Genomic DNA, 60,948 nt, shown 5'->3' with positions numbered 1-60,948 from the left:
TTTCATACCTGGGGGGCATTTCATGAAGGAACTTGTCGGATAAAATGTGCGACAAGTCAATTATATCCGACAAGTTCAGAGAAATCAGCCAATCAGACTAAAGAATTTCTCCAAACTTGTGGGATATTTATTGACTTGTCAGATATTTTATCCGATAAGTTCCTCCATGAAATGCCCCCCAGATCTGCGTAGAGTTGCGTAGTCACGCGGTAGTTCGACATGCTTAAAGGTTCTGCGTATCCATTGCGAGAGGTGATACAGTATCCATAAAAACTAGATCTGTCGTCTTTGGGACACGATACATATATATATATATATATATATATATATATATATATATATATATATATATGTATATATATATATATATGTACAACGGGAGCGCACTGCAGAATGATGTATTCCAACTCCATTATACGGCATATATTTGCTTTGTTAATTATTCAAGCGGAGTTTTCCAGTATTTTGATGTTGGCATGTTGTTGAATTCATTGCAACGTGTGATATGTCGTAATACTTTGTTATGTAGTGACAGCTGCTATGTTGTACACGAGCTGTCCCTCTCATTGCAAGCGCTGGATGTTGCAGAAATTTGGTTAGCCTGTTGACAAGGCCTCGTGGCTGAGGAATAAGACTAACTCGCCATACCCAGCACTGCAGCGAGAAACGGGTGAACGCGAGACCGAGAGGAGCAGCTGCCTCGATCGCAGTTAGTCTTCTTTTCAGGCACAAGGCCTTGCAAAAAGGCTAGAGTTTTGTGGGAAGGCTGCATCTTTTTTCAAAGCGGTATGACAGACTTCCATTCATGTATGAGCGTGTGACTCACCTATAAACTCATTTAAACAGTAGGCGACAAAATGGAAGCCGAGGGATTCTCGAAAGAAAGATACACTATTGTTCATTTTGTACATTAACGATCTTCCTAGTTCCTCGCCAATTCTTTCCTTTATATGTTTTGCTGACGACTCCAATCTGTTTTTTACACACAGAGATCCTTATACTCTTGTTAACACAGTGAATAGAGAACTTAAATCTGTGCAATCTTGGATATACGCCAACAAATTGTCACTTAATATTGATAAAACTCATTGTATGCTTTTTAGCAATAGTCTTAAAACCCTTCCTTTTCATATTAAGTTTAATGAAACTGAATTAATTCAAGTCAGTTGTATAAAATTTTTAGGGCTTTTTATTGATAGTGATTTATCTTGGAAATCCCACGTTAGTTATTTAAGTAATATTCTTTCTAAAAATACGGGTGTCCTTAATAAACTTAAGAGTGTTTTTCCAAGTCAAATTCTGCTTAATCTTTATTCTACTTTGATTACTCCGTACCTTAATTATGGTATTCTTGTGTGGGGGAATGCAACTAGAAATCTTCTTGATATACTGCTCCGTATTCAAAAACATGCCATCAGAAATATCAACCATGTCGGATATTTGTCCCACACGAATGATTTATTTTTGAAAAATAAAATACTGAAAATATCAGATCTGTTCAGTTACAACGTCGGCATATTTATGTACAAATTTTCTGCCAACGAGTTACCGGATGTTTTTACTCGCATTTTCAGAAAAAAAAAAATATTTGATTCATAATTATCCTACCCGCCGAAGTGACGCATTTCACCTTCCACGTACTCGAACAATTTTCGCTAAAAAAACGATAATGTAAACGGGCCCTAGATACTGGAATGACCTCTCCCCCGAAATAACAATCTGCTCGTCTTTATATTCCTTTAAACGTAAATTAAAAGAGTTTTTATTGAGTGCATATTTTGCAGACACTGAATAGTCGTAATGTCTTATGTAATACATGTACTGTGGTATGTTATTGTCCAATCAAACATTTTGTCAACACGTTGCAGATTCCATTTAGGGTCTTTCCATCAGGCTCTCTGAATTCATCATTAGCAATTTCACATTCTACTTCGTTTCCCTCTCTTCCTCTTTCCCTCTACCCCTCTCTAACCTTCTATGCAGAGCTTGACGGCAGGCACCAAATGGCTTAATAGCTGTACATGTTACTTTTTGTGTCTTACTGATCATATCCTGGTGAAAGTTTTAATGCATCAATAGTTTATAGTATATATACCAAAGTAGGCTGTATAATAATGATGGCTCGGTCACAGTAAGTTCATATTAATGTATAGTTTGTTTGTTTTTCTTCTTCTTCTTTTTCTTCTTTTTTATTACATAAAATTTGGCAACCTTACATCATCATTCTGGTCTTATCTTCTATCTGTTCTCCGTTTCTTTTTCACAAACACTGATTACTCGGGGCTACAGCCAAACAAGCTAGCTTTCATGTAGGTCCCGTCATACTTCTCTTTGATCAACCCCATTTCGATTTCGATTTTGACCAGTTATCATTACATGTAATTACTGTATTATCACCATGTATATTGTTTGTTTTCTGCACATTGTTCACAAGGTAAAAGAACTTGTCTGGTTTCTGTTGTAATGTTCATAAATGAGAAGTATGAAAATAAAATGAATTGAATTGAATACACGTTTGTGTGTTTTAATTGAAGAGAGTATAGTAGAATTTACATATTCACAAAACTTTACATGAAATCGTATAGGCATCGACAAGCCATAAAAATGGTACAGTAATTACAAAAATTCACCTTGAAAACCAGTACATAAATAGGCTGTTTAAAGGCACAAGATATACAAAGTAAACCAACGACTGTTACTTTCGTCTGCAAGAACAGAATGCGTTAAAAATACACACATACACACACATACACGTACACACACATTTATGTGTACATATACTTAATCCGTCACTGAATGATGTGACGCCAGTAAGGTCAAGGGGTCTTTGCCCGTCATAATGATTTTTGAAGATGATGCGAAGCAACTACATTCTTTGGGCTTACATTCAAAGACAGGATACGAAAATGTGTTTCTATATAGCAATTATATAACAATACGAATGACATAACATCACACTGACTCTTTAATATCTTTCTCCCTCTAAGTCTCTCTGTTAATCTATCTTTGTTTATCTATCTATCTATCTATCTTGCTATCTATCCTCTGTCGTTCACGTGTAATAGTTTATTATAGCATGTTAATTATTCCAAGGGCCTGTTGCTGAGGAATGATGATGAAAGCGAGCACAGTGAATTCATATATTCCATGATGGGTGTGGTTGCTACCCTAATTGGTAAGACACGCTGTCTTATGAATATATCGTCTCTCTGAATAAAAGCGCTTGATTTGGTTATACAGTGTGTGAAAGCCATCCCTCTGAGTCAGACAAAGGCGATTTTTGCAGGTGGTACGGTGAAAATTGAATAAAAGGCACTCGTTTGTTTTATCATATTTTGTGTGCACGTTTTGCCAGAACAGACTCGCGTCATCAAGCAGTAGTCATCTTTCCTTATAACAATCTTTTCAACACAATCAGTCATAATCAGATTTTTGTGCTGGGAGAAAGAAAGGCGGTATCTTCATAAGTCAAGAATTGAATTTTCTCATTTCAAGCCAGCAGTCTACAATCGAAAATTGTCGTGTGTTTCTTTGCTTGTTTGTTCTGGTAGAGTTCAACGAACTTCGACTGGAGAAAAAACAAACAAACAAACAATAGTATCAAATGATAATTATACCCGATTGGAAATTTGGATGTCTCTCCTGTTTCATGCCTCTGCTGTTATTGCGTTTGCTTTTTTTTTTTTTTTTTTTTTTTGTAAAACGCATTCTTACACTTGGGATCACTTCATATTTGACAAGAGGCTGTTGAGCGTTGTTGTTTCTTGTTTGTTTGGGTATTTACGCTGCGAGCCCAATGTAAAACGTGGTTTTGTTTTCAAGCGAAAGACTCTCGATTAAGACTGACGTGTTTAAAAGAATAAACTCAAGTTTTTTCTTACATTCCTCTTCTAAACCACAACTCAAAAGGACAGTGACTTCGTTAGCAAGCGTTCAAGAGTTCTCATATAAGCGTAATGACAGTACGGTTCTGAGTTTTTAAGTGACAAAAATCATGAGTCTGAAGTAAAATTCATTTTTACTGTCTTCATTTACGTAATAGTGCAGCAAGTTGGCTGCCAGACGTCACCTGTAGTTTCCTCGTTGTCAACGGCGCCAATGGCAGAGCCATTCAGTTATATACAGTGTGCGACATGATATTGTATTTATAATATTATTCTGTATAAGTTCCACCTTATGCTTCTCTTAGTCCAGGGGTGGATCCAGAAATTCTGTAAAAGGGAGGCGCCTTTACAAACTGAAAGGGGGCGCACGCACCCCCTAATTTCTTTTTCTTTTCATTTCTTTTGTTTTAACAAGGAATAAAGAGGGGGCGCCCCCCCCCCCCGGATCCGCCACTGTCTTAGTCTACAGCTAACCCCCCCCCCCACACACACACACACACTCTCTCTCTCTCTTTCTTCAGAGGGACCTATTTCATATAAGCTTATCAGCTTTTCAGTACATTTCTCCCAATTAAAGTCGTACGACTCACTTAATTGCATAGAACGATTACTTTCAGTTTCGTTCCCCCGATTATGTCAGACATACATCTTCCTCAATAGGCTTGAATTTGCTTACTTGAAAACTAACTAGTAGTCTCTATTTTTGTCTTGCTTGAAGCAATATTATGCATAATATGCCATTGCCATTTATGTCTCAAACTTCAACGTGTTCATTTGGTGTCATGTTTTTAAGTGAAAGTTGAAATAAAGTGCTAACTAAAAACAGATCCCTGAAGTGAAGTAAAAGAAATGATTATTTTATTAATTTATATTCATTAATTTTGCCATTTACATTTTTTTTAATCATTTTGATCTTAGGCCTGAGAACTTTAATTTTCCTGTTGTTACCATGGAATATGAGCTTCGGCTTGCCTACACAATGCTCGACATCTATACAGTACATATAGATCACTACCCGTTTACCCTTCTATCCCAGTGAGTGAACAATGCATAATCACAAATTTCTCACACATACGTACATGACAAGAATTCAGCGCTATGGCACACAGAGAGTATCGTTTGATAAACAAGACAATAATCATACTCACTAGGCCGACTCCTGTTACTCTCAAACCTAGATATAGGGGATAAAATAAATCATGAGAAGAACTTTACACAGAGTCTTCATCGTCTGGACTTAAAAAAAAAATGCGACATGCTGTTTCGGGTGCATAGATATCTAACCATCTTTCTTCTATCAAGCAGTTTTCAGGCGCAATCAAAAAGAGTTTGGTGCGATACAAAGGTAAATTGTTTCTTTGTGCAAATCAGTAGCTCGGAAGCGCGTCAGAAATATATCAAAGCACTCGTCCATCTTCCTTACTTTGTCCGTAAAGTCGTTTTTAAACAAACATCCCAGATTTACTGGTTGCGCTCGTACTTCCACACAGCGGCGAGTTTTCCGACTGCTGGAGGCTGTTCGTCTGGTTTGATCCGGACGACTCTCGGCTGTCCCTATGGCAACACGGTCTCCCGACCACGCCCTCTTCAGCCACCTCCCCTTCTGCGACCGCCCGCGAGCAGGCGGGGCGGGACGAAGGGGTGCGGATGGGCGGGGACAGCACCTCCCTACACGTGATCCAGAGAGCGTCGGGAAGGTCGCACTGAGAGACGGTGACATGAAGCTGAAGGTTAAAGAACTCTTTGGTGTAAGTGAGGTAGAAGACCATTAATGAGATGCTCATTACCCATTCCGAGAAGGCGCTGATGAGATGCGGGACGTAACCCTGGAGACGGGAGGATGGGAGGATGAATGAGGAGCAGCAAATTTCCAGAAGGCAGAGCGAGAGAGAAAGAGAGATAAAATGACATTACTGATCAGGTGACGAAGAGCTAATGACATAACTCGTAGGGTACACTGTGAAAACAGCGGTGTTAGATTTAACACCATGGGTGTTAAATCTAACACCGATCATTCTTCAATAGAGGACCACACCCACAGGTGTAGAAAATGTATTGTGACGGTGTTAAAAAGTGTTCACCTGGCACTTCGTGGTGTTAATTTGACACTGTAGCTGGTGATATTTTTGACACTGCGCTAGAGTTAATTCATTAATGACACCGCATGGTGTTGATTTGATATTGGTGGTGTTAATTTCAATGGTACAACACCCGTCCAGCTTCAATAGGAGACCACACCAACTGGTGTTACTGTGGTGTAAATGTGTTTACACATTTTTTTTTTCCAAAAATCAAGTACTTTATCGGAAAATTCTTCATCGTCTTGTTGAAGTTCAGAATTAACAAGAAATTCAGTAACTCAGAAACTATCAAAAAAACAATTTTATATTTTGAAATGACACCCGGAGGTGTTACTCTAACACCATGAATGAGCGCCGGAAATTTAACACCAGCTCGGTGTTTCATATTTAACACCGGAGTTTTTGCAGTGTACAAGTTAGATACTCGTTTTGTTTTGTTTCTATAAAGCTAGGTCTTGTGAAGTTCTGCCCGTCAGACTGAGGCATCAAGACCGAGAATACACATACACAGTTTATCACACAAAGTACGTTATTTTGTAATTATTTTGATTTTATTTAACAAAATTGGACTCAGATACCATGGATACATTCTTATAACCAAAAATGAATAGATACAGACACAACAAAATATGACGCTCTTCATTTCGCTTCGCCAACAAAGTGAGGTACTGAGATTATCATGCTGCGGTTTGCGTCAAGAGAAATCGAACAGCTTGGGTATTATACGAAAACAAAAGCCATCATGGTATAAGAACATTACAGAGTAGATTGAAAGTCAAGACCCTCTCTGATCTACTTTACATATGATAGGATTGTGAGTTCTCCACAAGCGTGAGATTTTTTTTTCCAAGCGTTTCACACTCAGTATTAATATAATGTAAAAACAAACAAGCTAACAAAACAACAACAACAACCCCCCCCCAAAAAAAAAAAACAACAACAACAACAACAACAACAACAACAACAACCTTACAGTGATTACCGGTACATGGTGGGACGCAAAGCTCATCGATGCGACGGGCACATTGTGCATGCACGCCCCCTATTGTCTGGCTTCTTACAGGGCTGGATTAATAATATATTCGTATTGCAAGAAATGTGTCTGTGTTTATACATCGCAATATACAAGCATCATAATATACTAGCATGCTTTTGAGCCTCTCGGTTCATTATTTCTCTAAACATAACTTCTTATTTTGCCTGTATGCATTTATATCTTTCTATGTTAAATATCATTTACCCTTTGCAGAGTCAAGCATATGGCTATGATATGATTTTGGATTTATTATGTGTTTTGTTTTGTTGAAAAAAAAATGAAAATAACTGAATTGAAATGAATCAATCCTTACCCCATCTTCCGGCGACCAGTGCACCTGTGATCTCGAGTGATCCCCGTGTGTCTGGTACCAAAGCATCTCGGCAACCACACCTGTTGCAATGCCTTGTTGTTGGGAGAACAGTCAAGGAAGTTATACTACAAAAGCAATATCCATTAGGACAAGTCCACCTGCACAAGGACTGAGAGAATGTAGCAATATCAGTAAAACATAAGTGAAAGTTTGAGGAAAATGAAACAATTATTTCAGACATTATGAATTTTTGAAGTTTCAGTGAAGCCATCGCTGGATGAGAAGACTACTACAGCTTGTAATGTCACATGCGTAATAACGATTAAGGGAAGTAAAAAGAAAATTTGATTTTCGCTTCATTCGCGCATAATAGTAGAGCACTTGACTTGCCTCATTCAGAAGGCAGAAGCAATAAAATTACCCCTAACATAATATGTCAGTAGCGAGTCGAAGGAATGAGTACTCTTTTTTTTCAAAGAAAGAACGACATTTTGTGGAATTCTGTTTATATTTTGATTATGTCGTTCTGAGCATGTGACAACAAACACTGTATAGTCTTGTCATCCAGCAGTGACTGTGCAGAAACTTCAAAAATAACGTTTGAACGGATGATCTGATTTTCCTTAAACTTTCACTGAGGTGTTCTGCTGATATTGCTGCCTTTTCTCAATCCTTGTAATTATGTATGTGAAGGTGGAATTGTCCTGTAGCTTCATATATCATTGCCATACACACGCCTATATTATGAGTGTGAATAAAAAATTGTGTGTGTTTGTCTGTGTCTGTGCCCCCCCCCCCCTCCTTCTTTAACCCTTTATATGCTTTGGGTGCCGATTGACACAAAAAACCCCATAGCGCTGTGCACACTGTCCATTGATCCTGACACAGAAAGGGTTTATAAACTGATATTACCATGACTACTATGCCGTCAGCAATAACTCTACAAGCAAATATGTTTAATGCTATAAAAAAAAAAAAGTTAAATTGCTAAATATGCTTTGAGTGAATCGTCTCTTGTGTTTGAGCGACGGATGTGAATGTGCAGAAAAATCAAGTATTCAGTCGTAACAGAAGAATCGGATCAGTCGGAGAAAGCTTGCACTAAAATATATACGGCTGCATAATAACGATCTACAAATAAATTTGTTTACGTAGGCCATGGGAGTATATTAATAAGCATACATGAACTGCTAGCAGCCTGTAATTTTGTCAGAGTTGAGTTCCCTTACGGTCAAAAGTCAGTAGATAATATTGAAGAGAGTGAATGAACGAACAAACGAATGGATGGATGAATGAATGAATGAATGAATGAATGAATGAATGAATGAATGATTGAATGAATGAATGAATGAATGAATGAGTAAAGACGTGAATAATGATAAACAAATAGATTTATCAACGAATACATGAAAGTAATATAAAGAAAAATAAAACGTATCGTTGACGGAGTGGTTGTCTGGACAGGTGTCGAGCATAGTCAATCTCTGCTCTGCAAGCAGTGAAACAACAGGATTTTATCATCCTCATACATTTTTGTAACGAATGACGAACTCTACCACTTGTCTACTCTGACCGAAAAAGCAGCAACCTGAGTAGACATTCTTTAATGTCACCGTGTCTCCGTTTGTGCGATGTTAGGTGTATCTTTGATGAAAACTAGCTATAAAACTGTTAATTCTGAAGAGAGGAAAAAAATGTTAGGTATAGTTTAATACGTGCACATACAGATACACATACAGATACAAATTTGTATTCATTACAGATAATAATTACAGATATTTTTATGGCAATCATAAAGATCAAAATAATGATAATACTATAATAGTATATTGATAAAACATGAATGCATGCATTTTTACCATCTTATTGGTTGAATTCAAATATGATATTTTCACGGAGGTTAGAGTGAAGGATAAGGATTATGAAAATGCATGTAACTCAATTTTGACAGAAGTGTGGGTTAGCACTATATTGCACCGATCCCTTCTATTAATAATAATGAAACATAAAGCAACGTTTGTCGTGCTAAAAGTACATTATGTAATTGAGAATTTAGAAACTATATATTGATCCGATAGTAAGACTTTTTAAGTTTTGTTCCGATGAAAGTGAACCACGGCGAAAAAAAAAAAATCATGTAACGAGCAAGAATCGGTCTAGGTTTTGGTCAGGTAGTACCCCATCTACGACGAGTCAATTTTAGTTTTCTGACGGGTTCGTGCACAGCGGAGTTTCGTCGTGTTTCTTCCGTCCTGACATAATAACAAGGTATTCTATTAATTTGTATCTCAAGAAACGCCTTTAAATGCTTTGAATCCAGTATACATAATCATTCGTTGCTATGTCTCACAATGACCCCGGGCAAGCTTTCGGGTTGTCAAGAAGACGAACACTTTGTCAGAAAGGCATGCATAAAATTTGAATGTATTGGTAAACCGGTCTATTTCATCACTACCAATGACAACTGCATTAACAGACTCGGTCACTGGCACATTATTCAAAACTGAATTCCCTCTATCAATCGTGACTGTTCTGAACAACAAAGAAGCTTATAGCTCGAGGCTGGCGCTATTCCGCAACAATAAATAGTTTTGCATACAAACTGGAGTCCATGAGTGAAACTTTATAGGAGGAACATGTGGATCAATAGCTCGGTACTCGATCGTCAGAAGAAAAAAAAGAAACGGAAATCGGAATACATCAATAAACCTCCCTACTTAAGATGCTTTGACAGTGCTATGCACGGGTGCATTTTACGGGGAAGTTCGTATATGGTTGAAAGCTGGCGGATATACGCACGCGGTTGGCAGATTTTTTGAATAACTTTTGATGTGCAAATGACCAATAGCTTATCAGTTTACTATCGCGTTTTTAAATGTATGGATAGTTATTTGCTCTGTGGATCAAGAAGCAAGCTGTTCTATTCACCAACACTTTCTTAATGCATTTCAGTACTTGCAATGCGCCTTGCATAATAGATCGTTGCCATGTGGAAAAAGTGTGGTCAAAGCCTCGTTCAAGCATGCCTGTTATCTGGACACGTAATACCTTATCTTCGTGAATCAGATCTGAACATAATCTGGTCTTTTATGACATTTTGAGGTGTGCTTACTAAACAGATAAATCGGATCTATATGAAATTTATGGCATTTTGCGATTTACCATGGTTTCATGCAACAAAGTTGCAACAAATTGATATGCAAATTTGATTAGGTGACAATGCAATGACGTCAGACTCTTCCTCATTGACCTGCACAAATTAAAATCTACATCAAATTTCCTGTTTTGATCAGAAATTAAACACGAAGATCAACAACAAAAAAAAGTATTCTTCACAAGCAACTTTCAAATATATATATATAAAAAATCATCTATAGGCAGCTTAAAGGTATGGTACAGTATCGGTGGAGATGAAAATTGGGCTTTTAACTTTTTGCGAGATACCAAGAAAACACTTATGAAATAGTACAGAGCATACCATTGTACGAGGAATTCAAAATTTATTTGATGAAAATCGGGTTTGGAATGACTGAAACATCCTCAAAAAAAAAAGGTAAAACAAAGCGATTGTAATAAAGTGTGGGTCCCACACTTTATTAGAATCACTCTGTTTTGAATATCTCAGCCATTTCAAAACCAATTTTCATCAACAAATGTAGAATTCCTCATGGAATTACATGCTCTTTCATATTTCATTAGAGGTTTGTCATTATCTCACAAAAAAAAAAAATGTTAGAAACCTGAAATTAGGTGTCAACCAAAACTACACAATCCCTTTAATATCACACAAATTGGTATGTTGTCGTCGTAACTATGACATAATCTGGTTACCACTGGAGTAAAGGCTTCTAAGAAGTCAATTTCTCCAAACATGCCCCCACCTCCTCCCCCATTCACCATTACAACCACGTTAATGTATGTCAGGAGGTACAAAGATATAACGCATGCGCAAATCCACGAGCGAACATGCAGAACACACAAGAATAACAAACAAAACAACACATGTCCTTTGTCTTGTGAAACATCAGTAGGTAATGTCGACTGACAGGAAGAAGCAAGTTCGTAGCTCTACTTTGCGCATGAGCAGAAAAAAAAAAGGTCATTTGCGAGAACATGCAGCCATAACGATTTTATTCTTTGAGATAAGCGTATGTGAAGTAATGACATTTCATGTAATCCTTGTAATAATGTTAGCTAGCAGATCTATTTCTGCCAGCAATAAGCCTATAGTATAACATTATTTGGCAATAGGCCTACTATTTAAAGAAAGGGTTTATGAATGCATTAAATGAAAATCAGTAAAATGGATGCTCCCCCCCCCCCCCCCCCAGTAACTTGACGGGTCATTCTCGTCAGCTGGTCTATACAGTTTCATTCTTTATCGGAACATGAATGCCATAAAAGTTTATCCTGAGTTATGGATTATGGCATTTTGACACACACACACACACACACACACACACACACCACACACACACACACACACACACACACACACACACACACACACACAAAATGAGTGCATAAATAAGTGAGAGGGAAATTGGACATCATGTCCAAATGTGCACATGAGCTAATTACGAACTGGCAATAGACCAATAGTTTGTCAACAGTGTCGGCTTGGCCGACTTTATAGCAACAGCTAAGCGAATTCCTGCCTATTGAACGTAATGGGAGTGAGCAGGTAATATACTTCGTTACTATAAGCTGTTGAAAGAGACACATCTATAACTGTATAAAGTGTAATAAATTACAGAAACGGTCTATCCATTATGGGGGAACAGACACACGATACTCGTGGGACCCGACCTCATCACGTGACTGCTGCAAAGGATACTGATAAACATCGATACCGCCGTTACCATGGTGATGACCAATCGAAGTCTACACAGCCTCATCGTGTTGTATTGTGGGTAGAGCTTGTACGAGATGAGCGTGTGGATGAGGCAGTAACCCGTTCCCATGACGAAAAGGAGGAAAGCGCCGATCAGGTGAACGATAAGGACGTTGGAGTCCTACTTGAGTTCGACAATAACAAGGATAATAGAGAAACGAAAAGGGAAAAAAGTGTCAAGGAAAGCATCATCAGTCCAGTTGGATCATTACAACAGATCGGTTCTATAGTTTTTCAGAAGTCCAGACGACTTTCATTATTTCTCATCATGTAGTATAGAGCTATTTTAAAATCAACAGTGTCAACAGTTCCATGTATAGATTTGTGGAATATTTATTGTAGTCCTTGAGCAGAGAAACCAATGCACTGAAAAACCTTAAACAAAAATTACACCCAACAAGGACGATGGCATGGAGGCTCACATATTTCAGAAATGTAGCATGCAGTGTGATTCTATCACAATACCGCTTGCTTATAAAGCTCACCTGTGCAGAATTTATGCTTGTTTTCTCCCTTTGTTCTGCTTTCTTGAGCCTGAACTCATGCATCCTTATGGTGAAGCTGCCATGTCATCACCCTTGTTCGTTGTGATTTGTTATAAATTTTGAAAACATTCTTATTTCTCATCCAATCACCATAGATTGCGAAACTCTGTACCCAGTATGATCTAGTTGTTCAAATGTACACCCAATGCAAGGATGAAAATCATCCGAAGGTCTCCATTAACAACAAAGCTTGCCAGAGGCTTGCCGTACGTAGCAACAACTAATGGAAGTAAATTCCTGCCTATGGAACGTGATGAATGCAATGCTTCGTTACTATAACACAAACTGTAGGAAAAGAAACATCCATACATTGTAATACATTACAGAAACGTCTATTATTTTTTTTTTCAGTGATCTTTTTATTAATTCCATTTCCTTTGAAAATATAACAATTCCAAAAAAATACATACATTCAATCAATCAATCAATCAATCATAGTTTATTTCCAATCAACGAAAATCAAAAACATAGTACAATGTATACATGTCATGAAATGATATTGTTCAAACGCTTGCAAAAGATTCATGTAATATACGAGACAAATTATAGAACAACATATATGTACAATAATAAAGAGGAACACTGTACAAATACTACGTGGGCGAGCGGAAAATAAATTCGATTATGGAAAATAGTGATCCACTTAAAAGCAAAGCTTGTCGGACGTGGATCGCTAGATAAATAATGAGTAAATAATATACTATTCTATAACAATATACATGTAGTTATTTTGAGATACACAGGTCGGGAAAAAAAATATAGAATACCAATGCTATAGTGCCCGGACACTGTTCACTGAACCACGTGTACCGGGAAAATATGACAAGGACAATACATTCGTACACACATTCAATTACCCACACGCATATACACTGTAGGACGCGAGACAGTACCGAGAGGAGAGAAGACGGTTAACAATACAAGTCTACGAAGAACAATAGACATGAAAGGAAAAGGAGAGAAGAAAGAAGAGAGGTCTGCACACAGAACACGCCAAGTGCTGCGACATCAGGACAGGTGAAAGCTCAAGCATAAATTATAGCAATTTAAATTATCTAAGATTATAAGTAGAAAGTAAATGTTTTCTGAGTTTATATTTAAATGTGACGAATTTGGGGGAATCTTTTAAACTATTTTCTAAATTATTCCAAGTCTGGGTCCGGTATAAAGAAATGTATTTTGGGCATGTGCGGTTCTCATTAACGGGAGATGGAATTCGTCGGATCGTGGCGTGGGATAGTTATGAACATGACTGTTTCGATGAAATAAATCGTGGAATATTTTAGGTAAAAAATTACTGTTGTAATTAAACATAAACTGACCAAGTTGAAACACATACAAATCATTTACTTTTAATATTTTATGGTCAGAAAACAAAGCATCTGTATGTTCTCGGGTATGTAAATTAAAAACAATTCTAAGCGCTTTCTTTTGCAATAAAAGAAGTTTATCAAGTAACATCTGATATGTATTACCCCAAGCAAGAATCCCGTAGTTTAAATAAGGGAGTATCAAACTAGAATAAAGAGTTAATAATGCAGATGAAGGAAGATAATATTTTAATCTATTCATTACGCCAATGTTACGTGAAATAATTTTACATATATTATCAATATGATTCCTCCATGAAAGCTTGTTATCAACGCAGACACCAAGAAATTTAAAGGAAGAAACTTCTTCTAAGGGAGTAGTATCAAATGTTATATTGCCTGGGAGGCTATCTAAAGAATTACTAAAAAGCATAACTTTTGTTTTTTGAATATAATTATGACAATTTGTTCGCGTATATCCATTGTATGACCTTTACCAATTCTTCATTGACTGTTCTTATTAAGATATTTGGGTCAGGGTGGGAAAAAAAAAAGATTAGAGTCATCCGCGAATAATATGAATGATAGTTTCTCCGAGGATCTATGAAAATCATTAATATAAATAATGAATAACAATGGGCCTAATAAACTCCCTTGTGGAACACCACATGCAATTGTTTTACTTTGAGAGTCAAAGCCGTTGACATGTACAAATTGGGATCTTTCTGATAGGTAACTCGTGAACCACTCCAAGGCCTTTCCACGTATTCCATAATGAGACCAAGTTTGGCGAGAAGTATTCCGTGGTTAATCGTGTCAAAGGCCCTGGAGAAGTCCAAGAGGATACCTATTGTGTGTGAAAGTGTGTCGAGTGCGTGTGTGACTTTGTCGATGAGGGCAAGTAGTGCGTGTGTTGTGCTGTGATTTTCCCTGAATCCAAATTGAAAGTTTGAAAATATGTCGCAGGTTTTAAGAAAACGTACTGTCCTGATGTAGACTATTCTTTCAAGAATCTTAGAAATAGAAGATAATAAAGATATGGGTCTATAGTTACTGACATCATCCTTCTCCCCTTTCTTATAAATAGGAATTACTTTCGCAATTTTCATGATATTTGGCACATGGCCAGTTGCAAGAGATGAGTTGATAATATGTACTAAGGGATCCACTATTTGAGGAATTATGTTTTTTATCAAATAGTTGTCAATTCCGTCGTGGCCAGGACTTTTACCTTCTTTCAAATTGGCAACAATCTTTATTATTTCTTCTTTATATGTTGGGTCAAAAAATATAGTTTTGGAGTTAGGTGTTTCTAAAAAATCACTAAAAGATTTACTAGAAAGAGGAATATTTTGAGAAAGATTTTTTCCAATTGAAGAAAAAAAGTCATTAAAAAATTCAGCCATGCCTGCGGGAGTGTTGCTGGAGGCATTGCCCCACCGAACTTCAAAAATATTAGATGAATTGTTAGGTGTATTCATAGCATTCTTTAATGTTTTCCATGTGTTTTTAATGTCATTTTTATATTTGCTTATCTGATTAACATAAAAAAAAATTCTTCTGCGTACGCAATAATTTGGTGAGTGTGTTTTTGTATGAAACATATTTGTTCTTATTTTTTTCAGTGGGATTACATCTATATTTATAAAACAAATTATTTTTCCTGTTTATAGATCGTAATATAGACTGGGTTATCCACGGGAGCATGGGCGTAAATCCCGGGGGGGATGGGGGGGATATATCCCCCCCTGAAATGGAGGAGGGGGGGATGGCCTGTACAATCATCCCCCCCCTGAATTTTGAAGAAAAAAAATGGAGGAAGCAGAAATGTGATTGTATCAATTTTGGCATATTGCATGACGTTTGTACGCCGGCCTTCAGACAGGTAACAGAGCTGAACAGTATTCTATCTTGTAGGAAATCGAATGCATAATTTTCTCTAGCGCTCGCTCGCTTCGCTCGCTCACGGACATGGACATACACTGTAAGGTATGGCTCAGACGTTGACAACGTCAAATAGTGTAGGCCTACATGTAAACATGCTAAGACGAGAGTAACTTGGGACCATCTGCAAAATATGTACGAAAACAAACAAACAAACAATAACAAAACTATATTGCCATAATTGAACCCCCTCCATTTCCTGAATCATTCATGAGGAACGACAGTGACTGATAATTCAGTCAAGATACATCTATGGGTATACCCAGGGAAGATCAGGGGCGTCGAAAATATCTCCGGGGGGGGGGGGGGGAAGGGCATTTGCCCCGCCCCTACGAAAGTGTTTAGGCAGGCAAATCGTTTATCCTCCAAGCAATTTCCGAGATGAAGACAAATTTCGAACTTTCTTAATGGAATTATTGTCCAAATACCGCCAGAACTATGCACCAAATCGTTGAATTGCAATCATAAACATGCAAAAGCTCCGCTATACTGGATCCCTTTCGTACACTGTTGAGATTGACGTATATTTCCCTAATTTGTCAAAGAGTGTGCAGCATATCTTTCACTTAACAAAAGCTCCCTCATATGCAGAGGCGTCAATGGGGGGGGGGGGATGGTTCCCCCATAAAAGTGGGACAAACCAAATCGTAAAAATATAGCTAAAAACGGCAGTTTTTGGGGTGTAAAATTTCAAAATTTTAAAGCTCGCTCGCTCCGCTCGCTCGCATTTAAGCGCTAAGCCATTCCCCTGATGTTGCTACCAGTGATTGACAGCAGTTGCGCCCGGTGCGCCCCCCCCCCCCTAATCTCCAAAGCAAAAAATATAGCTACAAATGGCAGTTTTGGGGACTGTAAGATGTCAAAATTTTTCAAGCTCGCTCTCTTCGCACACTCGCATTTAATCATTATGCCATTCTCATAATGTTGCTGCCATAAATTGCCAGCAGTTTTCGCCCGGTGCTCAACCTTAATTTCCAAAGCTAAAAATAAAGCTACAAACGGCAGTTTTGGGACTGTAATAAGTCGAAATTTTGAAGCTCGCTCGCTCCGCTCGCTCGGATTTAATCATTATGCCATTCTCCTGGTGTTGCTGCCAGTAATTGCCAGCAGTTTTCGCCCGGTGTGCCTCCCCTTAATTTCCAAAGCGAAAAAATACAGCTACAAACAACATTTTCTGGGACTGCAAAATGTCAAAATTTTAAGGCTCGCTTGCTCCGCTCGCTCGCATTTAATCGCTATGGCATTCTCCTGATGTTGCTGCCAGTGATTGACAGCAGTTGTGCCCGGTGCGTCCCCTTTAATTTCCGAAGCGAAAAATATAGCTACAAATGGCAGTTTTGGGGATTATAAGATGTCAAAATTTTCAAGCTCGCTCGCTTCGCACACTCGCATTTAATCATTATGCCATTCTCATGATGTTGCTGCCAGTAATTGCCAGCAGTTTTCGCCCGGTGCTCCCCCCTTAATCTCCACAGCGAAAAACATAGCTACAAACGGCAGTTTTGGGACTGTAAGATGTCAAAATTTTGAAGCTCGCTTCACTCACTCGCATTTAATCATTATGCCATTCTCCTGATGTTGCTGCCAGTTATTGCCAGCAGTTTTCGACCGGTGCTCCCCCCTTAATTTCCAAAGCGAAAAATATAGCTATACAAACGGCAGTTTTGGGACTGTAATAAGTCAAAATTTTGAAGCTCGCTCGCTTCGCTCGCTCGCATTTAATCATTAGCGGCCATTCTCCTGATGTTGCTGCCAGTAATTGCCAGCAGTTTTCGCCCGGTGCTCCCCCTTAATTTCCAAAGCGAAAAAATACAGCCACAAACGACAGTTAGGGGGACTGTAAAATGTCAAAATTTTCAAGCTCACTCGCTTCGCTCGCTCGCATTTAATCGTTATGCCATTCTCCTGATGTTGCTGCCAGTACGAACTGCCAGCAGTTGCGCCCTGTGCGCCCCCCTTAATTTCCAAAGCGAAAAAATACAGCCCAAAACGGCAGTTTTTTTTACTGAAAATGCCAAAATTTTCAAGCTCGCTCGCTTCACTCGCTCGCATTTTATTGTTGTGCCATTCTCTTGATGTTGCTGTCAGTAATTGCCAGCAGTTTCACCCGGTGCCCCCCTTAATTTCCAAAGCTAAAAATAAAGCTACAAACGGCAGTTTGGGGACTGTAATAAGTCAAAATTTTGAAGCTCGCTCGCTCCGCTCACTCGCTCAATCATTATGCCATTCTCCTGATGTTGCTGCCAGTAACTGCCAGCAGTTTTCGCCCGGTGTGCCTCCCCTTAATTTCCAAAGCGAAAAAATGCAGCTACAAACGACATTTTCTGGGATTGCAAAATTTCAAAATTTCAAGGCTTTTAATTTAAATTTAAATTTAATCGCTATGGCATTCTCCTGATGTTGCTGCCAGTGATTGACAGCAGTTGTGCCCGGTGCGTCCCCTTTAATTTCCAAAGCGAAAAATATAACTACAAATGGCAGTTTTGGGGACTGTAAGATGTCAAAATTTTCAAGCTCGCTCGCTTCGCACACTCGTATTTAATCAGTATGCCATTCTCCTGATGTTGCTGCCAGTAATTGCCAGCAGTTTTCGCACGGTGCTCCCCCTTAATTTCCAAAGCGAAAAAATACAGCCACAAACGACAGTTAGGGGGACTGTAAAATGTCAAAATTTTCAAGCTCACTCGCTTCGCTCGCTCGCATTTAATCGTTATGCCATTCTCCTGATGTTGCTGCCCATATACGAACTGCCAGCAGTTGCGCCCTGTGCGCCCCCTTAATTTCCAAAGCGAAAAAATACAGCCCAAAACGGCAATTTTTTTTTTTACTGGAAAATGTCAAAATTTTCAAGCTCGCTCGCTTCGCTCGCTCGCATTTAATTGTTATGCCATTCTCTTGATGTTGCTGTCAGTAATTGCCGGCAGTTTCACCCGGTGCCCTCCCCCCTTAATTTTTAAAGCGGACAAAATACAGTCACAAACTGCAGTTTTGGGACTGTAAAATGTCAAAATTTTCAAGCTCGCTTGTAACAGTTTGTCAGAAATATATCACTCTCCTCCCACTTTATATTTCATGCAAAAGAGCGAGACATCCGATCCCTGTAAAGTGTGTGTGTGTGTGTGTGTGTGTGTGGGGGGGGGGGGGGTTACCAAGCTTCTCTCACCCCCGTCCCCCTTAAGGCTGCGCCGGTTCGGTTATGGGCTTGTAATCGTGGTGATGGTGACTATCGCCGATCATCCCCCCCACTCCTCAGTATGGATTTCGCCGTTGCACGGGAGTCTTGGAATTTGCTTATGTCTATTTTTTATGTTACGCAAGAGAATATGGTTATCGATTTCGGAGGTAAGAGTAGATATGAAATAATCATAAGACAAATTGACATCGGTAGTGTTGTATACAGAAGACCAATCAAATTCTTTTAAACTGTTTTGGAGACTTGTAAGATTATCTGCAGTAATCTTACGACGCTTATAATAATTATTTTGTTTAGTCAGTTTAATTGGAACCTGAGCAAATATAGGAAAATGGTCAGTGATGTCAGAGAGGACGATACCAGACTCAGGAAGTGGAAGAACATTACAAAAAATGTTGTCTATAAGGGTAGCCGATTGGCTGGTGACACGGGTAGGCTTGGAAATTAATGGTAAAAACGAAGCAGACATTAATGTTTCTATAAATTCTTTTGCACTGTTTTGGGAGTTACATTTCATGAGATCGATATTAAAATCGCCCATCAGAAATGTATCTTTAATAGATGCCATGGGATTTTGTACTAAATCCTGCATAACTGTCAAAAAATCATTCAAGTTCGACGATGGGGGCCTGTAAATTACACCACACCAATCATAATGTTTTTTCCATGCGGATTTATCAATTCAATAAAAAGGGATTCGAGTACGTCGCTCATAACACTAATCTCCTCATGTATAATATATTTAAATTTTTTCGAGATGTACAAACCAACTCCTCCACCAACTCTCTCGTTTCTGTTTCTAAATACAAATTCGAATCCGGGTAAAAAAAATAAATGACTGATATTAGAGTTCAACCATGTTTCTGTTAGCCCTATGATGGAGCAAGATTTATGATCTGGGTTTTCTAAGAGTAAGCGCAACTTTATTTTATTGATACTGCGTATCTTAAAGTGAGCTAACAAAAATGTTTCATCAACTGTATTCGTGATCCGATTTTTGTACTGATTTTCTGTCAAATAAACACACGATGAACTCTGGACTGGATCATTTGAGTCAAAGTTATATTCAAATTCTTGTGCTGAGGTATTGTATTTATCGGATATGTAATCTTCATATAAACTGGAAATAATATTTGCATGATCAGATTCAGAGTGCCTTACTGTATTATAAAATTCATCATTATTCAAGGAATTAAAAGCAAAATTTATTGTGTCAGCCATGGGTTAGAATATAAAACATTCGGGAATTAATAACTGGCCTCCCGCCTGGTCCTAACTCAGCAGCTACGTGGGGGTATGCAGACCTAAAAGAAGAAAGGAGACCGAAATGCGTACAGAGAAACATGAAACACAGACAAAACAAGGAAACGAACATGAACACAGATGACACAGAATCAACATCGTTGCGGATGGTACACAAGGCCATGGCCTCGTATACAATACCTAACATGAACATGAACTTATTTACATTTATGACAGATGTTATTCTACATAACATCTGTCATAAATGTTCCTACATGTATGAAACATAATCCATACTCCATAAGACAAGAATAATCATTCAATTCATTTTAAGGCAGAAATCAAACAAAAGAAAGAAACTAAAATGAATTATCCGATCATTCCTCTTTAACTACAAAAAAAATCATATGGAATTGTAGGCAATTTAGCCAAACATAAAAAAAAAAAAACAGAAAATGAAATTTCTATTATATTAAAAGAAAAATAACAACAACAACAACAACAAAAACCACCCTCATTCCCACCTTTCTATTATACCAAGAAAGTAACGATATACTAACACACACTCGCGGGCACATAGGGCCTACACACACACACACACACACACACACACACACACACTGCAAAGGACGGACGCACGAAAGGACGGACGCACGCACGCACTCATGCATACTCAATCCACACAATAAACACAAAAGACGTGCTTTCACAACAATCATGGAGGAGTGCATGATATTCGTAACATCATGTCTTTCTTAAAAGAAAAGCATTATCTCAAACTCAAAGGCCCGAATTCACGAAGGTGGTACAAATGAAACCATGGTTTAAACCATGGACAAAAACCATGGAGCGCCAAGTGTTGCATGGAATATTTCGTTACGAAATCAGTCATTTCGTCGATGAAATGATTACATTTTGTAACTAAATGAACATTTCGTCCACGAAATTATGATTTCGTTAACGAAACGGTCATTTTGTCGACGAAATAACCAATTTCGTAACGAAATATTCCGTGCGACACTTGGCGCTCCATGGTTTTTGTCCATGGTTTAAACCATGGTCTCATTTGTACCACCTTCGTGAATTCGGGCCAAAGAGTAAAACGACAACAATTTATCGCCGCTTTCGTAGGTCAAAATGCCAAAATAAAAAACAAGCAAACAAACTAAAAGCAAACAGAAAAAAAAATGCGTCCACATAAATAAAAGAAGGAAAAGTAGGTACCTAATTAAAATCAAACTCGCATCTCTGGGTTCATTTTTCAGGATATATTAACTGGAATCACCCTAGCACCAAATTCACCATATCTCACGTATAGGATGTCAATATTTGAGACATTTCCGTGAAAGGATTACTATAAATTTTCAGTGAGCGTATTTCAGCCCCATGATATAGGAAATCCTCTGGCATACCGCATTAGCGTAATTGTTCCAAACCGCATCCCTTGTTGTTTATTACGTCATAAACAGCTGCGGGACAAGCAACTGACCCGCAACATTATGCGCCTGAAAGGCTAATTGATACGTCCGGTGAAAGCCAATAAGGTAATGTTCCGTAATAAACAGACATAGCATCCTCCACACTTCAGAAGCACATATCATTAGTGTGTTTCATCTAATTCAGTTTGACATGCCTGACTAATAATCCAACAGCTTCCCTTGATGAAACGAAGTCAAACACTTAATCCAATCATTCCTACCAGCTGCTGTGTTGAGAGAGAAAAAAAAATAAGCAACATCATTCCATTCGAACCTAAATTTACTGTCTTTGAACTTGAACGCCGTTTATTTTCCAACTCCTCATGCCATACACGTTGACTGTCTTCAAGAACTTCCAGTCTCCTTTAGAGGAAACCCAAACCCAAAGAGAAATGTGGATTGAGTGAAAGCAACAACATAAGTAGAACACAGCAGTGAATAAGTTTGAGGAAAATCGGATAGTTTATGAAAAAGTTATGAATTTTTAAAGTTTAGGTGTTGGAACTACTGGATAAGGAGACTAATTGAGTTCATGACATCATTTGTGGGCAACAATATAAAGAAAATTTAACATGCTTTCACTTTTCTAGCGTAATGAAAGAACACTCGACTACCCGCTGTTAGAAAGCAGGAGGAATAATACTATGTCAGTATCAAGTCAATGGAATGTCTAATTTTCATGAAAAATGAATTTTTGTAGAATTTTCTTTATATTTGCTTCATATTGTTGTCCACACATTACGTCATGAATTCTAATAGTCTCGTTATCCAGTCATTACAACGTCAAAATTTAAAAATATACTTTCGCATCGATTGCCCTATTTTCCTCAAACTTTCACTGATGTGTTCTACTAATGTTGTTGTTTTTATTCAGTCCACAGTGCTCTTTGGAATTTGGTTTCCTTTAACTTTCTCTAGTCTAGTTGCCTTAATCATTATCGTCACTGTCAGCAAATTTCGTTTGGGTATGTCATTTTGACACTACAATTGTGCATAGATATCTAGTGCAACAAAACGCCAAATTTAGAATTAGCGGCATACTTCGCCCTAAAACCATCAATCAAAATGCATCTGTCTGTCAGATTGGAAATAAAATATCAAAAATAAACCCTACCCTATATGTCCTCGCTCATTTTGTATAACCGTAACTTTGTAAAGATATCCTGATAATCACTTACAAATCTGGCCGTCCGTCAAGCAATGATCAAAGAGATTGTTCTAAATCTAACCTTACTGAGAATAGTTATGTATCTCAAGGACAAAGATAGCCGTGGCTCTCTTCATTATTGGAGGGTGTATATGGATGGTAAATATAACTATCTGTCGTTCGTTCATCTGGGAGTTGTGCTCTGATAGTTCTCTGATATCTCTGTTTTCTCGAAAGTTCTCTGATTTATTTTGTCTTAAAAAAAAATAGGGAGAGAATGAGAGAAAAACGAGGAGAACCAAAAAAAGTATAAGATTCCCCTACTAGTCCGTGAAGTGCCATCCGCAGAAACCATATTGGCGATGTTTGCTTTTTATCACAGTCATTTCCATCAATTCTTTTGTTAGTGCCTCATAAGGTATAAGCGGTGGGAAAGAAAATGATGTCTGCAGTAAAATGATGTTCCCCAGCAGGTTATGTTGCGTTTAACTGTGGCCCCCTCTCTGCAAAATATGAAATTCCCTCGCGCTTCGAAAGTCGCTGTGATTCTTCAACAGACACTGACAGAGTCGCGCGGGAAGAGCTAGGGGGAGATAGGGTCACATCACTTCCCTCGGTCTGAAAACAGGATGTTATCTCGCGTCTGGATAAATCAAGATGGTACTAGACAAGCCTCCTTGGTTAAAGGAGACCTCCAGATTATTTCTTTTTTTTTTAACCTTTACATCGGAATATCTACAAATTAATTACACTAGGTACAGAGGTTCAGTATTTATAGAGACCGGGATGAGTAATAAGAGTGTTTTCAAAATGCATAGACTCTACACAGGTGATTTTGTTAAGCAAGTGTAATTCAATGGAATGAAATTACTACATTACTAGAGTATGTGAGCAAGCCTCATGTGTCATCGTCCTTGTTCAGTGTATTATGTTTTGGATTTTTGTCAGGGTGTTAGTTTATCTGCTCAAGGACCGCAATAAATTCCACAAATCTATACATGACACTATTGTTTTATGTATTACATGATGGAAAATCATAAAAGTCGTCTGGAATGCCCCTTTAATACGCCTCATCAGGCGAAACGTCTGTAGCAGCTTACACAAACAGTCATGCAGATTCAAATTAGATAACAAAATATGAAGTGGCCGGTTATATCCTCATTAGCGTCCCGTCGAAAACAAAATAAAAATATTCCCTCCCCCACTTTGTGACTCACTGAAAACATGTCAATCACTCGGTGACATGCTACTACATCATGGGTAGGCCTATATCAAGCCTAATAAAAAAAAAGAGGGGTGTCTGTCATCGTGTCTGTCATCGGGAAGGAATTGATTGCAGGGAAACATGATGTTGTCAGTTTTAGCAGCTTTCTCGTCTGTTGCATACAAATTCCACAGAAACCTTGAGGACACCCATTGAAGCATCGATCATGCTGCTGTGAATATTCGGAAATAATCCATCAAAGCCTTTCCGTCTTTTCTTCTTGTAGTTTTCTTTTTCTTTGCCACCTTTTTCCACGGAGTCAAAACTCCCACGATATTTCGTAATCTTATGACTGAACTTTGATAAGATGACAGTGTAGGATGTTCCCAACAGTAATGATGATGATCAAAGAACAAAACTGAAGAAACATGTTTTAGTCCTTGGAGGGGGTATAGGGAGGTGGAGAGTCATTAGTTACCTTTCGCTCACATTCTCCTGCAATACGGATTATGGATCTTTGATATCTCTTTTGTTTAAGCAGTAAATATTAATTGATTTTTTTTATATCATTGATGTCTAATATGTGTTTATTTCTGCAATTTCATGACAAACGTAACATACAAGTACAATTTTCTTTTGTACAAATCAAAGGTGGTTTTTTTTTTTTCAAGAAGAATTAACAGACTTGATTTCGTTTCGTTATGTATCAAATATCACCACGTTAATTACTCCTAGATCCAGATTTTTCCCGACCAAACTTAGGTGAGAGATCCTTCGGGGATGACTACAATCTAGTCACACACACACACACACACACACACAAAATGAATAAAGAAAAATATGCTCCGTCTCCCTGAATCATACTCGGAAAACAGTACAAAAAAGTCCCTAAAATGAAGTGCACGTGATGCATACAAAGGAGAACATTGACCTCTACATTCAATAACCATTTATGGCTCAGCTGGTTATTGTCTAGCTACTACTTATCACTGAATTGTGGCCATTCCCCGGCTTACCGCAGAATCTTTATCAGGACAATGAAATGGGTGTAGGTAGGGTATACTGTGAATATAAAAAATGTATGGGAACTGTTAATAAACGATTTACCTGGAAGTTGGCGACAAGCGTCATCCCAAAGGCGGAAATCCAGCCAAAGACAAGCCCCCATATATTCATCCCCTTGATCTTGACGTAGTATGGCGGCACAAGACTGGTCAGCTGTCGGAAGCGTACGAAAACACCGGCAAATACTGCGGGGAATGACAGAGAAAACCGCAAATATAGATTGAAGAGCCAATATGCCGTGATCATCATCATAAGCCATCATCACCCCCTTAAACCTTAACTTTGGGAACAATAGCAAAAAAGAAAGGACAAAATGAAAGTGTATTCATTTATTGGTTAGTGTTTACTTCCTAGTTTGCTTCTTATCAACATAATTATATCAAAAATTTAAGAAGCATCTGAAGTCATATATTATGTTCGCATCTTGCTTTGGTTGAATATTTGTTCAATTGTTTACCAAGTATATATATTTCTATCTCTTTCTTGTTCTTTAGATTCATATGTAATAATACACAATGTTGCTTATGTATATTGTTCCCTTTGTCCCTCTGCCTCTCAGAATAGGCCATGAGATTGATGGCCAATTACAAATTCTGTAGTTTTTCATTATCATTTACTAGGATTAAAGTGTACTAAGCTGTATTCGTTTTGTTACATTGAAATGCACCCCCTCCGCCTTCCAGTCCTTCAACGCTTTCATACTGATCATTAGTCCGGCCTCAAACCCGTATTCCAGTCAGATATAATGCGGAACAGCTTCCAGGTAAGTGCGGACCTTTTCCGAAACTTACCAATTAGCGCAGTCATATTGAGAAGCTGGCCGAAGATACAGCTCTGAGGAGCCGTGCTGGCTGCGTCACTGCAGGGGAAATAGAAGAGAAAAAGGGGGGGGGGAGACATGTCAGAAGGGAAATCATGGATCTCTTCTTCTCATTTTGGTGAAAGAACTTCAGAATGTAACATGGATACTTGCACATACACCTGCACACAATATCAACAAAGAACAGTAGGCATATACAAACTCACATACTTATACATTCTTATATGTTTATACCACACTATATCAACGTTACTAGACAGGAGCAAATAAGTGAAGAAAAGCATGAATTATTATTTCAATACTACTCATCTGTCACCATTGTTTTACAAATTGGTTGATTATACAAACAGAATGTGTGCACGTGTAGCCACATGTTCGCGCGGACTCATCCAATTAAATTTAATTAAGTTTCCTTTAAGGCTTTTCAAAGAGTAATATATACCCTCCACTGTTCCGTTGATTGACGGACTATTAGCACTATGCCCTGCCGGCGATAGAAGGAGCCAAGTCTTCGGAAGTGACCCCAAGAACACGGATTATAAAGGTGGCAGTAAACTGTCAGGATGCCAAAGGATCGGGAAAGAGAGTGACATTTCTGGAAAGGTGAAGAGATCAGCAGAGCTAACAGGATGGGGGTGAGCAAAGGGTGAGGCGTCGGGTGTTCAGGGTGAAAGACCGTTCCTGAGACAGTGCTTCGCGTCGGTTTTTGCAGGAAAAATGGAAGGGTAAAAAAAAAAATACATGTGTTTCTTCTTCCCCTCCTCTTCTTTTTTTTTTTTTTTTTGGGGGGGGGGGGAGGGGGAGGGGGTGGTGGGGTAGGATGAGAGGAAATTGCTGTCGAGATACATTCGTCTGTTTCCCGCTGGGAATCTATTCAAGTGTGTCCATCATGTAGATTTTTTAATAATAATAATAATGATAATAATTATAATAATAACAATAATAATGATAATAATAATAATAATAGTAATAATAATAATAATAATAATAATAATAATAATAATAATAATATCAATAATACGATACATTTATTTGGCGCTTAATACAGATGTTTCTATGCGCACAGTTTACAGGAAAATTAATGTTTCATCCAAAATAATTCAAAAATACAAAATTATTATTATTATTAAAAAAAAACGTAGGCCTATGTAATTCCAACAATAGATACAGTGTATAAATACAAAATACTGAAAATGATGCACCTCCATCGACCGACCGACAACTAGACCATTCCAAAGGACTATTTACTAAAAAAAAAAAAATAAAATAAAATAGATAACTAACTTACTAAAAAAATAAATAAATAAATAAATAAGTCATAATATCTGTGTTAATATTGTATATTGCCTCCTTGTATTTTGGTCGGACCGTCACTTATTTGTTTCTGAATTATTAGTCTGTTTGCATCTTTAACGAGTGAAGACGTTTAAGATATAAGGAGAAGTGTGTGAGAGTACTTTGGATTCAATCCTAGGTTTCTGACCGTCATGTGAACGGGGCTTCCTATTTGAGCTACATCCAGGGCAGCTCAGGGAAAGGAAACCACTCTCCAGGCTTCTCCCCCCGCCACGCCCATTCCTCTTCCTGTTTTGTGTTTGATATTATCTAAATGTCTGAAATGCGTTTCCTCTCGAAGAAATGTCTACTAGTCGAACTAGTGATTGATCGCTGACTCTAATTTCAAAGTAATTTCGAAATCCGATCGACAACCGGGACACAACACAAGAAAAGTGGAGATGAAAAAAAGCGTTTCCTTCTTACAACTTTTACTACATAATATTCTTACACTGTGATATTCATCCATATTCCAGCTACTATAAAGTACACATTTAGATCATCTTGAAGAGAAATAACTTCTGTTTATATGTGACTTTCAATCAAGGGTATTTTTTTTTTTTCATTGTCGACTTTGTAAGAATATTCTCTGTTTTTCTCGACTTTTGGCCTTTTCTATAGACGCTTTTTCTTTATTAGAACTGATACAGCTGAAAGAAGATTTCAGTTTGATTAAAAACAAACAAACAAACAAGAAAATAATTATAGCAAAAAAAAACCCCACCCCTTCAAAGGGTCATAAGTGCATTTATATTTACAACCATAGACTCGATAAGAAGGACTTCATTGAGTAAAGTGTGGTGTTGTTGCTGTCGTAACTGTAAGATACAATGAATGTACAGAAGAACGGTTGGGACATTACCGAAAGAAAGGCCACTGCACGACTGACTGTCTTTGGATCTGAAATAAAGACGCGTCTTTATTCCGAGGCTATTATGATTTACTTCGGATCCAACGGCAAGCAGTCGTGCAACTGATCAGTCTTAAGGGCTTTTTACACTTGTGTTTCTTAACCCCGGACTTTCTCTGACCCAGGACTATCGTTAGTCCCGTACCAATTTTTTCAGCTTTTTACACTCGCCAATTAGTCCCGTACTATCTCTTGTCCGGGGCTAAGGAGAAAACTGACCTTTTTACACTCGTCTTTCTTAGCCCCGGACTTTCCAAACCACATGAATATTCATAATTACGCTGTGTACTGTACACGTACACGCACGCACCGGCAGCACTTGATTACCTCGTTTCTGATTGGTCAGTGAGGGTCGCACTTCGTCTCCGTCGCTTAGCCCAGGATTATTTTTTCGTTCTGTTTACACTCACTTGCTTGGCACCGCAATTGCGGTGCTAGCACCGCAATTGCGGTGCTAACCCCTGCTATTTTGCAGGGCCAGATAGTACCGTACTATCGGTGGGGCTAGCCCACTTTGGCAAAAACGAGTGTAAACAGAAAGTGGGCTAAGGATAGTCCCGTACTATCGGTGGGGCTAAGGCCCCCCCTTAGCCCCACCGATAGTCCGGGGCTAAGCAAAAATTTACAAGTGTAAAAAGCCCTTTAGAGTGTGCGGTGGGATTATCATATCTTACTCACAACCAATAATGCCTGTCAATCCTAAATGTCACACATGACTAAGACTGACAGGTTTACATGGTCTAATCGCTTCAATAGATCTGCAATCACCCGGAAGGCGGGAGGGGTGAGTGATTATGATCATAATATTTAAACAACACTACCTCTAGCTGTATACATTGATATAACAGACGACAGAACAGATGATAATAGTGTCACTGTCCGGTGAGATTTCATCTCGATCTGGTTCAAGTCCATATCCAGAGCGTCGAGAGATATTTTGGACTTATATGTACTGTAATGTGGGTGATGGTTGGGATCTCCGCGGGACCCCACCCCCTCACCCCCTCCTCCTCCCCCCCCCCCCCCCCGCCAGATTCATTTGTCAGATCAATTCAGTGTGAAATCCCCTCTCTCTCTCTCTCTCTCTCTCTCTCTCTCGTTCTGTCTTTCTGCATTCATTTTCCCTTCTAACTCTATATCTGTACGTGTAACTACTATTGCACGTGATTGACATATTGCCCAACATGGACGTAAATCAGCACTGAATTGACGTGATTGATAAGTGTTTTAGTAGCAGCCATGATAAACCATGATTTTTTTTTTTTTTTATCGTGGCTACTACTAAAACACTGATCAATTCAGTGCTTTTTTACGTCGATGTAGGGTAATTTATCAAGCAGTTGCAATGAAAAACGTCTCGACGGAAGAATTTCATGAATTTGAATAAGTTTTAATACTAATCCTAATTTTTTTTGTGAAGTGTAAATTGTAAGAATACTGGTTATTCAATGAATAAATGAATATACAATACATAGACACATACTGTACATACATGCAAGCATGCATACACCTACATACATACGAACATATACTAATGCATATATTTGAAGAGTTTGTTCGCAAAAACCGATAAGTTCATATTTGCTAAATGGAGATATTTGTGATTAAAGTTCAAGAAAAATGAAGAGAGTAATAAGAAAATTTTGCTTCTTTTGACCATAACTTCAAAAATGCACCTTTATATGTAGTGACCAATATATCATTTAAAAGGTATTATTTTGTACTTTTTGACAGAGATCATACCTAAAAATCTTCAAAACTGGACTTATCGGTTTTTTGCGAACAAACTCTTCATTTGTACGCACATGCAAAATATGCATGCATACCCTAACATACATGCACACTTAGGCAACAAATAATACATTCTCCTACGTCTTCCTTCTTCTTTCTATACTTCAAAGTCTGATTCTATTGTTTACTTCGGGGGTAATTTGTTTTTCTCTATCTTACCTGTTGCTCCCATCCGATGTATCCATCTGTTTTATGTTTGTTTGGGTTTCTCTTTATCTATTCATGTATCTATCTATCAAACTATATCTGTATCCTTCTCTTTCCTATTCCCTCTTCTGACACTTCCAGTACCCGTCAAGAAAAGTTCAAAAAGCCGATTTCTAATCCTTCTCTCTTTCCGATCTATACGGGAGAGTATTCTCGATTATGACTCGTTGCCAAAGCGAAATACCCGACCCCCCCCAAAAAAAAAAGAGAGTAAAGGAGAATTAATGATTACCTTATGTCGTTCAGGTGGCGCTAAGTTCAACATACTTTTGTTCTTGTTGTTGTGGATACTGTTCCTATTTTCACCTTTAAATGGTGACTGCCGCCTGTAAACCCTACGGATGCCAATTTGACTGGCCTTGGGGACTCTATTTTTAAAACATGGACTTGCCCGTCCAGAAGTTGCTATGCGGATATGAAATTCTGACGCTGGACATGATTTTCACTTACGGGTCTACACCATGTCAAATATAAAGTCTATGAGATGAAGATGGCCAGAGGCGGCCAGGGAAAAATCATCAAGTTTTCATCAACTTTTTTGTTCAGATAGGACTTTACCTTTCTACGTGGATATCAAGATACATACATGAATGTATGCACTCGTCGTAAATGCAAATGTCTATAAAGGTCAACACGCGCATGACGTGGTCAAGAAGTCATAGTACTGCACAGAAGTCCATTTAATGATGAGAAATTTGACGAACACACATAAAGATTGTTTCAGCATTTATACCCCAATTTTACCAAAGCGACAGGGGGTAACTCAAGCAAAACTATTAACATCGTAACGTTCGATTCGTGATCAAAAGAATTTCATCTCCTGCCCCTTTCCCTGAGATATCAGAGTTCATGCGAAGGGAAGTTTTGAAAAATAGTAATGATAAAAGTGAAAAGGTCTTCTAAAAACATTGAAATGAAAATCAGCTATAAGGTCACTTTGACTTCCATAGATACATCCACATCAATCAGACAGGAGAATAAAAGATTCATTACACAGTTAGAATAGGACAAAACATGGAGAGTAATGAAAGTTCAAGTTTCAAATCATTTTCCAAGAGCATGCAGTCACAGTTTGCTTATTAGACAAATTTGCACTACATATTTCATGCGAACTTGCAATACTTTGCGTCACATTTTTCTACATTTGCAACAACTTTGCAAACGTGATTTGCGCTTGTAAGTTTGAAGGGAGCGGTGACACTGTCGCTGATTTCTTAAACTAATCTACTTATAGTCTTAAAGGACAAATCGATGTTCACTGATGTGTTCTACTGATATTGCTACATTCACTCAATCCACATGTCTATGAAGGTGGACTTGTCCTTTAAGTACAGATCGACGGGAGAACTTTCAGGTAATAAAATCATTCCTTCATCCAATAAGCATATCATGTGATTTTATCCAATATCGTCGTTTTACAGAAGCATGTTAAGAATTTGACAATTCCTGACTTTCATATATTTTTTCCTTTGATTTCAATGAAACTCGAAACGCACGTTTTCTTTTTAAGTTTCTCTTTCATTACCATAAAGTCAAACAAAAAAGGGGATTTTTTTTTTTTCGAAATTGAAATCAAATCATCGAAAGGAGCATTTACATTATCTCTATGTACTTTCACGATTTGACTTTTAGCTCTGTCATTTGTCATCGCTCAAAACTCAAATGCTAAGGAAATTTGGGAAGGCTGACCAGGCAAGGTCCGTTCCTTTCTTTAATGAGATTTTCCGCCCACAGTTATCTTCCCAGCAGCATCCTAAAATTTATGGGCTTGTTTTTATTTAGTTTGCTTTGATTTGCTGCGAGTGTTTGTTTGTTACTTCTGAATTTCTAACGAATATGAGCATAGCTTATCAGTAAATATGTCGCAGTATACTCGAGGTTTTATTTATGCTTGTCTTCTTCTTTTTTTCACGAGATGTTGTTTCGTATAACGACGTAATGAGAGGTTCATAATTATTTGACAATTACATTACGGTGAGGATTTCATGCTTAAATACCTAAAGGTATAAACATACAAAGTACAAGCACAGCCTAATTCTACCCTAATTCCATTGCATTCCGACATTATATCCGGGACTTTAAATTTCAGTGAGTGTACAAGGACTTTGTTACTACCTCTTGATGATTGTGTTATAATCGTCAGGAAATCACTCTTATGTGCATAGCATGCAACCTCAAATGTTTCTGGGAATTATTCATTTGACTTGCTGTCTCCTTAACAACATTTTCCCTTTTCATTGAAGGCTAATAGTAGACGGCGAGTTGTAATGTTCTTAAAATTTTCTGTAGATTTTGATTTTTTGTGCTATTTCCCCTATTTTGGGGGTGCTGAACACGAATCCACTTGTTGCCATTTTTCTAACCGACGTCTTCACCCGTTGCCATGGCAACGCATTATTTTCCTTAAAAGAACATGTATTCTTCATTAAAAATCATAAAAACATGATGTAAACACCAAAATGTGTCATTATAAATCCTTTTTAATTAGACTTGAGAGAGAATACGATTTTCATAATGTCATGGTTACCTAATAGCAATGACGGTTACCATGGCAACAACTATTTATAAAGAAAAACCATATTTTTCATGAAAAAGCAAGAAAACATGACAAGATTGAGTGGAATATCTATCATAAATTACTATCTAGATTATCAGCTTATTTTTCCACTACCAATATGTTAATTTCACATCGTTTTCGTTGCTATAGCAACAGCATGACAAAAGCTGCCTTTTAAAGAAAAATAAGCATTGCGATTGAAAGAAAAGCAAGAATACGTCCATAGATGATAAATTTCTGTATAGTGAGATTTTTTGAGCTATTTCCTTTATTTTGTCGGTGCCAAACACGAATCGACCTATTGCCATATTTCTAAATGACATCTTTAGCCGTTGCCATGGCAACAAATTATTTTCTTTGAAATAACATGTATTCTTCATTAGACATCACAAAAGCATGCTAAAAACACCCAAATAAGTCAATATAAACGTATCACGCTTCAATCAAATTAAAACTCACAATTTCCGACTGTCACAGCAACCTCATAGCAATAACGGTTGCCATGGTAACAGCTATTTTTTAAAAGAAAATGATTTATTTCCATCAAAAAGCATGAAAAGATGAACAGTTTTGGTAACATATTCATTACAAATGCCACATGCCACATTATTATCGTTGCTATGGCAACAACTTTTTTTTTTCCCTAGAAAGGAGAAGTACCCCAGTATTCAAAAAGAAAAACTAGATAAATAAATAATCAATTTTTGTAGAGTTTAATTTTTCTGCCCCCCCCTTTTTTTTTTGTTCTTTTGGGAATGCTGAAAAGGAATCCACCTATGGCCACTTTCTAAATGATGTCTTTAGCCGTTACCATGGCAACAAATTATTTTCTTTAAAAGAACATGTGTTTTTTCATTAACATCATAAAAACATGTTGTTAAGGCCAAAATATGTCATTATATACATTTTTCCTCAATTGATAAAGATAATCCTTTTTTTCTCAATTACATTGCTACCTCATAGCAATGACAGTTGCCATAGTAACAATTCTTAAAAAGAAAATACTGATATTTTAATGAAAAAATGACGAGATTGAGTACCATATTCATTACAAATTACTATCAGCTTTTGTTTTTACAACGTTCATTCCACATCATTTCTGTTGCCATAGCAATAACATGAGAAAAATGTTTTTTTAAGGATAAAAGTTCTATAGCAATCTGTTGGAAATTACTATAGAGGAGGTATCATAGTCTATTAAGGTTATCAAATGTCTTGGAGACATTACTGCTGAAACAGAGTACATCATGACGAGAAAATTGTAACTTTTGCGGAGGTTTTTAGACATTTCTATTGCTTATTATTTGCACTTTATGTTTCCTGGGTATATCTGTAGTTTTAAAAAAAATCTGTTCCTTAACATGTTGTTGCGATATACGAACAGAAATGATGTGAACAGAATTATATATATGGCTAATAGTCTTGCTGATTTGTAATACTTCAAAAGTTAGGCCATAATTTCACATTTTTTTCTTGAAGTTTTTTTTCTACAAAAATTGATGCATTTCCATGGCAACCATCTTAAATATTAACCATTATTTCGGATATTTAAGGTTTTAAAGGTGCAATGTGATCAGAAATTCAGGAAACTGACTAAACTTTTGTGTTTTTACTTATTTGTTTTTGTTTAGTGTATCCTTTCCTTCCTTATCTAATGTTAATTCTATAGCAACAAGAACGAAGTGGGATGACTATAGCGAAAAAAAAAAGAACTGACAGTAATTTGTTATAAATATGTTACTAAATCTTGTCATTTTTTATGTTTTTCATAATAAATTGTTATTACCATGACAACTGTCATTGCTATGAGGTAACCATGAAATTGAAAAACCGTGATGTTTTACTATTCAGAGACATGTTTATCTTGACACATTTTGGTGTTAACAACATGTTTTCATAATGTTTAAAGAAGAACATATGTTCTTTTAAAGAAAATAATTTGTTGCCGTGGCAACGGCTGAAGACATCATTTAAAAAAATTACCACGCACAGGTGCATTCCTGTTCACCATCCCCAAAAGAGATGAAAAAGCACAAAAGATTTAAACTTTTCTGAAATTTATCACTTGTTTATTTTATTCTTTCTTTCCTTTTTAATGAAAGAGTTCTTCTTCCTATGAAAGAAAGTTTTCCTCATGTTTTTGCTATAGCAACGATAATAATGTGAGATTAGCATAGTAAAAAAAAGCTGACAATCATAGTTAGACCTTAACTGGTAATGAAATAAGTTTTTCATTCAATCTTTTCATGATTTCATGCTTTTTGATTAAAAAAAAAATCATTATTTTCTTTAGAAAATAGCTTGTTACCATGGTGACCGTCATCACTATGAGGTAGCTGTGAAATTCGGAAATTGTGATATTCAATTTAATCAGAGAAATATATTCATATTGACATCTGTTGGAAATTACAGTAAGTTTTTATAATGTTTAATGAGGAATACATGTCCTTTTAAAGAAAATAATTTGTTTCCATGGCAACGGCTAAAGATGTCAATTAGAAATATGGCAACAGGTGGATTCGTGTACGGCACTCCCAAAATAAGGGAAAGAACACAAAAAATCTAACTCTTACAGAAATGTATTATCTACGGATTTACTTCATTCTTACTTTCCTGTTAATTGAAATACCTATTTTTTTCTTTAAAAGGCAGTTTTTGTCATGTTGTTGCTATAGCAATGAAAATGAAGTGAAATGAACATAATGGGAAAGAGGTGATAGTCATGATAGTAGTTAGTAATCAATATTCCACCCGATCTTGTCACATTTTCTTGCTTTTTCACGAAAGTATCACTACTTTCTTTAAAATAGTTGTTACCATGGCAACCATCTTTGCTATGAGGTAACCATGGCGTTCTAAGAATTGTGATTTTTAATTTGATTAAAGAGATGTTTAGATTGCTTATTTTGGTGTTTACTGCATGTTTTTATGATATTTTTGATAAAGAATACACGTTCTTTTAAAGGTAATGATAAAAGATTATAAGATAATTATAATAAACAAAAAATGATCATTTATTTATCTAGTTTTTCTTTTAATGGGATACTTCTCCTTTCTAGGGAAAAAAGTTGTTGCCATAGCAACGATGATAATGTGGCATGAATGTAGTGAAAAAAGCTGATAATTATCATAGAAATTTGTAATGAATATGCTACTCAAACTTTCCATCTTTTCATGCTTTTTGATGAAAAAAATCATTTTCTTTTAAAAAATAGCTGTTACCATGGCAACCGTTATTGCTATGAGGTTGCTGTGACGGTCGGAAATTGTGAGTTTTAATTTGATTGAAGCGTAATACGTTTATATTGACTTATTTTGGTGTTTTTAGCATGTGTTTGTGATGTTTAATGAAGAATACATGTTATTTCAAAGAAAATAATTTGTTGCCATGGCAACGGCTAAAGATGTCATTTAGAAATATGGCAATAGGTCGATTCGTGTTTGGCACCGACAAAATAAAGGAAATAGCTCAAAAAATCTCACTATACAGAAATTTATCATCTATGGACGTATTCTTGCTTTTCTTTCAATCGCAATGCTTATTTTTCTTTAAAAGGCAGCTTTTGTCATGCTGTTGCTATAGCAACGAAAATGATGTGAAATTAACATACTGGTAGTGGAAAAATAAGCTGATAATCTAGATAGTAATTTATGATAAATATTCCACTCAATCTTGTCATGTTTTCTTGCTTTTTCATGAAAAATATGATTTTTCTTTATAAATAGTTGTTGCCATGGTAACCGTCATTGCTATTAGGTAACCATGACATTATGAAAATCGTATTCTCTCTCAAGTCTAATTAAAAAGGATTTATAATGACACATTTTGGTGTTTACATCATGTTTTTATGATTTTTAATGAAGAATACATGTTCTTTTAAGGAAAATAATGCGTTGCCATGGCAACGGGTGAAGACGTCGGTTAGAAAAATGGCAACAAGTGGATTCGTGTTCAGCACCCCCAAAATAGGGGAAATAGCACAAAAAATCAAAATCTACAGAAAATTTTAAGAACACCCCTATATTGTGACAATTCGCCGTCTACTATAAACGATATATTCATAATGTTCAGAAAATAGCCCAGAATATCATAGCTAAATTTCAGTGCCGAACATTGTTGTTATTATAAACGCGCAAATCTAATTTAATTCGTGGCGTAGATTACAGGCATGTAAACTAAAATCAACTCCGCTAATCGAACTAATCGAACTCCGCTAAAACCGTCTTAGCTTTTATAATCAAGAGAATCTTATAAGAAGGATAAGGGGTGACAAGGAGAACAGAAAAGATGAGAAAAAAAAAACTAAGGAGAAATATAGTTTGTGCACAGTCTTCTGGGTGCGTTTGTTTAAAGGTCCCGTTTACCTTTGGGAGCAGTAATTCAAAAAAATGTTCAATACATCACATTTGATGCATATCTGCAGGTCTGTTGTATGACAAAACACCCTACCATATAAATTTTTCACAATAAAGCCTAGAATATAAGGAGATATCAGTATTTTTCTCATTAAACCATAACTGTTGACTGTAGACGGTTTAGTGTGGAAACATTTTTATCATAACTATTGTTCACATTTTTTTTTGTGTATTTCAATATACTTAACATCGATTACATGTCTTCAAATTTTTACATTGGTTGTGTCTATTCCTAACTCGCATTTTAGAACTATTTTAAAGCATTAATGCTGGGTTTTTGTTTCATCTGCAAATGGTAAATTATGCCTTTAAGCTTAAGTGAAGGATGGGGAATTCGCGGGGAAAGGTAAGTACATACATATGATTCCATAATCTCATTTCCTCCTTGGTAACTACATGGACCCTACAGGGTCCATGGTAACTACATCTGTTGCCACGTGACCCAAAGTTTTGACGAGGCGATGATTTCGTCTCCATGGCAACGCGCAGGTCTAATGATGATAAGCGATGCTATACTCTAAGCTACAGGACTCTATAAGGACTCTCTTGATAAATTCTGGATGCTTTTATCAGTTCTCAACACAGTGACGACAGGCGCAGCAAGATCTCTGAGGTTAGTTATATTTCAGCATGTTCGTCTAAGTCATGACAAATTCTAATGTGTCATGTGCAAGATTAAAATGTTGCGGGTTTTGTTTTTGCATGCTTTGGTTTCTTTTTTTTTATTTCAGGAAAATGACACAACGAAGAGATGACTGATTTTCTTCTTCTTTTTTTTTTTTTTAGGGATGTCGAACAGTTTGCTCTATTAAGAGGTCAAAGAGCACTTACAAGTAAATAAAGCTAGAAGAACGTAGTATGCTGCTTTAGGCATTGTTAAGACAGTTTCAAGGAGGGTGCGAGGTATAAACTTTGATTGTGGATGTTTGCTATAACTACAGTAATCTGAATTGGACTGTTGGAATGGTCTTGAACAAGTTGTGGAGTTTTTAGGAGAGGTTCTTCTTGTTTTTGGTTTTTACGCTGACAGAAAGCACCGACCAGAATTAAGCCAATGCGAAGGAAAAAAAAAAAAAAAGGTCACAGTGACTGAAGTTTTGCAGTTAGGCAGCAATCAAGTACAATGTAAAACTAACATTTTGAGAGAGTCACATACGATCGAAGGGTAATTTGCCGAGACAACATGCACGTTCGCCTATTTTATGCATGACCTTTCCATTAAAAGCGCCTACTACAAGAGCGATGGACCCCCCACCCCCTACCCCCCCCCCCCCCACACACACACACACCTTCCAGCCAAGGTATAAACACCATGTTTTGCTCCAACACAATACACACTGTCTCGGCCCTCGTATGCTGCTGGCGGTTTGATGAGTAAGAAACACGCTGCGAGTGAAAATCTTTAGCTATGTTTGTTGTGCCTTCGCTTTGGTAACCAGAACATGAAAAATGAATAAATAAATAAAAACCGCCCGAGGAACGTGGGTAATCCGACTCGATAATCTGCCGAAGGCAACGAACTCGCCGTTAAATGCTGGATAAGAATAGTTCTAGTCGTTCACTACTGTTCACTGTTCGCTTGAAGTACGATCATGTGTAGACCTACTATTCACAGTGATTTCTCGTTTATCTCAGTGTATAGTTGCCATCGCTATTATCTCTTACGTCAATACGTATGTCTTCAGAAATCAAAGTTCTGATAATTAAAATTGTCACAGTTATTGGTTACCATTACTGCTCTTTCCATCACTTGCTTATCATTATTGTTGTCATCATCATCAACTCATCGGTTGTAAGGTAGTTATTGTTATCCTTATTTCTACAACTGTTATAATTAATGTTGTCATCGTCATTTTTTTTTTTTAAGGCCGGAGTACTCTATCTAATCCTATTCTACAATTTCATTACATAAGGGGAAATGGTAGAGGAGGAGGAAAAGAAGAATTGTTCTAACAAGCAGAAAAGGGAATAACAAGAATAAGGGGAAAGAGATATCGTGATGAAAGAAGTTTCCTATTGTAGCCTATAAGGATAGGGAAGTACACTGTTAAATACGTTGAAATAGAGCATACAAAACTTACACACACAAACAAACAAACAAACTAAAAAAAAACCCCGACTAATTCGACATATAACCATTGTGGGTACACAGATCATTACCAAAACATTGTCAGGCTCACTTTAAGAGTCCAATCCGTCAGCGGCAATTCTTTGCGCACCGTCTGGTTACCCGTGGCAACGACAAGATTGCGCCAATCAGGGTTGTTGAACGCGCTGCTGCCCTTCGCCTCAGGCTATCTATCGCTTGCTCCGCATGCTGAGTACTTAGTATACAGCGGTCGCAAGGGGAATACCCTATCTAGCGACCCCAGAAACCGGAGTCACGTGACACTAAGTAAAGGTGCCTGACCTCTCGACCTTAGCAGAGGTCAGTCAACTGAAACCTCGTCCACCGCCAATCAAAATCGGTCACTCGACCGCACTACACTAAAAAAAAAGTAAAACAAATCAATACAAAAACAACGACGACAACAACAACAACAACAACAACAACAACAGCAACAACAAAAACGACCGTTAGATTTCTCGAAGAAACTAATCGACAGATATCATATCGGGGGAGAGTGAAAGTATGAAAAATATTTCTGTTCTATTTCTAATAAAGTTTATCGCCCCTGGGAGCATTCTATATGATCGCACAGAACAGGTGTAAGGCACTTTATAGTCCTGCAGTACTGGTAAACATGTAAAATATATTTTTGACTATCTAAGAAAGAAAAAGAAACTCTCAAATTTGCCGGTAGAGCGTCTTACGACATAATTATCACATTGTCCCAAGCAGACAAACAAGAAATCAATTTAAGTCAAGTCCAAATTCAATTCAGAATAATTCATATAAACACTTCCAATGCGGCCGAAAGACCAACTGCAAGCTGGTGCTAAAAGAGGCTAACCAGCATTTATAGAATATTTTCTTTTCTTTTCATTTTTTTAGACACCTACCCTGTCAACGTTCAGAAATATACATTTAGTTTATGAATAGATAATTACAATTTTCACAATGTTCTTACATTACACGACAAAGAAAATGATAATGCACCACAAACTAACACCAAAAAACAGTCAGATTAAAAATATCATGATACAAATTAAAGTCAAATTTGAAAATTCATAAATCCACCATTTGCATACCTTCAAAAACGTAATAACATCTATACTAGTAAACACCTTGCCATCAAAAGCATTGTTATTCAGAATATTCTTCATATTTTCTAAACATTTGTTTATGAGTACTCTTCTTCAATGTGTTCAGACCCATCAACGTTTTGATATACATTGAGTAATGAACATATGGATGCGTCTCGCCTTCCGGAACAAGCCACTATACCGTCTGCCCCCGTGTATACCGTATATCTAATTAAAAATAAATTGATATAAAATACAACGGGACCCTTCGCAATGATAACTTTAATAATCATAGTCAATCAATCCAAATACAATTTCAGGGTATGAAACTATATTTTATAACCCACGTCGTACAGAAAACCCCATCCGATTTGCTTCATTGCTCAAATATAAAAATGATGAGTTTTGTAGAGCATGTCAGCAATCCCTTCCCTCCAAGGTCTGTCCATTTTGCTCACACATATGTAGTTCCACGTGTATCCTGGTGCTTAACGTGGAAGAATCAGACATATTAAACAATTTACAACGATTCACATTTCTGTGTCAGTCTAGGCGTTTTCACATCAGCCCGATGTTTCGAAATAGCGCGCTATTTTCTGACTTGGGAAATTTTCCCGATAGCGAAATAGCGCGCTATTTGATAATGTGAACACAAATTAACGCGCTAATTGTATCGCTTTGATTAGGCGTTTTCACATCAGCCCGATGTTTCGAAATAGCGTGCTATTTTCTGACTTGGGAAATTTTCCCGATAGCGAAATAGCGCGCTATTTGATAATGTGAACACAAATTAGCGCTCTAATTGTATCGCTCTGATCGAGAAAATTCTCGACTCCAACTCGGGAAATTTCTGAAATAGCGGGATAGTAGCGCGCTATTTAATAATGTGAAAACGACTCGAGAAATTAGCGCGATGAATCCCATCATGCCTAGCGTGTGTGACCCGATCGATCGAGGCAAATTGCACACAAATCAAGAGGAATTTTTGAGAGGGCACACACATTACTGATCTGCTGTTTGCACATACTCAGCTGTCGAATTAGCTATTTTAACATTTTTAACTATTCGGGCTACCCCCTCTTCGGGCTGATGTGAATAAGAAATGAAATAGCGCTCTAATTCGCAATCGCGGAAAATATTTCGAGCTTGGATTTTTATCGGGCTGATGTGAAAACGCCTATTGAGAAAATTTCTCGAGTCCAACTCGGGAAATTTCTGAAATAGCGGGATAGTAGCGCGCTATTTGATAATGTGAAAACGACTCGAGAAAATAGCGCGATGCATCCCATTATGCCTAGCGTGTGTGACCCGATCGATCGAGGCAAACTGCACACAAATCATGAGGAGTTTTTGAGAGGGCACACACATTACTTATGCTGTTTGCACATACTCAGCTGTCGAATTAGCTCGAAAAAAAAAATCGGTTTAATGATAGCGCGCTAGTTCGCAATCGCGAAAATATTTCGAGCTTGGATTTTTATCGGGCTAATGTGAAAACGCCTTCTATGACCATTTTAACTAATATTCATTGAATGAGACTTTCTTGAAAATTTAGCTAAGACGCTATTTTAAGACCCTAAAGTGGCATTCAGACAGTTTGATTAAATTGGGCGTTATTAAACTGGTAGTTATCAACGCAAAGATCCGATTGTTTGTTGTTGTTGTTGTTGTTTTTGTTTTTGTTTTTTTTTTTTTGGGGGGGGGACGTTACTGTACAAAGTTTCGCCTAATCTGTCGGCCTTTTTAAAGCCGTTGTTTTTGGAAACACGTGGCTGCAATCAAAAGTACCTTAGTGTGACACATTTCCTCTTAATTACTTTTGTGCACCAATAAATCCACCTGTCTACTCGATTACAATTGATGTTGGCCCCAATCGGACAGAAAGAACATGCTCCGAATGCAAGTTTACGTAATTCAATTCAATTCAATCTAATTCAATTATCATCCAACGAAAGGATGAAATAGGACACAAATGCAAACAGTACTATACACAATTCGTTATTGTTTTATCAATTTGTATGATATACATCATGCGAAGTGGATCTAAAGTAAATCCTAACAAGAAGAGTAATGTATACTTTGCAAGGTTGACAGAAAGTAGGTCCAATGTTTGAACAGTATAGGCCACTGAAAGGCATGGCTCATAAAACGTGTGTCACTCAATGTATAAGCGTAAACTAATCAGGCTAATCATTATTATCATCATAATCAAGATTTTATTGGGCCTAAAATAAGTGGTTGATAATTCTCTCACACAAAAAGAAAAGTTAAAACCTGAATTCTCAGCTCAACGAAAACAATACCATCCCTTTAAATAATTGTATGTCGATGTTCCCTTTAATATGGGAAGTTACAACAGTTGCTGGTCGATCTGAATCAGATAAATTAGCTGGGAAGAAGTTGATCGTAAACGCAAAAATCACACTAAACAAAATTTGGCTGATATCCATGTCGACGAATTCATTATTGCAAATTGCTTCCTTTACGAACAAAGGTCAAGGAAATTTGTGGTGTCGAAAGCAACTTGGAAAAAAAAAGTGAAACTATGATTATGGAGCTGGAATAACGGAACTCTCAGAGGATTTGATATGCTTGACTGCCGTAGAATGTCTTGTATGTAAGGCATGTGCGTATCATGTTATAGAAACATCGAAAATACGATCCTATTTAAACTCGTGGCCTGTACTGTGTTTCCACTATTAACACGCGACGGACACATGTCATGTCTACGGCACACAGCTTTCCAAGTCTTTGCAAATTAACCCTGTCAGCGCCGGTGAAACCGAAGCCGTATGGGTCGTCAATGATGTTTGACAGCTAATGACTTTGATTTAGGATCGAATGTCTTGTTCGGGTGCTCGAACGGTATCACTCAACCAAACTGAACTTGGCATCAACTCTCGCGTTGCTCCTGAGCGGTAAACAGCTGGGATGGGTCGGGTCAGGTCGAGGTATTAAAATCAACGCAGGACATCGATAGCCAAATACTGTAGCATGGTCAAGAGCGTCTCGCTCTCGCGACGAGCTGTCAAGGCAAGCACCTTTTGTTGAAGCGTTGAGCGAGAAGAGCTGACAGCAGTACACTAGCAAAACACAGCATAAACGTTGTATGATCATACGTAATTGCCTAGGGTAATGATATTTTTTAGGACAAGGCACCACGAAAGTAAGCATGAAGGAAAAGAGCTCAATCTCCTTTTTGATACGCCCATACAAAGAAATGGTGAGAAAGCTTCGACAGACAGTTTTGTCGAATTCAACCAAATTACCTTCTTTATCTTCGTAAATTGTGGCAACTAATCGATGTTAATTTCTAACCGATGACTACAGTACACACATAGGCCTACATCAAGCAGATACATTAAGTTGGGTAACGTCATACATTAATTGGCACATGCGCACACACTAAACACGTTTCCTCACACGTTGTCACATATACGACTCAGACAAACACAGAAGCAGAAATCGCCACTGGATGGACATCAACATGAAGACACGATAAGACATAAAATAAATGTCGAATGACCTACTCTCTGCAAGAATATAGAGTTGAGGGTGTTGTTTGATTGTTTGTGACGTGATGGTATTTCGAGTTAAACTTGCAAATCTTTACACTTATTGCGCTGGCCTTCGCTGAGGAAATTCAAAGGAAGCAAAATGCATTAAAGAGAAATAAGTAAAAGTATCAATATAAACAAATATATACAAATTTACCACAAGATAACCGTGGTTGACATCGAACACTGTCTTCCTGAAATGCAAAAAAAAAAAAAAAAAGGTCATAAGATTTTTGACCATGTGTAGCGTTTAACGACCTTTTACCTCTACACTAACATCAATGACCGTTTATTGCATGAGTACCCTAAAGGCTACAGAAAAACAAAACTGACTTCACAACTCGTAACACATTCATTTAGACCATGGAGTAGCTCCATGTTTTGACTAATTTGTTCCCGCTGTAAACACTAATTGGGCAGGGTGATTGTTAACCCTCGTCATTATAGTGTAGAATGGATTAATTTCCTATCGGCATGTTCAAGACAAACACATACACACACACATACACACACACACACACACACACACACACACACACACACACACACAGAGGCAAGAAGTCCTAATCGTCCTTGTTCTTACATTGTATTACTTGTTGACCACAGGGGGAGACCATACAAGGTTGCCAATCAACTCGTTAGATGCTGCTAATGGAATCTGCTGGACAAACGCCAGGCTACTGGAACGAAGCCAGGTGGGAGGGGAGGGGGGAAACTGCCCCACATCTTGTCGCGTGGACAAGCAGTTGCACGCGTGGACAAGCAGTTGCACGCGTGTCTTCGTTACACAAGCGGTCAGTATAATAATTATTCATCACGGCTGACTCAATCATGAGTTCTAGTCATAAAGTGTATGTGTACTCTGCGCTGTACCTGCACTAGAAGTGCAGGTATTCCTCGGGCGTTTCCGTTTACGTCCGCATGCCTGGACATGATAACGACGGCATTCATGTTTGTCTCAAGATGTTGACACTACTTTTGAATGATAACAATAATGGTCTCATTCACCATCCGTAGCCTCTTCACTGTTATCACTGCTCTTCCAGAGGGTCCTGCCATTATTGGGGGGTGTGCGTTATTTCGAAAGATCATTCATACTAAAAATGAATCATAGTTCGTTATTCCGAAAACTTTGGAATTCCAAAACGCACATGTTCCCTCCACCTAGATGTTAATGCTAATCTGAAAAGTGAAGTAGGGTTCGTTAATTCGAACACTAATTTTGTGTCGTTATTCCAAAGTTTCGTTATTCTGAAGGTTCGTTAATCCGAAAATGAAAAGAAGGTGCGTAACGGGTACTAACGAACCGTCGGAACGAATCTTGGGAATAACGAACCTTCGGAATGACGAACCATATTTCATTTTCGGATTAACAAACATTCAGAATAATGAACTGTAACCGCCATTTTCATCACCCCAGCATTACCGGGTATCTATTTTTCTTTTTTTACACCCGGTTCGAGAGATATTATGGGATACATCTCGTCCAAGGACGTACAGGTGTAGGCATATTTGGCAACCTGGAACCGATATGTGACAGTAAAAGTCTTATCCACTTCAAAGGACAAGTCCACCTTCATGTACATGTGGATTGAGTGAATGTAGCAATATTAGTAGAACACATAAGTGAAAGTTTTAGGAAAATCAGACAATCCGTTCCGAAGTTATGAATTTTTAAAATATATCTGCGCAGTGGGTACTGCTGGATGAGAAGACTACTACAGTGTATGATGTCACATGCACAGAACAATATGACGAAAATAAAAAGAGAATTTCAAAAAATTATTATTTTTTTTTGAAAAAAGTGCATATTTCCTCGACTTGTCACTGACGTATGTTAAGGGTAATATTATTCAACCTGCCTTCTGAAATAGGCAAGTCAGGCGTTCTTTTATTATGCGAGAACAGTAAAAATATGTTGAATTTTCTTTATATCTTAATTGAATCGTTCTACACATGTGACATCGCAAGCTGTAGTATTCTCCTCATCCACCAGTGACTGTGCAGATACTTTAAAAATGCATAACTTCTGAACGGATTGTCCAGTTTTCCCAAAACTTTCACTGATGTGTTCTACTAATAGTGCTGCATTCACTCAATCCACATGTCTATGAAGGTGAACTTGTCCTTTAATACCATTGAATACAGTGCCCCACAGATAACTGAGTCAGTGTAGAACACTTTCAATGACTACCACGATTTCGAGGGACCGATAGGAATATTGACGTAATGCAATCACTTATCGCACTGTAATCAAGAAGCGAAGTGAGAGGTACTTTTCGTCGTCTGGGAAGCATTAAAGAGAAGGAGAAACATTTTTTTTTTCCTCATTCTGTTACACCTGCAACCCTTGTATAGATATATGAGAGCTCTCTATAACTCTCCTTCCCTCAGAGGGAAAAAAATGCATATTTATTGACAAGAAGTAGGTAAGGAAAATAGCAGGCGAATTTTGCACGTATTTTCCTTGGTCGCCATAACGTGACATGACAAATGGAAAGTAATGTCCATGGGACAGATTGGACAATTTCAGACATTCAAATTTCTAGATGTCAGGGATTGATTTGTTCACATTTGCCATAATTTCTAACAATCCTTCCATTTTACTCTAGACCATGGATGATAAGGAGGTGCGTTTCCCCCTTTAAATCATCCCAGGTGCCGTCACCATGGCGACCAATCACCAGGTGACCCAGAAGACACACTGGTGACCGGTGAGGCGATCGTCGATGAACTCCCCAGCAGCCAGGTCCGCCTATAACAGCGAGATTTGACCGTTTCGCGGCAGGATGAGACTTCTGGTGGGACACGCCTGTTTCTCCTGCTTCTGAATCATCGACAGCAAAAACTCTTACAGAAAACGGGCCCCACCTTCAAGAATAAACACACAACAGCTTCTAATCCATACTTCTAGTCAGTTTTCACCTCATTTGATCGTTTCATCCAATGACCTTGATGCATATAACTCTACACAGCTCAAACTGTACGTCACGGTTCAAAGTACGATAAGCAAATGATTATACAATGTACCTAACTACAACAACTGACAACAGCAACTGTTGTGTTCTAGAGAATGAGCCTGGATACAAGTTGTTTGACTATGAGTTGGGATGATTCCATATCATTCTTTAAAGGGGAAATTCACCCCAGGTACTTTGTATGCGTTCAGTGAATAGACAGGAATTATTTGTAGAAAACATCATTACGTTTGAGGAAAATCGAATATTCGATTCAGATTTAAAGTTTTAGTTAGTCGCATTCAGACAAAGACGACAGCAAGATATAGCATTAAGGTGGATGATCGATCGGGAAGTATCGGGGTATCGAAGGACACGTCTTATATCGACAGGTAAGACCTGGTAGTTTGGCAGTTGACAAACTGACAGATATGTATTTAGAGGTGGTACCGCCTTAATTTGTGTTATGTTGTAGAGTACAGAGAGACAGATGTCCTCCTTCCCCATTTTCTTTGTTAGAAATATCAACGACCGTTAAGAACCTTAAGAATAGTTAGAAAAGTTAAACGTTAAGAAAGAACGTTAAGTAGTTCTAGAGCTTGACATGATGATCGGTCGTTTGCAATGTGTGGTCAGAAGCTACATAGCCGGTGTGTTTGTTTCTTTGTTTGTTCGTTCGTTCGTTTGTTCATCCGGGTTTGTTTGTTTGTTTGTTTGTTTGTTTGTTTGTTTGTTTGTTTGTTTGTTTTTGGGGGAGGGGGCGATTCCTTGTGATTAGGTAAATTCAGGTATACTTATAATGTTTCAAAGGTTGTCCGTGGGTGCGGCATATAATTGCAATTATTTAGTCTTTCCGGAGCAAACGGCTTGCGCTATAGCGTCTCTGCATTTCACAAAATGCCATTCTCACCTACTTGTAATGTGCAGGAGTGTTGATGTTTCATGCACACGTTTATCTGTTTATGATTTCTGTCGCTAATTGGCCATCAGGGATACGTCAGTGCCTGTGAGTGGATGCATACTACTATGTTCGCTGCAGATTGTACAGGCGCGCGTGCAGCAGATCGAATCTGTCATACGTGACCGTGATATATTTCTTCTTTCTTTCCCTCCACATGGAGACCCTCATAGGTTTCTAGTCATCATTAAAAGTGAGTACAGGCAGGAGACGATTTAAGAAGATGAAGAAGAATAAGAGGAGGAGGAGGAGGAGGAGAGATGAAGCAAAAGACGCAGATGAAAACGAACAGGAAAAGTTAAAGGGAAGAAGGAAAATGTGATTTAAAAGAAAATGACTATGCAGAATGAGCCCGCCCTGAATAATGAACGAGAAAACAATGACAATTTCTGCCGATATCAACAAGAGTAGGCCTTCGAATATGAGATGCTAATAATGCCAGTAAATTCCAGTAAATGACTACATCACCAACTTCCTCTTTCTTTCTTTTCTTCTTTCCCTCTCGCTCTTTTTCTTTCCTTTTTTCTCCTTTTTTTTTTTCTCCCCCGCGTCTCTTTCTTTCTCTCTCTCCCTCCCTCTCACACACTCGCGTTCTATTACATTCACAGATTCCATGTACTGGCCTACATTACGCGGTGTGGGTGGATCTATGCACGTATGCAAGCATGCATGTTGCACATCTTATCTTATCTTCTCTTTCGTTTCACAACATGTACAGTATATGGTATATAGTATTATGATTCGTATGTCGCGTTTTGGCTGATAAGGACCATTTTATTGATAATGTAGTCATGGTGCCTATAACATGTAATGATTAAGAAGGAAACTAGGCTTTTCGGACAACTTCTGAGATATGATTTGAAACAGGTGGAGGTAGGGGTGAAAAGCGGATCAGTGCGTCCTCGCGCGTAATTTAAAAAACGCACTTCTTCTTGGTGTAAAGTGCAGCAGTGCCATGAACCATGGGACGCTAAGGAATATGAATATGAATGAAAACATTTCGATAGTGATATTGTTTTCCTAATACATGGGAGCCTGAGCTACTAACCGATGCCATCTAAACAACAGTGTTTCGCTTCCTCATAATTGTTTTTCTCAAGCTCAAATATGCTATACGTCAGCGGATGTATACAGAGAACAGATTCTTGCTTTAAGCAGTGTTGCCTTTTAACAAGGAACATCTGGTAACGGAAGATTTGGCAACGTATAGAATCCAGTGTGTAGCTGGATGCAAGCTTGTGGCCTAATTTAGTTGGGGGTCTGTTGTTGTTGTTGTTTTTTGTTTGTTTTTTGTTTGTTTGTTTTTGTTTTTGTTTTTGTTTTTGTTTTTTTTTGTTTGTTTGTTTGTTTTGTTTTTTTTTTTGGGGGGGGGGGGTGTTCTTCCCGGAAACACATTGGCTAGAATCTAAACTATACACTTGCATTATTTGTTTCCATGTCTTAAGCCGGACATTGTGTCTCGTCTATTTCCATTCCAGGTGGACAAAAGACCAGTATTAAAGACGTACCTGGGGAAAAATGCAAATTCCTTGTCCAGGTCTTCCTGTATCCTCTGAGGTCATTGTCCTACCTCTAATCATTTTGATGTGACTGGTAACTGACTATGAAAAAGCTTCTACGATGAACGTAAAGTTCAACAGCCGTGTACCGAAGGCTATTAAAGGGACTATACAGTTCTGGTTGAGGTGAGGATTTAGCTTTTAACGTTTTGCGAGATATTCAGAAACCACTCTAGATATGAGATGTCAAAGAGCATGCAATTCTAAGGGGAATCAAAAGTTTATTTGATGAAAATCAGTTTTGAAATCGCTGAGATATCCAAAAACAAGGTGAAACAAAGAGATCCTAATGAAAGGCGTGGCCTGTCGCCTTTTATTATTATCACATCACTTTTTTTTGATATCTCAACCATTTGAAAATCAATTTTCATCAAACAAATGTTGAATCCTTCTTAAACTTACATGCTCTTTCATATTTCATAAGAGGTTTCTCATTATCTCACTTAGGAATGTCAGAAACCTGAATCCTCACCTCAACCAGTACTGTACAGTCCCTTTAAAGGGATGGTACATTATTGGTTGAGGTGAGAATTGGGCTTTTAACTGTTTGCGAGATACCAAGAAAACACTTATGAAATAGTACAGAGCATACCATTGTAAGAGGAATTCAAATTTTATCTGATGAAAATCGGGTTTGGAATGACTGAAACATCCAAAAACAGAGTAAAACAAAGCGATCGTAAAACAATGTGGGTCCCACACTTTATTATAATCGCTCTGTTTTGGATATATCTCAGCCATTTCAAAACCAATTTTCATCAAATAAACGTTGAATTCCTCATTGAATTACATGCTCTTTCATAGTTCATAATAGGTTTCTCATTATCTCACCAAAAAAAAAAAAAAAAATGTTAGAAACCTGAAATTAGGTCTCAACCAAAACTATACGATCCCTTTAAAGGCCGATTTTCTTTTTTAATTTCTTCACTGATATAGACCAACTTGACCAACGCCTTATTACGGGGCAACAAGTCTGATATCTGCAACATAGCCAAGGTCCAAGTGAATAAACTGGTGGAGGTCTCTTTACAAAATGTAAGTAGGCCTGTGTATGTACTGTATGTATAACATTATTGCGCTTTTGCTAGTCATTACTATTTACGGTGCCTGGTTGCCATGAACACGTGATCAAACTGATAACACAGGTGAAAGTCCCACCTACACGATTAATTGAACTGCAGGTATAGGAAATGCAAAAATACGACGTTACCACAAACAACAGTAGTGTGGTATTTGCACTAACAGACGATTATCCCATTTTTATGTAGAATTGAGACGCATATTCACATTTATATAATATTGATAATGGGAGTACTCACAATATTGAGCGATAATTACTCGTTTGTTAATATTTGACTGTTATCATTCTATTGTGATAATCATCATAATTATCATCATTTTATTATCACAATGTAATTATTACCATTATTATTATAATAATAATTAGTAGTAGTAGTAGTAGTAGTAGTAGTAGTAGTAGTAGTAGTAGTAGTAGTAGTAGTAGTAGTAGTATAGTAGTAGTAGTAGTAGTAGTAGTAGTATTGGTATCATTATCATCGTTATTATTATTATTATTGTCATCATCATCATCATTGCGATAACAACAGTTTACTATTAGACATTAACAGCGTCGTTTCCGCTTTCTTGCTTGCTATTTTGGAGCACCTTCCTCGCGCAAGAATTCAGTTACATATGATCGCAGCACGGCCTTGGTCTGCGAGAACGGTGTCTGCTGATAAAACACCCGAGACCTGACCGGGCACTTCACCCGAGGAAGTTGTCGCGTATCCTGTGTGACGGCGACATCTTACAATGAACTTATTCGTACACCGGTCGAGGGTAATAAGAACACAACTGTAAAGGTCAGATAGGAAAAGTGGTGACGCAACGCGGCGGGCGTCTACATATTAGAACAACTATTCCTGGGTCTACAATAGTGAAGGAGAAAGTGAAAAATGAAGCGGAAAAGTTGGTCAAACGGACACATGACACGCATACTGTTGCTTTGCGAAGGCGGCTCACAATCTTTTCGCGACGTCTCACTAGATCCACGGAGGAAGGAGATAATGTAAATGTCATGTACCCTTGTCTTTTAAAACGGCAGCAGAGCTAACTTTGACAATTCAAACAATGGGCACACTTTAGCTCATACATGCACTTCTACAATTTCAAGACTCCACATCGCAACAATGCAGGCATAACCAGCATAATTATGTACACACCACTAGTGGCCTTGTTATAACGTTACTATATGTTGTTGTTGTTGTTTGTTTTTATTTCCGCAACAACAAAATCATATACAAGATAAAAAGTGTTGAACATGACATAACTAAAACATGAATCAAGATTGAAGTATCAACATACAATGAAAACAAGTTGACATGTGACAATGATGATAACACGTAACGGTGGATAGCCCATTTCAGATACATCAACATGATAGATCTGTTCTTCCATGGGGTCCAAGATTATGATTTTATTTGTACATGTACGAACATTGAACAAGGATATAAAGCTATAGATGGATTGATGGATAATATAGAAAGATAGCTGTGTTACACAGAGAGATAGATAGATAAACAGATACAGGTGTAACAATAACAATAGAAATAAAAAAAAAAAAAAATAATAATAATAATAATAATAATAATAATAATAATAATAATAATAATAATCATAATCATAATCATAATCATAATCATAATCATAATAATAATAATGATAATGATAATGCGCCAATCTTTCCACTAGTGTTGCATGACTATCATGCTCAAGGCGCAGTAGTAATGAATTATAGAAACAAAAATCAAAATCATAAGCTCATATACATGAAAGGAAGTAAAAGAATGGAACAAAAAAAAAACTAAGAAATTATAATTATACTATACATATTGATCTACTAGAAAGCAGGTTCAAACTAATGAGTCTTGATTGAGGCTAGTTATTCCACAGGTATAGGTCCAGAATGTGTAAATGACCGACCATCCCATCATTTTATTTTCTTGGTTTTAGATAGATAGATAGATAGATAGATAGATAGATAGATAGATAGATAGACAGAGAGCAATGAACAAGTACGTGTTGAGAAAAAAGGGGAAAATAGTGTTTAAGGTAGTAGTAAGGTTTGGACTTATGTATAGAAATGATAAAAAATAATTTTAATAAAACACTATAATATAGGTCCTATAGTCATAGAATCTGTTAGCAAAGTTTATAGTGGAAAATGTTGTCTGACCTGATGTATGGGAAGAGGAAAGCGACGTCGCCCCTGGTGACGGCCACGATGTAGGCACTGACCAACATGGTGATCGAGAGGGCCAGCATGGCGATGGGCAAGATGCCCAGGTAGTTGTAGCGGTGGATGCCACACGGCATAGCGGCGACTGCTGCAGCAAGAACGCGGCTGCCCAGCGTGCGAGGAAGTCACCCGAAGATGTTATAACTGATTGCTGTACGATGTTGAGATCGACGAATGCCGCGACGCACACGAGTCGATGTCCACCAACGCGCCCTTCCGACCAGCGCGGGAAAGCGTGCGGAAGTGGGGAGTGGAGAGCGCGAGAAGCTAGATTATTTTTGTTGTGTCCCCCCAACGTAAGTCCGACCTTCTGGAACACCGACTTAGTACTGACCTGAAGTTAACAGGAAGGAAAATGGACGAGCACAAACAGAATGAGGACAAAACGAATCAGCTGGTTTCGATATCAGAATACTTATACAGTTGTGATAATATATAATGTATATCAATTCTACAATATACACTGTGCAAATCATAGGATTATGTATCACGTGTTGAAGCATTCCCAATATTAAAGATTACTTGAATCGACTAACTGATAATATGTCAGACAAATTATGATAATTAACTACGGTAATAATCGCTTGCAGAAGTGGATAGTTGAGTTTTTAAAAAAAAATGCTGTGAGAAATTCTATTAGTGTCTTATTGTCAAGAAGTAGGTACCATCTAAAGCAGTAATCTTGTGTCTATATAGGTGACTACGTATTCTGTGTCTGCGCCAGTTTATCACCGAGATCTGTGAAGAGAGTGATGAGAAAAGAAAAAAAAAAAAACAACTCGCGTACCCTGCATTTCTCTGTTGTCATCACCATACCTAATATGCCATCAACTTTTACAAGGCTGTTAAACGTGCATCAATATCAGTCTTAAGATGAGTGTTGCCTTGTGACTAACCTTGGTGATTCATCATTAACATAAACCCAAATAAAAAGGGTCGATTTCTTGGGAAGATATACCCTCAGTATTGCTCTAAATACTCGCAAGCAAAAGTCTTCCCTCACCACCATGTGACATGAAAGCCTTTCTTCTTTTCAAACATAAAAAGTCTACTGACAAAGACGTTCCTCTAAATGCACTCGAAACAATTCCAAAGAGACAAAGGCCTGGACAAAAGAAAAACAAACAAACACAAACACAAAAAAACCAAACACACAAACTATCAATATATGAATAGATAGATAGATAGATAGATAAATAGATGAATAGAAAGATAGACAGACGGATACATAAATACAAAAATAAACAAAATAAGCGAATAAGTATAGATAGGTAGATGAATAAAAAGTACATTGAATTAAGTTAAATAGAGGAGTGAATGGGAAAAAATGAAAATGATCACTTTAAAATAGGAAGATGGGCATGACCTTTTCATAAAAAAAAAGAAATTGTCAGTTTGAGAGGATTTAATTTGTTTTTGTCAATTCTTATTCTCTCACAGGACGCTTTTGCCCATTCCTTTAGACCACGAGCTTTTTTCTTTATTGCCGAAAACTGACCTCCCGTTCCCTTATTTCCGTTTCGTGCTGGTCAGAGTATAATTCGACACAGTTTCTGCCTTTTCGGTGGGTAGATCTGTAATGGAAGGCTATAAGGCACAATTTCATGTTTCTGATTCCGAGATCTGCGAGCATGGTGAGGATATGGCACGATTCTGTTGCCGTTAATGTTTATTTTGTCGAATGAATATAAAGGTAATAGTAATGATATTTTAAAAGTGTTATTATTAGCAATATTGTTATCATCATGATTGTCACGAACTTTCAGTCGTAAGATCCTGGTCATGCTTCTTCCAATCCATGGCACTACCTGGTGAGGCACTTCATGAGGAACTTCATCCTCCTTACCTATAGTCCTACGGATTGTCCTTGATGATGATGATGATGATAATGATGATGATGGTGGTGGTGATCATGATGATGTTGATGATGGTGGTGATGATGATGGTGATGATGATGATGATGATGATGGTGATGATGATGGTGATGATGATGGTGATGGTGATGATGATGGTGATGATGATGATGATGATGATGATGGTGGTGATCATGATGATGGTGATGATGATGGTGATGATGATGGTGATGATGATGATGATGATGATGATGATGATGATGATCCAAAGTATTTGTATAGCGCCATATATCTGTTATAAAAAAAAAAAAAAAAACATTCAAAGGCGCAGACTCCTCTAAAAGAGTGAGCGGTTGAATGTCTGGTGAAAAATGTGAGTTTTGAGTGAGGCTTTGAAGTGATCCGGTTTGTCAATTTCACGGAGAAAAGATGCAGTTGGTCCAGCGTCAGGCGCCGTCATATTTAGTAGGAGTCCCCTAACTGCCCTTTCAGTTGCCAAATACACGTAGGTTCTTATAACATTGACACACACAGCAAAAGACCCCCCCCCCCAAAAAAAAAAAAAGAGTTGGTCTTTTTCACGAAGAAGATAAGGAGAATAGGATAAAGACACAACGTAACTGATTGACGAAACAGCCGACTAACACTGTAGAATATGTGAGACACAGTGCAGACTTAATAATATCATGGCGTTTCTACTATCACTATTTGAAAACTCAATGATGATATGAACAGATATCATTTTCCATGTTGGCACGCATCTTTTTCCTTTTTTATTTTTGTTGATTTGTTATAAAGTGAAATGACTCAAATCCAACGTCGCAACCAATGCCAGTTCTCCTGCATTTAGTACTTTTTGACCTCCAATTTCCTACGTGACTTGAAAGTTTCGGCAAATTGGTTGTAAACTTCAGAGGACTGGAACCGACGTTTGGAACGAGAGCGTGTTGTTACTCATCAACTAATAAGTCTTTATGCTGCCTTAAACTTCATTTTGTCCCTTACGATCCCGCATATAGAGATGTCTGACCCGGGAATGATGTCATGAGTAACCTTTCACGCACAAGGCTGGCAAAGAACTTTTAGGCGGATTGACCGCCAAAACGCATGATTTTGTCATATTATCCTGACGGTTATAGGTACCACCGAATGCAATATTATCGCATTGCGTGGTTGGAATTGAACGTGATCCAAGATCTCAATTCATAGGTGCTATTCCTGTGGTGTGATCGTGCTACTTTGGAACAGCGAGAGCGCGATGAGTAAATCCCTCTGCATAATTAAGCACAATTTCATATAAGATTATATATTACTTTATGTGTATAGTGCATAAGTTGGTCTCTACATACAGTACAAACAAATAATATTTGTTTGTTTTTTTCTAGTTTCACATATTACGTGAAACTAGACAAAAAGGAGTGTGCGGGTTTGTGATATATCATACAGCAACTCACTTTTGCAGCTCTACCATATGCAATAGGAGAAATGAAAATAACATATAAGTCTCATGATTAAAACAATATATGTTACATCAGTGGCGTATCAAGGAATTCAGTAAAGGGGAGGCGCCTTCACAAAATTAAAGGGGAGCGCGAATCCCTCTACCCCCCCCCCCCCTCGTTGTTTCTTCTTATTTTTTTTGTATTAATAATAAATAAAGGGGGATGCGCCTGGTGCGCCCCGCTTGGATCCACCACTGTACATTATAGGAAGGTGACTAAAGATAGAAATGGGGGTTCTAACAAACGGAAAGATATAAAACTTGGAAGGCCGTGGAATCCAGATAAAGAATTACCAGCATTCCAGTACAGGGACGCAGGGACAGCTGCGAACTTCACTTGGTCACCAGGTGGAGTGGGCATAGCCTGAGTTTAAATGCATCTGTCGTAACCTGTCGATCGTCTCCATGGTAAGACGATTTAGTCGCAAAGATCACCTTAATGATTAAATCATGATGATAACATGAAGACAAAACAATGCAAAACGAAGAAATTTGTTGCCACGTACATATTATTAAATTTGAATACAGTGATTAAAGCGACTGATAAACACAAGTCCAGACACATCTCGGCAAATGATTATGCTAAAACAAATCATTGACATATCTTACATTTGTTGCTAATTTGAGTAAATTTTATGTATTGCCGGTGACCACAATTTCTCTTTATGAGAATACATAATCAATGACAAACTTAGAACGAATCTACACAAGTCTGATATTGTATGAATATGACGCATAAGATGATGGTAAGGCTTCAAGGCAATCTAACCGTTGTACACTGCACAATGAATGAAATATTGACGAGAGTCGGCGTAGTGTCTTGCAACACGAGAAGATTATGCAATTTGCTGGTAGCATTGTAACTGCAATTGTTTTTTTAACTCTGACGTAGGAGGCGTGACGAAAACACGCCGCAATTGAGGAAACGCGGAAATGGGAAATAACCTGCTGTGGTTTTGGACGTTGGTGAACTAAAAAGATAAATGAAGTGTTTATCTCAAGGTACAAATGCGAGAGCTTAGTGGAGATAGCTTTGTGGAAATCAAGTATTTATTTTCATGACCATACAGCTCCGGACATCTACGTTATCAAAGATGACGAACGACGTTACCACCGTCAAGAAAATTGTGTCACAGAAATATTTTTCGTTCATGCCGATGACATAAAGCACTGTAACAAGAACTGTTTATAATCTTTCGAACAAAACGGCTTTACGTCGTTTAGAGAGGTGTGAAAGTTAATACGACGAAGATCGAAAGAAAAAGAAAAAAAACGCTATTATTTGTTTGATTTTGTTCTCATCAATAATCTAATATCTGAGGTTTACAATCAAGCTAACTGTCTTTTTTGATAGTCTGAGGTAAGTTATCTTTTAAAGGGACATTCCAGACGATTTTCATAATTTCACATCATGTAGTACATAAATCGACGACTCCATGTATAGATTTGTGGAATTTACTGTGGTTCTTGAGCAGAGAAACAATACTTTGAAAACCCTTAAACAAATTACACTGAACAAGGATGATGACATAGGAGGTTCACATATTTCAGAAATGTGGCAGTGTAATTCCATGACAATACCGCTTGCTTGTGAGTTCACCTGTGTATAATCTATGCATGCCTTCTTCTTTTGTTCTGCTTCCTTGAGCCCCAACTCGTGCATTCTTATGGTGACTCTGCCATGTCATCATCCTTGTTCATTGCAATTTGTTCTAAATTTTGAAAATATTCTTATTCTTCATCCCAATCATCACAAATTCTGAAACTCTGTCCTCAGTATAACTGATTTATAGTTGTTCAAATGTAAAAATCTGAAAATCATCCGGAGGTCTCCTTTAAGATTAGGTAGCGAGGATACAATAGCGTCATGAGGTGTGTGAGGTCAATACCACAAACAAATATATGTAGAAAAAGAAATTGCAATACGTCATGTTCGTGTGCTGACGCAGTTATAACCTAGTCGGGTTATCACGTGTGAGAGCTTTCACCATCCAACACATCCTGCATGACCAGTGATTCTGAACGTTTTGTAAAAATAAAACAATGGAAATGGCGTCTGAAGGATTCTTTCCATTATATTGACCGGCGTGACGCTGTTTATTGATAACGGAAAGACAATCAAGAACGAGCAGACAAGGAATCTTGTGACCAGTTGACGAGGTGTCTTTCGCGTTATTGGCAGCTTACAAAGGTAGTCACAAAAATAGTTTTGGCAAGTTTTGATTCAGGCAAACTGTTGCCTTACTTTTTTCCCAGGGGCAGTTCATCGGGTGGCTGACAGCTCGATGTGTAGAGATGGAATGAAAAGATACCCTCTGTCTTTAAAGGGGGAAGATCGTTGGTGGATTTGCTCTTCAATATCAGTATCATGAGTATCCTAAACAAAATGGGCGTGAAGACTGGACAGGAGAAAACACGAAGCATGAATAGAAATTTCTGTCGCATTTTGTAGGTTTTTAACAGATTGAATTCAAGAATGTAAACTTTTAGATTGGACATTTTTTGCCATCTGTTTGGCCAAATGTCAACAAACAAGGCATGAAAAGAACCTCCGCCGATATCCTGGATGATGATATGATGTCGGAGAAGACACTGTAAATAGTACAAGAGTGACGCAGTTGTCCTATGAACAAGACAGCTATTTCGAGAGCCAGACGTGTCACCATGAGATGAGGCATTTTGTGACTTGCCGATTTAAGTTGATATCCCATCAAAAATAACCCTCGAGCTCTTATTCAATTCCAATAAAGGCAAACTTGCATATACAGTTGGGCAGAACTTACATGGATTCATAAAGTCGTGGATGCATTATTTTGATGCAAGGACAAGGTGTCACAGTGCCAATTGAAATTCCATCCAGACTCTTTATTTTCAGTCTTACCATATTATTATCTCCAACAACAAAAGCCAAAAACAACAAGAAAAAGAGTCAAAGCTCATGTTGTAAGATGGTGATACCTTATAGAAAATATGATTTCTTTACGTCTAATTGTCGGAATAGCATGAACAATGTCTGTTGAGTAACGTTTGTCGGATATTGCCTCAACGCTTCAACTTTCAAAAGCATTTTTTGTTACATTTTTCTTCTTCTACAAGTACAGCGTTACCCTTAAAGATAACATTATCTTAGCATTATTCTGAAGGAATACGATAGTTACATATATCTTTATTTACATTTGTCTATTTATATCTTTATCTCCGTCTTCTTTGTATGATCTTCTGTCTTCTGCTCTTACCTGGCTTTTTTCCCTTCAATTGAGAGTGAAGGTTTATTGTTCGTGCTCTTGTGCATAATTTATGAAAAAAAAAAAACAAATTCATAAAATTCTTACTTGAATTGTAAAATTTAATGGCAGCTCCCTTCATAGTCTGCTTTTTTACGTATAATAGCAAGAATCCCTTGAGAAAAACTTTGCTGGTATTACGCTTTGTTACACCTTTGGAAAGAGTGTGCAGGTATATTAAGCAGATAGCAAGCTGCCTAACACTTTAAAGGTCAGTTGTTATTGGTTTTTATGAGTTCAACTTTTACACAAACATGAGACTTGAAGGATTCTGAAGCGATACTCGGTCCATGCCTAGATTATCTCTCTGCTAATGTGCTTATCTTGATGATGATGAATCGATATGAATAAAACAGTAACACTATTGTATATTGTGCTTATAACAACATCTCTGACGATTTGTATCAGATATGATAAAAGTGGTTACAAAACTTCAATGAAAGTATGCAGCTGAAGTCTTATATTTTACTATCACTTTGTTTTCACCAATATCACTTTTTATCACTATATCATTAAATTTACTCAAAATCATCATCAATACCATTATTGTTACCAATATAACAACGGATGACAAAGACAGGATCGAAGAGAAAACGCAAAGGTCTGAAAATTGATCCATTTGACATTGTAATGATTCAGCTGATGACAAATGACGTGGCCTATACACATTTTCAACTCTCTCGTTGAAACCTCCAGTGAGTCACGTGGCAAGTATATCTCACTTTTCATTCTCGATTTCACACCTCATCTGAGGTGGATAACCCGAGAGAGAGAGAAAACCCTTGGAAAATTCATCCCGGTATTGCTAATCACCCTTAAAGTCGGGTCGAATCAGCTTTGCTCAACATCGACTATTTGCTACTGCTCTTTGCCAGCGAACTCGGCGTATTTGGATGCGTGGAATGATGTCAGCAGTTGTATATTCATGGCAAGGAAGCTCAGGTATTGAGGTAATCCGCAAATTGAGCCCTCTTCAGCCTAAAACATTTCCCTAGAGCATCAGCCCTTGACGATTACATCTCTTTGGTGATGGAATAGGATAAATGTCAAACTTTTAGGTCAAACTGCCAACATAAACTGTGAAAAATTAATAGATTTAGGGAGGGATTGAGAATTTGAGGATTTTTATGAACATCCTTATAACTGATTGTAATGTTTATATACCTTTATCAAGACGATCCAGATCGGATTACAACAAAGTACCAAAATAACTATTGATCTCGAAGTCCCTACTTAGATCTTACGATAGAAAGAATAAACTGTTTTGCTCAACGCGTCTCTTTACAGAAAAAAAAAAATACGAATAATGAAAGGAAAGTCGTTTCAACGTTACAATATCCTGTTTATTAAAGGAATTAGAAAAAAAAATATATATGTACGTCAAAATTTCAGACAACCCGTAGTAAAATTTCGTCCTCTCCCC

At 37.6% G+C, this 60,948-nt stretch overlaps 1 protein-coding gene across 1 annotated transcript; it reads right to left on the bottom strand.

Moving 5' to 3' along the window:
* Window positions 1–5,326: 5,326 nt before the first annotated feature.
* On the bottom strand, window positions 5,327–52,964 carry LOC140235727 (DNA damage-regulated autophagy modulator protein 2-like). The gene is made up of 6 exons (XM_072315739.1): window positions 52,825–52,964; window positions 26,128–26,195; window positions 25,379–25,521; window positions 12,152–12,329; window positions 7,315–7,406; window positions 5,327–5,710 (listed from the first exon to the last, which is right to left on the bottom strand). Exons 1-6 carry the CDS (start codon window positions 52,962–52,964, stop codon window positions 5,327–5,329), a joined length of 1,005 nt encoding a protein of 334 aa, XP_072171840.1.
* Window positions 52,965–60,948: the final 7,984 nt, after the last annotated feature.

This window comes from Diadema setosum, chromosome 12, assembly GCF_964275005.1.
Source record: "Diadema setosum chromosome 12, eeDiaSeto1, whole genome shotgun sequence".
Lineage (NCBI taxonomy): Eukaryota > Metazoa > Echinodermata > Echinoidea > Diadematoida > Diadematidae > Diadema > Diadema setosum.
Note: the sequence above shows the minus strand (reverse complement) of the source record. Positions and strands in the feature narration are given on the sequence as shown.

Coding starts and splice junctions, on each gene's coding strand:
- LOC140235727 (XM_072315739.1), bottom strand. CDS start 52,964: ATGCCGTGTGGCATCCACCGCTACAACTACCTGGGCATCTTGCCCATC. Junction 12,330..25,378: donor CGCTTGTCGCCAACTTCCAG/GTAAATCGTTTA, acceptor GAACTCAAGTAG/GACTCCAACGTCCTTATCGT. Junction 7,407..12,151: donor GGCGGTATCGATGTTTATCA/GTATCCTTTGCA, acceptor CCCAACAACAAG/GCATTGCAACAGGTGTGGTT.